This window comes from Bolinopsis microptera, chromosome 3 (genome assembly GCF_026151205.1).
Source record: "Bolinopsis microptera isolate Bmic1 chromosome 3, MBARI_Bmic_1.0, whole genome shotgun sequence".
Taxonomy (NCBI): Eukaryota; Metazoa; Ctenophora; class Tentaculata; order Lobata; family Bolinopsidae; genus Bolinopsis; species Bolinopsis microptera.
The window spans coordinates 955,153-1,027,241 of NC_087074.1; the positions used below are offsets into that span (position 1 = coordinate 955,153).

At 38.7% G+C, this 72,089-nt stretch overlaps 2 protein-coding genes and 1 long non-coding RNA gene across 3 annotated transcripts in view; 1 reads left to right on the top strand and 2 right to left on the bottom strand.

Annotated features, from left to right (window-relative positions):
• Nucleotides 1-818: 818 nt before the first annotated feature.
• LOC134813414 (uncharacterized) lies at nt 819-32,476 on the bottom strand. The gene is made up of 5 exons (XM_063821174.1): nt 32,392-32,476; nt 32,058-32,189; nt 2,559-2,675; nt 2,200-2,317; nt 819-1,992 (listed from the first exon to the last, which is right to left on the bottom strand). The coding sequence occupies exons 2-5, from the start codon at nt 32,120-32,122 to the stop codon at nt 1,747-1,749; spliced, it is 546 nt and encodes a 181-aa protein (XP_063677244.1). The 5' UTR covers nt 32,123-32,189; nt 32,392-32,476; the 3' UTR covers nt 819-1,746.
• Nucleotides 32,477-49,222: 16,746 nt separating this feature from the next.
• LOC134812530 (uncharacterized) lies at nt 49,223-54,580 on the bottom strand. Its single transcript, XR_010159922.1, has 4 exons — nt 54,452-54,580; nt 54,169-54,305; nt 49,955-50,824; nt 49,223-49,781 (listed from the first exon to the last, which is right to left on the bottom strand). It is a non-coding gene; the product is annotated as an uncharacterized LOC134812530 (long non-coding RNA).
• An 8,696-nt stretch (nt 54,581-63,276) lies between these two features.
• The window catches only part of LOC134812334 (uncharacterized), a 9,338-nt gene continuing 525 nt past the window's right edge, over nt 63,277-72,089 (top strand). The window contains exons 1-11 of the mRNA XM_063819720.1: nt 63,277-63,325; nt 63,918-64,009; nt 64,203-64,317; nt 66,338-66,480; nt 66,803-66,962; nt 69,417-69,545; nt 70,252-70,353; nt 70,637-70,757; nt 70,990-71,042; nt 71,290-71,309; nt 71,474-71,673. Coding sequence (XP_063675790.1) covers nt 63,310-63,325; nt 63,918-64,009; nt 64,203-64,317; nt 66,338-66,480; nt 66,803-66,962; nt 69,417-69,545; nt 70,252-70,353; nt 70,637-70,757; nt 70,990-71,042; nt 71,290-71,309; nt 71,474-71,673 — 1,151 coding nt within the window. The 5' untranslated portion in view covers nt 63,277-63,309. The remainder of the gene's footprint in view (nt 63,326-63,917; nt 64,010-64,202; nt 64,318-66,337; nt 66,481-66,802; nt 66,963-69,416; nt 69,546-70,251; nt 70,354-70,636; nt 70,758-70,989; nt 71,043-71,289; nt 71,310-71,473; nt 71,674-72,089) is intronic.

Below are 72,089 nucleotides of genomic sequence, written 5' to 3' on the forward strand. Positions count from 1 at the left end.
ATGAGGACACGTTGCTAGTAGTTTTACTTTTTGTGTTGTGTGCTACGGTACATCGTTTCAATATTTGGATATTTTCAATGTTGGTATGTGAATGTCCTACTGCAGGTATCTATCTTTATCTAATTTTAATGTAATATTTCAATATTATAGAAATCATTAATCGTTTCAATTTTTGGATATTTTCAATGTTGGTATGTCCTACAGGTATCTATATTTATCTAATTTTAATGTAATACAGAATACTTCAATATTATAGAAAAAATTAACCAGTGTACCAAAAGCTGGTCCCCAAACAAACAAACCCGCAACGAATTAGTCAGTCAAAATCAACAAAATTGAGGTACTGGAAGTTAATATCCCGAAGAACATTAAAAAATCATATTGTCCCATTCCCTGTCCCATTTTCAGTTTTTGAATATGAAATTTCCAGGACCGAAATTTTACAGTTTTGACTGAATTCTTCTCCAGTGACCAATTGGTCAGTCAACTATAGAATATAGATGGCATGTGGCACAATTGGTGTACAGAGTGAAAAAATACTAATAAATTCCGGTAATTGCAACAAATTCAAATAAAACTACAATTTCACACGACAAACATAAAAGTGTGGTGATAACAAATACAATATGAATAAACATCAAATATTATTGATATTTAATTGTCAATGTATGGTTACATTTCTCCATCTAGTGAGTATTCTTGATAAGGGATTTCATAAATTATTTAATTAAATCCATTAAATCGAATCAATCAATATTTATTTGAAATACAAATCTTTTATTTATGCTTTGGTTTTGTTCAAAAAATTTAAGGCGTTGTGTTCTTAAGATGTACATAAATGTATCATAAATACAGTCTAGCCATTGACATTGACATCTAGCCATTGATTGAGCGCGAGATCAGATGGCCTTTCCCCTTTTTAATACAATAATTAAATACAAATAATAAATATATTTAGGATAACAGTCAATTGTATAGTTGAGGAAGCTAAAATTTATCAACCAATCATTTTACAATGTTAATACATTATTCAATAGTTTGTTGATTGACATTATAGAATGAAATCATCAGGGTCATAAAATGTTCATTTTCATTTACATTCCACAACTTACTTTCTTAAAATCTGCAAAGACTACAATCTATAATATTCACTACTTTATACTTACACCCCAAAGTGTCATAGAAGTATCGAACTCATCCAGTTACTAATTGTATTGGTTTGAGACTGGATAAAGTCATGAGAAGGATAAAATTAGATTTACAAATAAGTCGGTTGAAAGATGAGCTCGATATTAAGGGTTTTTTTGTACGCGGGATTTTCCATCAGTTTCTAGGATCAACCAGTCTCCTCGTACTCTCACTCTTCATAATAAATATAAGTCCCGCAAGTGCTCAAGACAAATCTCATGTATAGCCGTAGAAACTGTCTTCCTCTCATTCTTTTACACACGCTACAACACATTGTGTTTCTGGCATGGTGCTCCTCATTCTCAAACTTCAAATACATATTCATTTCTAATCCTATTTCAACCAAATAGTCCGTCAGTTTCTAGTTGTTCTAATTTCACTCAAATGGTCGATCCACCGATGTACTCTCTTTCGATTACACAGCCCATATTCCAGCATGGCTACACTCCAGCAGAAAACCACTGTTCCAGTTTCATAATATGACACATATTGTACCATTCTCCTCACTCTGAAATTAAACTGAGCAGTGGATGAGTGGATCTCAGAGCCTCTCTGCTCTCAGAGGGGGGTGTGAGTGAACTGAGGACTGTTCTGCTGGTCGTCAGGCATAGTCAGGGACTGGCCCATCACCTGGGTGGATCTAGTGGCTCTCCTCCACATGGCAAACGTACTGTTTAATCGGCTGGGCCTCATCTTGATGAAGAATGACGTGGCTCGACGTTGTCGCTCTCTCTGCCGGTACGTTCCACAGAATTGCAGGGCTGGCCCTAGTGCCGGGTACAGGGTCGGGATAAGGAACTTGATCTGGAGAAATTTTTTATTACAAATATTAAATGTTTAAAATGGTTTAAAATGTTGTATTGATTTTCAAAGTTACGGTGACAAAACTTGTGATGACAAGCATTGTTTCGATCATTTAGATCATTAAATAACTGGACACAACATACTCGTTGAGTATCTGAGTTTGAGTCTATTCAAAATATTCAAATTTAGATTTTATGAAGGTCTCACCGAAAACAAGGTGATGAACGATTTCTGGCCGGGGATACTGCTAATGAACGAGAGTTTGGAATCAGTTAAAGTTTCTAAACTGTTCAGGAAATAGAAGACTAGAGTTGGGATATAACACCTGTAGGGGGGGTACATGTAATTAGAATTTAATAATATTAAAATTAATTGTGATAAGGACAAAAGTGGGTAAACTGATATAAATTGGTAAACTGATCAGACGACAACGCCAAAAGTCTGGCATCTTTTTGTACCAATAAGATAAGGGTATATGACTTAGGAAGTTAGGATAAGCTTAAAAACTATGTCAGATCCTAGTTCAATAATCCCACAAGTCACGACTACCTAAAAATAATACTCACAATAGGAAGAGGGAGGTAAGTAGAACTATTAGAAGAGTAGTTTTACAGAAGGTGTCTCTTGTTTGTTGGGAGGGAATAGGGGTCCTGTACGACTTAGCCAGCTCACTTATCACATATCTGAAGTTAACTTTAGTTAGTTATCAATTATTATTGTTTTGAATTTTACGTTATACTGCGCATCATCGTATGTTTGCATTTTATTTTTTGGTGTGGTGGCGGTATCTCTCTGCCGACCACCATTTTAGACGGCACCATAAATTTTCACCACTAGCTTCAGGACTAGCTTGTTACCACTGAGAAGGACCTAGTAGGGGCCGGGGGCCGGGGGCCGGGGGGCCGGGGGCCGGGGGGGAGAGAAAATGGCACTGATTCAACCCAAAGAATTCTTATTTTGATCGGGATCCAATAAAAATAAAATGATTTTCTGTTTTTAAGCTTGGATTGGAACATTTCAGTTTAAGCAGTTTAGGAATTGTATTATTCATAATTATTATACATGAAGTACAAATGATAGATTGCCTATTATATGGGTTTTTTCAAAGTAAAATTCTTAAATTTCTTAAATATTGATGAAATGTTGTTTTAAAAATATTACTCATCAGTCATCGTGAAATTTATAACTAAAAACCAATTGCCTTATTCGAATAGTGGTTTACAAATTAATCTCGCTAGGTGAATCGTGATAGAAGTATGTCCATTGTCCATTGTCCTGTAGATAATTCCCAATATAAGAGCGCTATTTGAGCACATAAAGCAGCTACATTTACTGGTTTAACTCTATGGTTTTCTCTCTATATTGAGGCAGTGTTGTTGAAGATAACCCCCCGGTCCAATATTGAGGCAGTGTTGTTGAAAATAACCCCCGGTCCAATATTGAGGCAGTGTTGTTGAAGATAACCCCCGGTCCAATATTGAGGCAGTGTTGTTGAAGATAACCCCCCGGTCCAATATTGAGGCAGTGTTGTTGAAGAATTGAAGATAACCCCCGTTCCAATATTGAGGCAGTGTTGTTGAAGATAACCCCCGGTCCAATATTGAGGCAGTGTTGTTGAAGATAACCCCCGGTCCAATATTAAGGTAGTGTTGTTGAAGATAACCCCTGTTCCAATATTGAGGCAGTGTTGTTGAAGATAACCCCCCGGTCCAATATTGAGGCAGTGTTGTTGAAGATAACCCCTGTTCCAATATTGAGGCAGTGTTGTTGAAGATAACCCCCGGTCCAATATTGAGGCAGTGTTGTTGAAGATAACCCCCGGTCCAATATTGAGGCAGTGTTGTTGAAGATAACCCCCCGGTTCAATATTGAGGCAGTGTTGTTGAAGATAACCCCCCGGTTCAATATTGAGGCAGTGTTGTTGAAGATAACCCCCGGTCCAATATTGAGGCAGTGTTGTTGAAGATAACCCCCGGTCCAATATTGAAGCAGTGTTGTTGAAGATAACCCCCGGTCCAATATTGCAGAGGCAGTGTTGTTGAAGATAACCCCCGGTCCAATATTGAGGCAGTGTTGTTGAAGATAACCCCCCGGTTCTTCCGACGTCTCCGTGAGCGCTACATGAATTAGCAGCTACATTTACTGGTTTAACTCTACTGATGTGTTAAGGTCAAAATGAACAACCGTAGTTCCTTCATCCGCCAGAAATATAGAATCGGGTTCAGTGCTGCATTTAACACCATGCAGAAGAGGCTCGACAAAAACCACCAATAAAATAAAATGAACTCGATTGCGTAATATAGGTCCCAATCGTTGAGAATCTTCACAGTAATCAGATACAAGAGACAGCCGGCGAAAGTTATTAAATTACAAGCCAGGAACACTGCTGTAAAATAGAATATCGTCACAGAAGCTTGAAACATATTTTTCTTTGATGCTGATTGGACATAGTTTTGTTCTTTTCTCAGTTTTATCATCGTCACAATAAAAGCCACGGTTATTAATATTGGAGGAACGCCAATACAAATATTGTAACTTATTTCATACACCAAACCCAAGAAATAATCTTTTGGATTAGTGAAACATAAAATATTTGGCTTTGTAAACAACGTGTATGCTGAAATGTGTGTGATCAAGAAACTTAGGATTAAATACGCCGCATACACAGGTATCGATAGAATAACAGCTCTTTTATTAATTCTAAAGAACGGAAACATGATGGCTAGAGTTCTTGATACCGACATTAACAAAACCAAGAACATCGACATCTGTTGTAGAAAATCAAATATCAGGTACCAGAATGAACAAAAGGTAGGATTGTCCATTATCCCGGGGTTCCGTTGGTTAAACAGAACTGCAGCTACAGGCAGGTGGAAGATGCTGGTAAAACTGTCGATACAGCATGATGCTATGTACAGGTTAACTGACAAGCTTCGTCCTGGTTTAGATAAAAAGTATCTCAGAGACAAAATGTTGCCTGGAAATCCCACCAAGAAGCAAACACACAATGCTGGCGCCAGTAAGACATCACAGATTCTGTAGTGAGGCTCTCCCAGTTTATCAGTATTGTAAGACACTGTAGATGTGTTTGACATTGAGTTAGACTTGGTCAACTTCTTTCTGTTAGTATAAGTGTAAGGTAATCATCAAATTTCCAATACATGTGAAATTGGAGCAATCAAATAAAAGCTAGAATTTATTTTTAAAAGCAGCATTTCAACACTTAAAACGATATTTGACTTGGTGTTTAACTTTTAAGCTTATCGCGTAACTTCAGCTAAATTAGTCTTAGTTCCGTTATTTTTGCTAATCAAAATGTAAGGATGGCAATGGACCCCCTAACAGTGACACACTCCTGAGTTACTAAATATACTCCTCCCTAATATTTACTATTAATTTGGTTAACTCGGTAGATGTTTTGTTTTACTTTTCAGAAATGGGTCCACTACGCTGTAAATAACGTAGGCTCTGTGGATGCTAGGAAGTGGGTCGTGTGTTTACGTGATCTTAATTATAACCTCCCCGCATAATTATAACCTCTCCGCATAATTATAACTTCTCCGCATAATTATAATAACCTCTCCGTAATTATCACAAAACAGATGTGTTACCAGAACCTTTATCTATCTGTTGTCTATTTCCGTCGTAATAATAAACGTTGTAGTTTTATCTGTTGTCTTGCGTAATATGGGGTTGCGGCTCAGCCAATAGTTGTTAAGGACCACGAGACACTAACGACTGTGTGTCAGCTCGTGCATAAATTTAAAGCTTTGCATCGGAAGAAGATCCACCAACCAAAGGTTAACATTGTGGCACGTGACTAACCACCACACCAATGTCTTGAAAGAGCAACTTTTGATTGGTCGAAGGGTCAATCAGTATTGTAATAATGGTGTAATTTATGTAAACGATAGGTAGTGTTTATACAAAACTAGACCGATCACTATGGTATCATGCATTCATGCCAGAAATGTCCGCAATTTCAAAATTCTGAAGTTGCGCTGTACAATAATATCACTCCCTTTCATTTCTGATCAGTCAGCAGTTTGGTTAGTATCTCAGCAGTGGGGAGGAGGGGGGATGACCATATTAAAGTATACCCCCAGCAGTTTTATGGGTGCTTTTTACAGTGGATTTGGAAATGTTTGCGAAATTTATCGATTTGCAAAGCGGTTTACGAAAGGGGATGGTGACAAGTGAGCTACTTAAACGATCCCAAAGTAAAAATGGGAAAAGTTAACAACTTAGATCTTAACATTTAACTTGAGATAAAATGACGTGAGATAATGTTACTTAGCTTAAGAACTTCATGAAAAGCTTGGACCTCTTGAAAAATAGAAAACAGTACCATTTTGGGTAATCGTACTGTAGTGCGCACTTGATCTTGCCAGTTTCCTACTTAGTTTTACACGTATCCGGTACCACTTAGAGTTAGCCAAGGTATCTCTCTCTCTGTTCTGGCCAAGGTATAACTTACAACTGAGTAGGAAGCTGGAAAATGGACCGCTTAGCCATGCGGTCTAATTTACAAGTACCTATCGCAAAACGTGTCCAAGTATATGCACTATATTTACAATACCAGTACTTAAGAATGCCAGATATACTCGAGTACTACCGATCAGGTGCGTGCTCCGGAAATATTCTGTATAAGGTTTTTTAAAACAGTAGTTGCTAACTGAGTTAGCTTAATTTTGAGGCGTAAAATATCCACAACTTGCTAGGATATTGTGAAATTCCTAGCATGGGATCTCCTTACTCCACCCTGCTGAACTGGTTCAAGCTGATTTTAATGGTCAGATCACAACGTTTATAACTTCCATGCCCGCTACTATTGTTAATTGTTACTACTACTATACTAGGGATAAGTTGCAGCTGCCAAAGCCACGCCCAGGTATCCAACAAAGGGATCTAACCCAATGTTTTATTATCTGGGGTACATGATAATAGTAAATGGATATCAATGTTTATAGCTATAACAAGTGAAAGGCTTAGTTGAGGTTCACAAACTTCAGATTGTGCATTGGTGACTTAAACTAGTTTTATGCATGCAATATATATATATATATATATTGCATATATATATATAGATAGATATATATATATATCTAACATGTTTACCAACATTCCTAGGGATATGGGGATCCAACAATGCACTAAGCACCTGAATAAAAGGAGTAGTGGTGATCAATTGTTTAGTACAGAATGCATTATTAGTGCACTAGAAATTACTCTTGATTACAACATTGCTTCATTTAACGGTATAACATACCGCCAGGAGCGTGGAGCAGCGATGGGTCCTAAGAACTCATGTGAGTATGCTGATTGTGCTATGGATAAGATTGATATTTTAGTTAACGAAGGAGATCTAGAATATGGCCCGCCTCATAGACCAGCATTCTGGGGTAGATTACGTGATGACATTTATATGGCTTGGCCCGGTACTGTTGAGGAATTATTACAATTCATGGAATGGCTCAATAGTATCCACCCAAACCTTTTGTTTACTTACGACTACTCTAGGGACGGCGTTGAGTTTCTAGACACCTATGTCTATGCTGTTGGTGATGTTGTCCACACCAAACTCTACTCTAAACCTAGTGACACCCACTGCTACCTTATCCCCACGTCATGCCATAGGAACCATGTTGTAAAAAACATACCTTTTGGAGTGGCGAGGCGGGTGAGACAGAACAACAGTGAAGACACTAACTTCTTGGAGCAGAGAGAGGTCTATACACGTTACCTTCTAGCCCGAGGTTATCATTCCAGTATTATAGAAGATGCCTTTAACAAATTTAGTGATATAGCTAATAGGAAAAACTTGTATACCCTTAAAGACAAGGATGAGTCGACTGCCTGTTTAATACCCATGGTGATGGATCAAAATCCAGCACTTCCCAACATGGGGGGCATTATCCATAAGTATAAGCACCTTCTCAACCTTGATCCGGCCCTGAAGAAGCTGGTACGTGCGGACAGTGTATTCGTGAGTCATCGAAAGAATCAAACTATCGGTGGCATGCTTGTACACAATAAGTACCGTGCCAGTGGAACTTTAAACTGTGATAATGAGAGAGAAACAACTGCAAGCCAGATCCAGGAACCAGACTCCGAAAGTCTAAGGGCGGTTCCCGGGGCTGTCGACCCAGGGTGCCATGCTTGTGGTAAATGTTATGTTTGTAAGCAAAATTTCCTGTCCCCCTGTTCCAATTTTAGTAGTCACCATTCTAAACAAGTTTTCCCTATAACTAAGTATATATCTTGTCAGAGTTATAACCTCATTTATTTAATGGAGTGTAAGACTTGTAAACAGTCGTATGTCGGTTATACTACCTCAAATCTCCCTAAGAGATTCTCTAACCATAAGAGTCACATAAAGAAAGGTATAAGAAGTTGTAAATTAGTTAACCATTTTTTAGATATTGATCATGATTTAGATTTTAGTACCATAGCCTGCTATAATTCCTCACTTAGTAAGCACCTTTCTGTCATTATAGTAGACGCTTTAGTATTTGAGCCTAATATTAGTAAAGCAGACAAAGAAAAGGCTATGGAAGCTAGAGAGGGGTTCTACCAGACCCAATTGAAAACCCTTGAACGGTTTGGGGGTATGAACACCCTTGATAGTAACCATCTACTTTTTAAATCTGCCGGAGCTTAGTTTTAGTTTTAGTATATTTTGTAGATTTTATTTAGTTATACCATTATTCCAGAGACGTGCATAATACATTTTTTACCTAAATATAAATTTTACAGGTTTTTGTTGTGATTTTAAGTGATTTTCCGAGAATCAGTTATCAGTATTTAGATAAGAGATAAGATAAGAGTACATTTTTAACGGCTTTCAGTTTCTTTTTTAAATTTCAGTTCATCAGATTTTCCCACTGCTTTTAGTTTGTATTTATTCTCAATTGTATATGATTCGTATTTGTTGTAGTTACTTTAATGATATAATTTCTCAGAATTGATGTAAATAAACGATGTAAAGACTTTCGAAGATCTAATCACAACCGCTTTCTTTTATTGTGTAGAAGTCCAGCCATGAAATATATATATATATATATTTCAGCAATACTCATAACCTTATTACCCGTTGATCTGTAGTTTGGATTACAAACACCGCCTGGGGTGAGGAGTTTTAAAAAGTATAGAAAGATTATATTTATGAAGGAGTAAGTTTTCAGAATATAAAGATTATAAATCTCTTTACAAACAAAACAAGGACTAACGAACTTTACGATTTACGATTCATATCATCTAAATGATCGATTACTACAAAAAATTATCAGAATTCACGCCCTATACCGACCCAACTGAAAACAGATCCACTGAAGGTACCTAACACCGCGATTTATTAAACATTAGTGTCATTACAACTATGTCTATATGACAAAAACTGGTCAAGAGTACAGAACACCTCTATACAAATAAAACTCAAGGACTAATGAACTGTAGGTTTCATGACTAATGCATCTGTATGGACCTCTATAACCCGACCCATCTAAAAACAGATGCGTTAGGGTTTTGTAACGTTAGGGTTTTATGACCTGGCAATAAATCTCATATTTAAACATTATCGTTGCTTGTGTTAAAAACCACAACTTATCACAAAACGCCCTCGGCGCGCTTTTTATTTATAATTATACATATTTAGCTTAAGCCTGAAGTGTGTTTTTGTATTTATAGATGCAGCTAAAGTCTAAAGCGTGTTTTTGTATTTATAGATGCAGCTAAAGTCTAAAGCGTGTTTTTGTATTTATAGATGCAGCTAAAGTCTAAAGCGTGTTTTTGTATTTATAGATGCAGCTAAAGTCTAAAGCGTGTTTTTGTATTTATAGATGCAGCTAAAGTCTAAAGCATGTTTTTGTATTTATAGATGCAGCTAAAGTCTAAAGCATGTTTTTGTATTTATAGATGCAGCTAAAAGTAAAGTCTAAAGCATGTTTTTGTATTTATAGATGCAGCTAAAGTCTAAAGCTTGTTTTTGTATTTATAGATAAATGCTGACCAAGATATACCAAGATATACCTTATAATCTCAACAATATCATGACTTCATAACATATTATCGAGTTATATGACAATTAACTCCGACCCGGTTATCAAAGTGGTCTCTATAGTCGGTCGGAGACCGACTAGTGACCACGTTGATAACCATTTCCCGTCTACTTCTAGGATTCTAATGAGCTAACGTATGTTTATATAATATATCGTTAAAACATTCGTAAATCACAAGTTATATCATTGTCTAAAACTCCAACAGTAATATCTTATACCACACGCTCACTTTCGTTTCTGTTAAATAGTGTGAGCAGTTTCACTTTCAGGGATCAGAAAGTAGGTAATTTGATTTAGATATTATTAGAAATTGTAATTAATTTGGGCGGATATCATTTTTAATTGGACGGAAATTTCGTGAGCGGACATAATTGTAGTCGCTTAAATTAGATTTGGACTGACGATGAACTTTCTTTTGGGTATAACTACTTGTTTTTCTTCTTTTAAAACCCCCGGAGGCGTTTGCCAGCATGGCGATGTGGCCCAACTTAGGTATCTTACCATTGAATATCGAGGTCTAGGTGTGCCTATAACGTGCTTTCTTGGAGTCAGCTGTTGTTGCCAGAACAGTTAAAGAGGCTCATGCTCAGGTCAAGATGCGCAATGGTAATATGATCTCGCCAATACCAACTCAAATTATCAGCTATAACAACTACATCCCAACTATCGACCACTTTAAAACTATTTAACAACCACTTCCCGCACAGGATTATAATGAGCTAAAATATGTTTACAGTGTTCACTAAATAGCAGAGCGTTCGTAGCTGTGATATCACGTCCTAAAACTTTAAGAGGAGTAACGCACCTGTTTTTTAGTTTATACCACTTACTTTATTTTTTGTTTATATATTTAATTGTGCACATTCACAGAGTAAGTTCTTGATTTATATTTTACATACTATTATTCCTATAGCTGCCTGGGAGGAATTGTAAGGCCGTGCAGCTTAGGTTTCATTCTTCTTGGTACTACCGGCCATTGACAAGTGCAGAGTGAAGACTAAGGACAGTTGTTGTATCTATGTTGCTGTCAATTTTTTGCTATAAACAGAGCTTTAGTCATAATATTTTGTAGATGTCTTTCATTAAAATTTCTGTTATTAGTCTCTAATTTTTTTAATAATAAAATTTTTAATAATAAAATTTTGTTAATAATAAAACTCGATCTAACGTATGTAACTAATCTCAGAGTTTTAATACTTTCAACACTACTATATAACAAATAATTTGAGCATGAATAAGAAGTTGTTACTTTGAAACGTCGTTTATCCTAACAGTGCAATATCATTTGTCGCAAATCAGAATAATCAGAAACTATTTGGAAAAACCCAAAAACTGTCTAATCTCAGACACATTCACCGAATGAATCAAAATTTTGTTCGCTTCGTCAATTGCCATCTTTTCATGAGGTTAATGTTCGCAAGGTCCAGGTAAGGTATATTAAGTCGTAAGGTAAGTTTTCTTACTTACTTTGAGTACTTTGAGTAGGTTTGGCTGGGATCGCTTCAGGACAACAGTATCAAGCACGTCCTCCTATCACTCCACAGGGGTCTTTTTCAGTATATAAAGATAATAGATCTTTTTACAAACAAAACAAGGACTAACAAACTTTAAGATTTACGATTCAGATCATCTAAATGATCGATTACTGCAAACAAATTTAAAGATAAAATATTTTTATTTGATGTTTTCATGGTTTTTGACTAGGATCATAAAAAGTTTGTGCGTTAGTCTCTTAAAATAGAACACTCTCTCTCTGTTTTGGTCAACGGTTTCTGGCCTCCTAGTGAAGAGGGAGGCCTTCTCGCCGTGCCCACAGAGTGTGACTCCTGCTAGCCACACTCCAGGACTCCCTAAGTATATACAAAAACATAGAATAATAGATATCAACGCAACAGACCTCTGGAGTCTTGATAGCTGTTACTACCTTGCTCAGAGCAAACCCACTTCAGATGAACTTCTTTGGCGGGCAGGCGAGGGACTTCCGAGCATGGTCCACACCTGAATATGTGTCACTATCTGAGATAGTCCTGTGTGGGTCTAATGTATGATTGTTTATGAACCTTGGTGTATGTCCTAGATGCTTATCCAAATAGATCGCCTCTATCAAACCTTGTTGACTGTTCCACGAATTTGATAATGTGGTCGAGTTTACTATTGATGAGTTCCTCAATTGTTAGGATGGGTTTACCAAATATCCTCATTCTAGTTGTCATCAGCTGGATGCATTCACATAGGAAGTGTTGTGATGCTTCTGCTTCCCCTGGGCAGTGTTCACAGTCTTGTGTTTCGAATTTGGAGTTGTTTGCTACCGTCTGGAAGTATGCTAGTGGGCTGTGTCCTGATAGTAGCCATGTTAGCCATCTGATGTGAGTACCTGTGATGTTAATTTTCTTGTACCTGTATTTGTTGAGGAAAAGTGTTAGTTAAAATAGAACAATTAAAAGGTCTTCAGGTTGTGCGATCTTAAACTTCCATACACTATTAGCACAATGTAACACTAACAAATATGTTGTGAGTTGTGACTTATCTCAGCCTCAAATGAGACAGAATTTAAATTTATGATTTTTTATTCGATGAATAATGAATATCAAACTAGCTTTATTTTGAATGGATGAATGTAAAGTTCAATTTTTTTCCCTACTCTTGCCGAAGACTATTAAAAGATCGTAGGGAATAAGTAATCGGGTTTGGATATATGAGGTGGCCCGACGGTCCTACGATGTCGACAAAAGTCTGCTCCTTCGCAATATAGACCACTCCCCTATAATTATGTGTATATAAGGAGTCTATTTTGCGCGCGCGACGCCAGTTATGTGTTAATTAATTACAGGCATAGCAACCAGTTTTTGGTGCTTGACGACTGTTACACACGGATCAATCATAAATTTAAGTGTTATTTTGGTGAGACAAGCTTAATTAATTACCGAGTGATAAAATTCAGCAAGTCAAAACAAATAAAATTATGATATCAGCTGATAAACTCGTGGCTAATTATTATACAGTTAATCGACACTGAATGGTAAAAAGCATAGGAATACATAGTTGAGAACAGATGTTACTTTACATTTACATTCAAGAAGCTAATATCAAGATTGCGGTATGCTTTTAAAGAATCGTATATCAAATAAAAGGCTCGAAAATCGATGGTGCTATATTTTATAAGTATAAATGTGTCGAGTAAGCATCAAAATGTATTAGTTTATATTAGATAAAAATAATAACTAAGACGAGGCAGAATATTTTATTACAGTCATAAGTCAATAAAGTTGGCATACGATGCAGTAATATGACGTGACCGGTGACGTGATACGCATCGTTATTGCTATTAACACGAAACAAAACCGCGCAAAGTATGAAATGATCTACAACCAAACCACATACAGATCGACGGCGACACCTCAGATGCGCGCAGAATTTTTCAAGTTCTGCACGCCTTATATAATATAAACGATTATCACGTGCGCCAAACACCACTCTGGGATACAATAAAGTAGAACAATAACATTGTAGGCAGTAGGGAAATTTGATCGTGCGTGGTGTTACCGCGGCGAAATTCTTGTTTTGGTTTGATTTATTGCAGAAACTATTACGAATCGTGACAGTCAGGTAGATTTATAAGAACAATATTTTGACGATGCTATAATTTGTCAGGAACAGGTTCTATTATGGAAGACGCAGAAACATTGGAGAAACTCCACTACAGAATCTGCGATGTCTTACTGGCGACAGTATTGTGTGTTTGCTTCTTGGTGGGATTTCCAGGCAACATTTTGTCTCTGAGATACTTTCTTTCTAAACCAGGACGAAGCTTATCAGTTAACCTGTACATAGCATCATGCTGTATCGACAGTGTTACCAGCATCTTCCACCTACCTGTAGCTGCAGTTCTGTTTAACCAACGGAACCCTGGGATAATGGACAATCCTACCTTTTGCTCATTCTGGTACCCGATATTTTTCTTTCTACAACATATGTCGATGTTCTTGGTCTTGTTAATGTCGGTTTCAAGAACTCTAGCCATCATGTTTCCTTTCTTTAGAATTAATAAAAGAGCTGTTATTCTATCGATACCTGTCTACGCGGCGTATTTGATGCTGTGGTTCACAGTAAACTATTACAATGCCATGTCGGTCTTCACAAAGAACGATCCATTCTGTTATCTGGTGTCACAAAATCACCTCTTGGGTATTGCATACGGCATCCACTACAATATCTGCATTGGCATTCCCCCGATAATAATAACAGTGGCTTTCACTGTTACAATTACCAAACTTACAACCGGACAAAAAGATCTTCAATCACTATCGAGGAAAAATAACTTTCAAGCATCCGTGACGATATCCTACTTTACAGCAGTGTTTCTGGCTTGTAATTTGGCGGCTTTCACAAATGGAGTCTTGTATTTCGTTACTGTGAGGATTCTCAACAATACTACACTGCTGAAATCGGCAGAGTTCATGAGATTTTACTGGTGGTTTATGTCTAATCTTTTCTGCATGGTGTTAAATGCGGCGCTGAACCCGATTTTATATTTCTGGCGGATGAAAGAGCTGAAACAATTCGTCTTGAACTTCGACTACAGAATGCAAGAAATATTTACATCTTCAGCATAAAACATCTAATGGCTCAGAGCTGTTGATAAAGGATCTTTTCGAGCAGTAGAAGACGACTGATAAATTATGGTTTCTGCTGTAAAATTAGAGTCCAACATTCTCTACTCAATTGTTGGAGACAATGCCACGGAGGCATACATAACGCTAGGTGTATCTAAAATATTCTACTCATTTATCATTTATCTCGTTCTGCTATTCTGATTATTTTTACTCTTAGGAATTAATATCCGATGACACGGATTTACTAATTCGAACAGTCACTGCGGGTGGTTGATTAGTTAATCGCACACATTTTTAACTCAAAAATATTGATAAAAATGACACCACCGCAGCTGTACGTGACAGTAATTTGTTAAAAGTATTTGGTGAGAAGTTGAAGCCTCACTTTACGGCATACTGTGCCTGGCTAAAGGGTAACCTGTTAACCAGCAATTATAATTTTCCTCTTTGGTGAGCCTAGACGTCTCCCTTCATATCATTTAGGTGCATTCCTCTACCGCTTCCATGAGAGTACCGATCACTTCAGTGGGAACCTAAGTGATCGGTACCTTCAAGGATAATTGCAATGATAATTGCTAGGACAAAAAGGTCATCCGTAAATCCTATATTTGGTTACAATATGGTGGTTTTTACAAACTGGTGGAATTACAAACGGTGTCATTTCTGTGATTATTTTTAGATTGTATTTACGTAGAACTATCCACATTGCACAGGGTGAGGGTGTGTTAAAAGCCTGGCTGACTTTAGGGCAGGTTTAAATATTTAACTTCAGTTCGACTGAAACCATTTCTAACTTGTATCAAATACGGAGTCCTAAAAAACTTCTTCTTGATTATTTATTTTCGCTGAAAACTTCAACAAAATAAGCTGTCATATCAGAATTGTAGCATAAAGAACCGCTATTTTTGCATTCCAAGGTAATTGCCGATGGTAGCTTCGCTTCACATTATATTCTAATCAAGTTATTACTGCTAATTATTGTATGACAGCCAGCCTCTGATTACAGTGAGCTGCATTTCTATCACACTCTTCTCACAGACCAGATTGTTTATTTCTCAGTATACAACTCAATTGTGCGCTCAGATACTTTTATTCCTCTTTTGTTTTTCGATTATCTTGGATAATTTAAATAATTTTTGACGCCTTCAAGTCGGATAAATTACTGCCGAGACCACTTGATCCAGTGATCTTAAGAAAGATTTGTCAGACTTGAAAGTGTCAAAAATTATAAGCTTTTGTCAAAGTTAAATTCTCAATATTATTTTATACATATTATTACGCTGTATTACTTGTTCCACAATCAAAAATGATCGCAACCCTTTACTATACAACAGGGTTGCTACAATATAGCTAGACGTTGCCTCTAGCAACCCTATACTATACACCAGGGTTGCTACAATATTTACATAGCTAGACGTTGCCTCTAGCAACCCTATACTATACACCAGGGTTGCTACAATATTTATATAGCTATACGTTGCCTCTAGCAACCCTATACTATACACCAGGGTTGCTACAATATTTATATAGCTATACGTTGCCTCTAGCAACCCTATACTATACACCAGGGTTGCTACAATATTTATATAGCTAGACGTTGCCTCTAGCAACCCTCTACTATACAACAGGGTTGCTAAAATATAGCTAGACGTTGCCACTAGCAACCCTGTACTATACACCAGGGTTGCTACAATATAGCTATACGTTGCCTCTAGCAACCCTATACTATACACCAGGGTTGCTACAATATTTATATAGCTAGACGTTGCCTCTAGCAACCCTCTACTATACAACAGGGTTGCTAAAATATAGCTAGACGTTGCCGCTAGCAACCCTATACTATACAACAGGGTTGCTACAATATAGCTAGACGTTGCCTCTAGCAACCCTCTACTATACAACAGGGTTGCTACAATATAGCTAGACATTGCCTCTAGCAACCCTATACTATACACCAGGGTTGCTACAATATAGCTAGACAAATCACGCGCACGTTTTGTTTTGTTACAATTTCACCGCTCTTCAATAGTTCCAGAAAGTTCCAGAACAAAGATCACCTTCCAACGCAACGTGCAAGACCCGGGCCCGGTGGTACCTGGGGCTTGCCCCCAGGTCCCATTCTTTCCTGAAAACCACCTGGGCCTCTTATCAGAGAGTAAGTCCCCACTTTCTTACTTTTCCCAACTCCTTTATTCCTCCTTCCCTACATATCCCTACCCAGGCTCGGTGGTACCGCCCGTAAGGGCGGTCCTACTCTCCTCTCCTAAAAGCCACCCGAGTCTGGCTCACCAGTGTAAGCTTCCCCCATCATTTAACCCCCCTGCTGTTGAACCACTATCACTACTACAAACCTGCGATCCCAGTGCCAGTAAAATTCCTTGTTCTTTGTTTCTCAAACTAACCACACTTTCCAACTCTCCGAGGACAAGTGAAGCTGGAAACACAACAACATGTGAAAAGCTAATCTACAGTAACAGCAGCAAGGAGACTACAGCAAGGAGAAAGGGGACACAAGATAATGAGCAGCTGAGTCCTTGCAAAATGACCATGAGTAAGGCGGAAGTTTCGAGATCATTTTATGCCCTTGTTACACTCCACATTTTCCACACACATGTGTGCAGTGCTTTATGTGTAATATTGTACACTGAGTTATCCGCCTGTGTGTACACGTTCTATTTTGCTATTTACACAATATGTGCTGCTAATAAAATTACCAACATCATGATGTGTCTAGCTTACTGCTTAGAAAAAGCAAATCTTAAAGTAAGCTCTGACACTGGTAAAAACGTTCCGCAGCGCAGGCCAGAACAGCTGGCCTCTCGCACCCTGTGCTCCGAGATGGTAGCCTGTGCTAACCACCTCTCAACAAGTGGGGAATTTAGCAATACTTACCCTGCTAAATTAACCGCTATTTCCGGGAGAGCAGATGCTGCTCAGCAGCAGCAGCCTTATACATTACACACTATGTATAATATCGGATATACATGCTATGTGAGAAGTGTGCTGCCTGTCGGTACAGCGGCACGCTATCTCCCCATCATCAGAAACTTGAACCCAACTTCTGAGCGCGATGCAACCAGTATGTCACGTGACATACAAATCAACACCGATACCAGCACGTCACGTGATATGCTAACTAATCGCGCTATCTGCAGTTCAACTGTCAGTGTAAACCAGTGCAGATACGTAATATCAGTTCGCGAACACAATCAGTCGCACTGCTACCTACTAGTCTGTCCGAAACCGAATACTCATTTGTCAAGAGATTGTCCTTTCTTGCCTGTATTGCGTCCTCATTTGCTTTTGACCGCTCTTTCGTCAAACAACGTCAAAACATGTATACACCACTACTCGCATGTGTGTGTTGTACCAATACCTGACACAGAGTCAGAGTTTCACACGACAGCTGCTAGCCGGGAGCAATCACTAACCCAATATCCCTCGACATCCCTGTCAGATTCAGAGAGGACCTCCAAAGGCGATGATGACAAGTCCTCCTCTTCATCCGGCAGCCAAGCTTCGAAATCTACGTCTAATGACAGAACCAATCGTGCTACAGCACGAGTTGGCCTTGTTAGAAAGTCAAACCCAGGAAGCTCCCAATCAAACAATGATGATGACGAAGACGGCGAGGACGGTGAGGAGCGAAGCAAAACGAAGATCCTCAGTAGATGTGAATCAGACTCCGAACCGATCAACCCACCGTTGTGTGTGAGTCCGATCCCCCCAACAGGGAAAGTCGAAATGCTGGACAAGACCATTTTAGGAAGAATATCGCAACAGTTATTTGAAACTCTGGGAAATCTGTCCCTATTCGGCAACCACTCAATCAGCTCGGATTTAGATCTAGACGATACAATCGATCTTAGCGTGAGTATATCCCTAGGTAAAGGAGGTGATCTCGTTATAACCCCGAAACCCAGAAGCAAGCCATCCAGACCACTGCCAACGATCGAGATTACCCCCGTCAAGAAACAAAACGACCCGAATACAGACGGTGAATACTATACAGGAACAGGAAAACCAACGATTACTCCTGTTCTTTTACACAGCCCTAAACATGAACACTTGCTCTCACCTCGTTCACGAACTCTTCAAATTCGTTCAAGGAGCAAGTCTGTAGGGAGTATCTTTCAACATGAGCAACCTTCTGCGATTTTGAAAAGGAAGCTCAGAGCACAGACTGAGTATGAGTTTGCAAGTGACACGCCCGTTAAAAGACGGTACCTCTCTGAATCCGCAGCTGACTCACAGGACCTCTTTGAGTCACCCCGCAAACTCGAGTGTATCAGAATTGACGACGAAGGGTACCATGACTGCTCTCCAGGTAGGAACACGCTGATCCATATTAAACAAGATTTCCTTAAAGATGATGAGATCGTCACGCCAGTCAATCTTGTCGCTGCTCTTGAAAATGCTCTCAATGAGAAATACCAATCAACCAGATTATTCGCGTCTGAAGTACACCTCCTTGAGCAACAAGCCCACAGCAAATGCATCAGCTTAACCTGGAACCTGTCAGACATAGAGGCTATTGAAAATGATGATAAGGCAGATATTCTGTCAAAATTGCTGGTTAAACTCAATCGTCATTACCACGACACAAACCTGGAATCGCCCTCCACTGCCTTTAACTCGCTCAGAGTTACTAGTCTACTTGGAAGGAGCGACAAGGTTCCTATCACACTACAGGGAGACGAAGAAGTCACTGATGCACTAGTGTTACTCCATTTAGGCCGAGAACGTGCAGTTAACATCATACCAAAGAGATTCAACAACGACCTGATGGATGTCTTTGACCTATGCCTAGGCAACCTTACAGCCTTATCCGTCCTAGAAAAGACCAGAAGGGATATGAGCATTAGCCTGGCTATAGAAAAACCCCTCGAGGATGAACTAGATTTTCACTTACTAGTACAACTGCAACGCAAACGACACAGGACGCCAATTGTTCTCCAACCAGCTCCTGAAAACACCCACTGTAGTCCCCTAACTGACGCAGTACAAGGGATAACTGGTTTAGCAAGCAACGTCCCCGCCCCTGAACAACTTCATTGTGAGGGTGACAACGGAAGTCTGCCCGACTCACAAGATAAACAAGACGACACCACCATTGTTGAAAAACAACTGCGATTTTTCTCGAGAGATACCTGCGACAAGATTCTTAACAGTGCCTCGTCTAAGAATCTCAACAAGTGGATAGACCTTTGTGGCCTAACCAGTCAGAAAACAAACGAGCGAAGTCAAACTGCAATTAAAGCGTTTTTTAACCTTGTGATTGACAACAAATACAGCACGTACCCGTCAGCACCTCTCATAACTAGTCTGGTCGAGAAAATGGCAGTTGATTCGCTAGATCGAGAACTCAAAAGGTTTGAAATAAACTTCAACCCGCAAACTCCTGTTGACAATAAAAAGAAACTGCTGCGTGACCACGTCAACACTATTGGGCGCGAAGCTAGAAAGGCAAATCCTCCAGATCTCATTAACTCTGAGACTGACTCTGAGTCAATATCTTCTGAACTCAGCAATGCCTCTAGCAGAAAGGGCTACAAAAGCTGTAACTCGAACAACAGCTCCAGTAACAGTGCACAGGGCAAGACGCAGAATACAGAAAAGAAAGTAAAGGTCAAAGTTAAGAAGACGAGGAAAGCAAGACAGATCTTAACCCCCGGCAAAATTAAGGTCCCTTGCAGCACTCACGAATCGATAGAAAACTCAATACGACTCCTTGAGCAGAACTTACTAGAATTCCAAGAAAAGCTAGCAAACCAAGATTCAGTTCTGTCCTCCTTAGCCAGTCAACTCAACTCCAGCGCCCCACTAACCAGCTCGAAATCTCTAGCCACGCTGGTCAACAAAAACAAAACAATATTTGATACCCTAAATATTCAGCAAAACTCTATCGACAATATCATGGACAGAATGATAGAAGGAGAAAAAGAACGGAAACGTATCCAAGACCAAGCTCACAGAGCAACGGCAGAAAAGGTTTTTCGATCCAAGACCCTTGAACTTGAAAAACAGATAGCTGATTCAGCCAAGGAGGTTAACTACTTAAAAAGCGAGCTCGCAAGAATGAAAAACAACGAGCCGAACCAATCCAACGAGATACGCATAATACAGGCTAGACACAGCGAAGAACTCAGCAAACTCAAATCCGATATCATGGGGATGAAGAGTGTACCCGGAAGTCATTCGAACGGGGTCAATTATCCCAACCAATATGATGGAGTCGACGAAAAATGTGCGATTCTAAGTCATTTGGAAAATTTCAATAGACGCGCTACGAATGATTTAGGAGACAAGATTCTCCAAGGACAACGAGAAGGGTTTGAACTTATCAGCCGAGAGATTACAGCGTGTTTCAAAGATCTGCCTAAAATCAACACAGCAGGTCAAGAAGGTAACATCCAGTCTGCTAACAAACCTCGCGCTAATAGTTTTGAACCGAAACACCAAAACGATGCCGCCAACAAAACCCCCGAGGACCCCCAGCCCCCTTACAAGACCAAACGACAAAAAACGCACGGCACCACACAAAGGAAAGAAAGAGAATATGCCGAGTCAAAAGGCTGAAGACCCAGTCACCTTTTTGTCCGAGGGAACCACTAAAAGCACGACAACTGCTGGTGCCAATAAACAAAGCAAAAATAACAGTGATGGCACCCCTGTTAACCGTGAAACGTACCGTCGTGACAACTTCAATCCTCAACATTGGCACACCCGGAAATGTGTAGTCATTCACGACGCACACTTCAATACCTTCGACGAATCAAGATTCACGAAACGTTTTGATGTCAAGAGGATAGAATATGATACTGCCGTATCAGCTAGCAGGGACCAAAACTTAGTCAAAAAAGTCTCAGAAATCAACCCTGAAGCCATTTATATCCATCTAGGGCAACTTGATGTTCTGATGAATACGCCAGGAAACACGATACTAGATGGTATGAAGAAAATCTTGGATGACCTAACAAAAGCAACCTCAACAAAGATATGTGTTTCGTAGATTATTCCACTCCCCGGCTATCCACAAGTCAGCAGTACCATAAGACAGATAAACTCTGAACTGAGCGAATACGTCAAATCCAAGAATAATGCTAGCCTAGACATAAAAATATGCACGCAAAACAATGACAATCTCGGAGGATTCATCCAGCGCAGCGTAGGACCACATGGAGTCTTGTTGGGTCTCGATGAACGAGGGGCTCGGAAATTGTGGCTTCATCTCCGTGACGGACTATTTAGATCTCTCGACATTGAGCTATCAAGAGGGACTAAAAACTCAATCAAACCTCAACAGAAGAAAAACCATAATGGATAGTCCCAAAACAACTGATGTCCTGATCAGATTGCCTTCCCACAACAGGGAGACATTGAAAATCCTTTCGTGGAACATACACGATGCTTCAAACGGGAAAGAAGGCAGGAAAATTGATGATACTGAATTTGCTGCCATTGTCACTTCTTGTCCCATTTTCTGTCTTCAGGAAACCAAGAGTAAAATATTTGTTCCAGACTACAAATGTTTTAATGCTAACAGACCAAACAGTCGCTCAGGAGGACTTTGCATTGGTGTCCACAGGTCTATTGCCAAGGATATCAAAGAAATAACATCCAATTGTAGTGACATCCAATCAGTAAGATTAAAACTAGGAAGTGAGAGTGCTGTCGATGAACTAGTTATCATCAACTTATACGACTCACCTGAGCACTCTTCCTACAAGAAGAGATTGAAATCAAGCAAAAGTACATCCGATGACGATGCTTCAACTCTAGACAACTTACTTGACTTCACCATGAATAGTATTCAAAACGGTAGGAAGGTGATACTAGCAGGTGATTTCAATGCAAGGACCGCAACCTTGAACAACACCATCGAGGAAGATAATGAAGCATTATCTGCTGCAAACCCATTTAGCCAACGCAGCCACCCCTGTCTCAATGATCGTTCTAGCAAGGACCAGATGGTTAATCCTAGAGGAAAGTTACTCCTTGACTTTCTGGCCTGTGCAAATCTAACCATCCTAAACGGCAGCGTACTTGGCGATTCCTTAGGGGAATTCACATCGGTGAATTATGGCGGAGCTAGCGTTGTAGACTATGTTGCTGTAGGAGCTGACATAAAAGCGATCGTTAAGAGTTTTAGAGTCCTTGATTTGAACAAATTCTCCGATCACAAACCCTCTGTCACAACTCTTAGCCTGAGACACAACATAACCCTTTCAGAAGAAATACTGCGTGACCTCGAGGACGCGCCCAGGAAGTACAAATGGCCATGTGAGGATAATGCTGAGCTCAAATTCTTGCTAGCTATGGGTGACCCTAGTATAAAGGAAAAGACGGAAACTCTGGCTACAAGTTCATGCAAAACCCCTCAAGACGTTCTTAACCTTAACAACCAAATTGTTGAGCTGTATCATCAGGTTGCTGAACAAGTGATGCCCCGAAAAAACGCCTCAAGTCGTCAGAAAGGGCCGAGACATAATAAATATGGTAGCACCAAAAAGAAGAGTCGAATGAAGCCAAAAATGGCATGGTTTGACAGTGAATGTATCCGTCTTAAGAGGACACTCAACATTCTAGCAAAAAAGTATGGAAGATCCCCATTGGACAAGCTCCTCAGGGACTCTTATTACGACACACGGCGACAATATAGAAAGATGATCAGACATAAGCGATCAGAATTCTTTGAGAAGCTTTGCAAGGACATAGAAACAGGGAACAACATCTGCTGGAAATCCTTCAAAGCTCTTAAAAATACAAAATCGCCTGCAACCAGTCTTGATGCCTTCGATATGATCAACTTTTGCAAGTTCTTCAGTGAACTTTACGGCAAAAAGAACATCAAAGACTCTAAGATCGCAGAGCTACAGTCAAAGATGCAGAAAAACAACATTTGTGACGACCTGACCAAGCTTTTGGATCAAGATATAAAGATGGAAGAGCTGTGTGCTTGCATTAAGGCCACTAAAAAAGGAAAGGCAGTTTCCGAAGATCTAATTTCTAATGAATTCTTCAAAGCCTCAACACGATCCATGCTCAAAGCAGTCCTCAACCTCTTCAACCACTGCCTAAGCCTATCAATTTACCCATGGACTTCATCAGTAGTTACACCACTACACAAAAAAGGTGATATCTATGATCCAAACAACTACAGAGCCATCGCTGTAGCGAGCAATCTCGGAAAGCTCTTTGCAAGCATATTGCTGAAAAGATTGATATCATTCCGTGATCAATGTGATCCTGATACAGCCAACCAACTAGGTTTCTGTAAAGACGCACAGACAGCAGACCACATTTTCACACTTTCAACCTGCGTGGAAAAGTATGTCACCAAGAAACGCCAAAGGCTATACACATGCTTTGTCGATTATGCCAAAGCGTTTGATTCCATCTGTCGTGAGGCACTCCTATACAAGTTGTGGAAAATGGGTATTCAAGGGAGATTCTTTGAGTGCATTAAGTTCATGTACTCAAACTCCTCAGCCAAAGTGAAGCTACTAGACAAGCTGTCACAGAAGATCGACATATTATGTGGTACCGAGCAAGGACACCCCATGTCCCCTGAACTGTTTAAATGCTTTGTCCACCAGCTTTCACATGATCTCAACAACATCGAAGGAGTGAAAGTCCCTGTCCTAAATGATACAGATATAACTCATCTGCTATGGGCAGACGACCTTGTCCTTCTAGCCCTCAACAAACACAGTCTTCAACAAATGCTTGATGTCCTAAACAACTACTGCTCAGAATGGGGCCTGACAGTAAACATTGGAAAAACTTCAGTCCTTGTGTTTAACCCAACAGGAAGGCATCTGAAGGAAAGTCATGAGTTCAAACTGGGAGAACAACAGATCCCCTCCGGGAGAGAGTACTGTTACCTTGGCATTACATTTACTCTGAGCGGATCACTTAAGCTAACACAACAAAAGCTGAGGCAAAAAGCATTAAGAAGTTATTTTTCTTTGAAAAGCTACATTGATACCCGCCACATCAGGAAATCTATACTGTTCAAGCTATATGATACACTTATTGTACCCGTGGTGTCGTATGGTTGCCAAGTGTGGCTGCCGAGCACAGCTCTGTTCCGCAACTTCCCCACAAACACGAGCACCACACCAGAAACAGGAAACGTGTGTACACTCATTGCCAGGGACCCTCTAGAGAACTTTCATCTGTCTCTTTTGAAATGGACCTTAGGGGTGAGGAAGTCAACATCCAATGCTGCGATATGGGGTGACACAGGCAGGCATCCACTAGGCATCACGCTATCAAAGCAAGTGTTCAACTACAAAGAAAGACTTGAACAAATGGTTGTAGACGGTCGTGACTGCATTGCTAGACACGCTTTCGAAGAGCAGGCGACCCTAAACCTGAGCTGGTTCTCCACTCTCGAGCAGATGCAAGAAACCATCGAGGCATCAGAGAGAAACCAAGGATTAAGACCAAGCCAGATAAGAAAGAGTTTGCAAAAGTGGTTTATAAACTCATGGGAAACAGAAAGGACATCTAACAGAAAACTATCATTCTACAACTTAGTGAAGAGAAAGTTTGCTCAAGAGACGTATCTAGCCCTTGATCTTAAACCTAACTGCTCAAAGAAGATCGCGCAACTCAGAAGCAGCTCCCACCGCTTTAACGTTGAAACTGGTCGCTACGGCAAAAAGCGGTTTAACATAAAACATCGGGCCTGCAGACATTGCTGCTCAAGTGACGATGACTTGTTAGATCTTCTCTATGAGCTACCAGGGGCCTATCCAGTGATAGAAGATGAGCATCACATCCTCTACGAATGCCCCCTATACGAAGACCTACGCAAAAACCTGCATCAACGAACGAGGGACCTGTTAGTAATGAGAGAAGAACCGGGAGAAATCTTCGACGACTCAACAACTATTAGAGACATTGGACGGTTTTTAAATAAGGTCGATGAACGGAGGTTCCCGAAGAAAAATACTGAATGAATGTCGTGTTTTGTATATTTTGATAAGTGTGTGGACATTGTATGATACTTTCATTGTCATTGTTGAGTGCTCTTGGCTGAGTTTTTTCTGCATACGACTGTGCTATCTGTGCTATATTCTTTTACATGGCTATCTACTTTTACCACCTTGTTTGGTTATTTGTTACATTGGGGTAGTTTTGAATATTGAACCTTCTATTCCTATATTGGTCAGACACGGCATCTGCCGTTTGACCCAATTTTGTTTAATTCCTGTTTAATTCCTGTTTAATTCCTGTTTGCCTCTAGCAACCCTCTACTATACAACAGGGTTGCTACAATATAGCTAGACGTTGCCTTTAGCAACCCTATACTATACACCAGGGTTGCTACAATATAGCTAGACATTGCCTCTAGCAACCCTATACTATACAACAGGGTTGCTACAATATAGCTAGACATTGCCTCTAGCAACCCTATACTATACAACAGGGTTGCTACAATATAGCTAGACGTTGCCTCTAGCAACCCTCTACTATACAACAGGGTTGCTAAAATATAGCTAGACGGTGCCTCTAGCAACCCTGTACTATACAACAGTGTTGCTACAATATAGCTAGACGTTGCCTCTAGCAACCCTCTACTATACAACAGGGTTGCTACAATATAGCTAGACATTGCCTCTAGCAACCCTATACTATACAACAGGGTTGCTACAATATAGCTAGACATTGCCTCTAGCAACCCTATACTATACAACAGGGTTGCTACAATATAGCTAGACGTTGCCACTAGCAACCCTGTACTATACAACAGGGTTGCTACAATATAGCTAGACATTGCCTCTAGCAACCCTATACTATACAACAGGGTTGCTACAATATAGCTAGACGTTGCCTCTAGCAACCCTATACTATACAACAGGGTTGCTAAAATATAGCTAGACGTTGCCGCTAGCAACCCTATACTATACAACAGGGTTGCTACAATGTAGCTAGACGTTGCCTCTAGCAACCCTATACTATACAACAGGGTTGCTACAATATAGCTAGACGGTGCCTCTAGCAACCCTGTACTATACAACAGGGTTGCTACAATATAGCTAGACGTTGCCTCTAGCAACCCTCTACTATACACTAGGGTTGCTAAAATATAGCTAGACGTTGCCTCTAGCACAAATTTTACCGAGATCGTTTGATGTTTGACCAGTTTTGAAATGTAACCCTCACCATTTGAGATAACAATTCTCACACTTCTTAATATTTAATGACCGGTTCTCTCTTTTCGATTGAAACCACTTTAATTAACGAAAATAGGATATGAAAACGGACACCATTAATAATGACGCATAAGTTAATTATGACTCATGACTTAAGTTAATCATGATAATCAACTGGCCGATATAGGTCTGGATTTCTCTGTATCTTTGAAAAATACCACACAACCCAATCCCGTATGAGACACAATCCATTCACGTACGAATCACATTGATTCATAGTACTAGATTTCAACTGTAGTCTGCCTTCTGCCCATAACCCGATCAGGAAACCGTTAGATAGTCGCCATTTTTCAAATGTTTCAACAATCCTACTCGGAGAGGTGATGACGTCATGATCCTCTCATTTCTCTCTCTCCAAAGCGCTTAACTTCGAGTAGAGTGATTTTTTGTAGTTTAATTAGAAAAATGTTAATGAAATTTATCGTATAATATCATTTAAATCAAGACATTACAAGAAGAAAAGTGTCTTGCTGTCGGACAATATTCGGCTAACTTAATTTGTTTACAGCCATAAACTTAACTTGATTACAGCCATTCAGTGGCTGGATTATAGTTCACCGGTAGGTGCTGGCGATTAGCACCATACCAATGGCGATTCAGCACTGGGTCCTTGTTTCAATAAATATCGCCCCTATCAATAACAGGTGTGCACATTAACCGTTCTTAGATACTGATATTTTAACACAAACTTGCCGTTTATTCTGCTAGGTGTTTAGGTGACGAGTTAAACACAAGATGGGTGAATCGGGAAAGCATGAAACCACTGAAACAGTTGATTCTGTGATAAACAGAATAGGAAAGTCGCCCAATTTCCTAATGTTTGTTGTTGCCACGTGCGCAATGTCATGTTCGTATGTGGGCACGTTTTTCGCCTTCATGGTTCAGTTTACCGGCTTCATTCCTAATGAGGAATACAGGTGTATTTCTCAGAAGTGCCAAACTCTGAAAAGCAATTTCACGTCGGAATTGAATGAAGGTAAGTTTTTCTTTTTTCAAATTTTTAACCCACTATGCATTTAACTTTGAAGCTTTAACTTTAAGTCTGTTTAATGTCGTGAATGCTTGGCTTACTTATATCGGTAATATGTGTGCGGTAATGTTCGTTTTATTAATTATTTTAATTTCATTCCGATTGAATACAATTTCAGGGATGATAAACCTATTTAAACCGTGTTTACATTTTCAGTTGATAGTAAATTCTATGATATAGCGACCATCTGTGACAATGCTATGATTTACGGAGCAGATTTCAAATGGGATATTTCTCGGACAACCTTTGCGATTGATTTCGACAAAATCTGCAAGCCAAGCGAATTGAGCCTTCTTAACTCACTTTATTTTGTTGGAGGATCTATAAGTCTGCTTTGTGGTAAAAAACCTGATTTGAATATGTTTTGAGCCTGCGATGATATACGCTCGCGTTTTTATTTTGTTGTTACTTGTTCAACCTTATTCTTGATTCTTGAAGGGCCCTTAAAGTTAACAGCTATCAAAAATATTTTTTAAATTAGCAAAAAATTTTAAAAGAAAAACTTTTCGGGGAACGGGGGGCATTTGAACCTTGGGAAGAAGGAAAACGCAGTCCTAGGGGGTTTTTTTTTGGGCAATCTCCCTTTAAGGGAACTTTTTCCCTAGCAAAAAATTTTCATGACCCAAACCCCTCTTCTGCATTTTATTGTAAATAAAGGGCCGAAATAATTGTATCAAGATAAAAATTTAATTTTTTTTTATTTTAAAAGAAAAAAGGACAAATTTTAAACCCCAGGGACTCAAAAATTTGAGAAAAATTTAGTAACCAAACCAAAAAACCCCCCCTCGGGGTTTGGTAATTTTTTTCCCCTTTTCGGAAGAAATTGGGTTTTTAGATTCTTTTCCTGAACATAACCACCCTTAAAACCGGGTCCATGTTGATCTGGTTATGGTTCCCCCCCTTCTGGTTTGGCACAAGCTTCTTATCCAAAACGGAAAACAAAAAATCTTTTTTGAAAATCTTACCCGTTGCAAACACCTAAACCCCGGATTTCTGCCCCTGTTTCCCCAAAGGTAAAAAAATTAAAGAAAACCGACCTTTTGGGGAAAATACAAAGGGAAAAAATTTCGAAAAATTGGTGATACGAGAGCAAACATCGGGAAAAAACCAAAATCGGAACTAAATCTTTTTGCAAGCCCAATTTGAAAATTTTTAAAGCCTTGCTATCCCTTAACCCGGGTTTTTTTCGCTTGTTTCCCCATTAAAATTTTAAAAACCGATTTTTTGGGTCAAAATTCAATTAGGGATTTTTCGAAAAATGGGGTTCCCCAGTCCGATCAAACGGGAAAAATTTGGGTTTTGGGGACGAATTAAATTTGGTTTAAACCCATTTCCAAACCAAAACCTAAATTTAACTTTTTAAGCCCCTAACCCTTTAATAAATTCCTAGCCTAAACCCCGGTTTTTTTCGTCCCAAATTCACCTAAAGACATGGGAAAAATGAAAAGCAAACAAAAAAGGGGAAATTTCGGGAATTTTGGAGTAAAGGATCGATCGGGATAAAAAAAAATTTTTGGACAATGTGCCCTTTTTTAAAAAGTTAAAGGGTTTGGAAATTTGGAAGGAGGGGTTTTAAAAAAAGCGACCCATCCCAAAAGCCAAATCGGCGATTTCAAGAAAACAGGTTGGGAACCCCGGAAAAGGCCCCCAAAGCAAAGAAAAGTTTTCCAATTAGGCCAACCTCCCAAAAAATTTGACGTTTAAACCCTTGATCGTGGGGGAAAAATAAAAAAAAGTGGGGGAAAACAACAAAAGCCCGGTCCAGAAAAATCCCATCCTGGGAAAAAAAAAAAACCAGAAAAAAAATGTCAAACAAAGAGAAATCCGAGCAGCTTTTGGGAAAATTTAAAAAAATAAAAAAATAACACCCAAATTGGGACATGGCCCCTTTCCCAAATGCTAACCTAACCTGAAAAATTCTTTTTAGAAACCCGGGACATTTTAAAAAAGCGAATTCCGGGACTTTAAAAAAACAGTGGTATAGGGTTCCCATTTGTTTTTTTTTATTCAAAACCTTAAACTAGGCGGGTGCGGGGTGCACTCCTTAAATTTTAACTCCCTTTTGGGCCCAGGAAAAAAAATTATAAACCAGAAAAACATTTTTGTAATCCCGGTAATCACCTTTTATTCCCCCTTGTTCGACTTGAAAAAAAAAAAACCTAAAAATCTCTTGTTTCCCCTTTAAAAAATCCCCTTGTAATCACCTTTTAACACCAAAACCTAAAAACCTTTAATCCCCCTTTAATCCCAAATCCCCCCAAGTAATCCCTTTGAAAAAACCCCCCTTGTAAATCCCTTTATAAACACCAGATACACCTTCTAACATTCAAGCCTTCAGAAAAATTTTATTTTTTATTTAAAGGTTTTTAAATCCTGTATCCGTAAAAAAATTCTGACCTTTCATAAGTTTAAAAAATTTCGAATTATTTTTTTAGATAAATTTATGAGTCAAAAAAATTTAAAGGTTTTTAAAAAACCATCCCCATTAAAAATGTACCCCACGAGGGGCGGAAAAAATTATTATCTAGGGTTTTTGGGGGTTCAGTTATTTAAAATTTTTATTAACTTTTCAAAAACCCTTCTAATTTAAATAAATTTGATGATCCCACGTTATTTGCGGGTTGGGAGGGGCAATAGCATACTTCTCCATACCGATCATCATTTAAAAGGGCCCGGGGGAAAGGGGGAAGGGTTTTTCCGGGGAAAGAGTTGCCTGTTTCCGTTGGCATGATACCTGGCAGGGGTGGGGTTTGGGGAGTTTTTGAGGGGCTGTGGGGGGCCCTTTCCATTATTGGAGGCTGCTGCATTTGCTAAGAAAACCCTACCCCCAAATGATTTGGCTCCCAAAAACAAGAGGACGGTTCTCAGCTCCTGTACATTTTTCCCTCGAGGCGTGAGTAAAATAAAAAAGGGGTTTGTCGACCCGGGTTTTTTTCCCCGGGGTGATCATTTCATTTAAAAAAAATTTGTAAAAAAAAGGGGAAATGCCCAAAATTCGTAGTCTACTTTTTAAACGAAAAAAAAATAAACGGTTTTTTTTCAGCGGCTTCGTTGGAACCGTTTGGGTTGGAGAAAATTCGAGAGCAGTCCCGTAAAACTTGGGGTTAATGCAGAACTGGCGGGAACACCCCCTTATCTGCCCTCCTGCTCCTTAATTTTTTAAAACCGCATATAAGTTCAAATAGAATCCAAAAAAACTTTTTTAAGGTAAATTTTTAAATTTCAAAACTAAATAAACGTTAATTTTCCCTTTTAAAACCGAAAACCTCCCCAAAGGCCCCGAAAGTTCCCGTTTCCCGGAACAAACCAAAAAATGTGTCCGCAAGAGGAAAAAACGCAGTGATTTCCACATTTTTTTTTGGGAGAACTCTTCTTTGAATGAACGGTAGTTTCGCCTGTTTAATAAAAATTTCCCGGAAATTGATTTTTTTTTAAAAAGTATAAAAGAAAAATTACCGGGTTTAAATTTTAATATTCGAACTGATTTTTTTTTTAAATTTTCCCAAAAAAAATTTGGGTATTTTTAAAATATATCTAACAATGCATTCCCAGGGGGCTCGTGGAACTTTGCGGCTAAACATTTGCAGTGGCTGTTTTTTCTCGGAAGCGTGTAATATCTGTCAGTGACCAAATCTAAGACCCATCCAAAGACTGAGGAAAATCTGGGGATACCAGGTAGAACTGAAGTAAACGACTCAGATTAACAATAGTGACCTTTATAGAATAAACTTTATAATTTATAGAGACAGAGTAAACTTAATTTAGTAAAACTTCAAATTATCTGGGATCAGGACATATCGAACTTTAAGTTTATATAACTGCTATTTGATCTAGGAATAAATAAGGATTTGTTTTCTTTTTTTCTTTTAAGTTTTAAGTTGACTGTAGCTGCAATTTTCACTAGGGATGATTGAAGTCGGATGTTGATTGGACTTAAGCTTCATATTTGTTCGACCCTCTTACTAATTTTAAATATTTTCTAAAAATCTGTATTTTGAAACATGGCTTTGCACAGTCAAAAAAAATTTGTTTCGTTTCAAACAAAAAACCAAGGCGTGCCACCTCCTTATCACTAGCTGTTTATAACAACTAAAATAACAATTAATTAACAACATATTAGCAACTAAAAGTAACGTACGTGTTAGAGAGGGTAGTGAAGACTGTTCCACAGAAGACAGGGACCACGTCAATAGGGAATATCATTAGTTTGTAGGCTATGCTTGTCGGACAGTGTGGTACTGAGTAGGTGAAGAACGTCTGTAATAACCACCTGTAGAGAGGGAGGTTAGTTTCACTTTCTCTTTCTCTTTCACTTTCACTTTCACTTAGTTTCACTTTCACTTTCACTTAGTTTCACTTTCAAATCTTCCCTGTCACTTACTGTTATCATTATTCAACTGTAACTTTGATAAGGATAATGTCATAATCTATAAAACGCCCAATATAAATAAAGCTAAAATGTTTCTTCTCACTTGCAATTAACAAAATATCTGGCTCCAATCCACACAAAACCAAATGTCCAGCACGCAAAAGAAAGCCACCCGTCCCCAAATTTGGGGGAGCGGGGGTAATTTTTGGGGGTTTAGCAATGCTCCAGGCACGGATTGCGCTAAGAGTTGTGACCAGCATTATTGTGCACGTGTACCCGTACCACCACGTGTGTCCTGTAAACAGGGAGGTTAGTTTCACTTTCACTTTCATGTGGTTTCATTTTCACTTCTACGAGAGTATCGGTTATTCGGATAAAAGGGTTTTTAATGGTTGCCCGAATTGTTTATGGTTTTGACTGGGTTTTTTTTGAATTTTAAGGGGGAAATTTTTTTAAAATTTAGAATTTATTCCCAAACCAAAAAGAAATCCAAGAAAAAAATAGATTTCGAAACAAGAAAAAAATTATCCTCTTCCCTCAACCGACTAAAACTCGAAGATTGGGGTTTTGGGGGGTTTAAATTTAAAAATGGGGTTAGGAAAAGTTTTCCCCTATTTGAAAACAAATTGGGGTTTCGGCCCCAATTTAAATAGATTCCCCCGATAAAGATAAAAAGCCAACAGCAACAAACCCCCCAAAAACCCCAACCCGAGGGGAAAAAATTGCCATTTGAGTTTTTTCAAATTTGAATTAAAAAAAAGTCATTCTTTTATGGGAAACCCGGGGGTTTGGGCTGTGGGGTCTGTGGATATGTTTTCTTCATTGCGTGTTTTAAAGTCAAACAAAAACTTGCAGCAAATCAATGGGGAAAAACGATTTAAAACGAAAAAATTTTCCCGAAAAACGCCCGCGGGTGCTCCTGGGGTGGGTTCTTTGAAAAATTAAACAAAGAAGACAAACCCCCTTTCCCCCCAACGCCAGTAGCCCGCCCCTAAGGGGGAAATGTTTTTTAAAGGGATTTTCCGTGAACAGCTGGATCCGTCCCAATCGCAAGGTAGACAGAAAGGGGTGTGGTGGGTGGAATTTTTTCATTGGGGTCAAGGTTTTTTTGGAAACCCTGCAAAAAAAAAGTAACATTTGGTAACGTTTTAAAGTTTTGTTTAAAAGAATTTGTGTCGTTTTTCAGTTTTCCCCTAAACCCTTTGGGTTTTGTTTGTTTTGTTTTTATCACCCAACCCCAGCGTAATCCAAGTATTTCACGCCACGGACTTTAAAAGGATTTCTCTGGGGAAATTTTCCCAAACACAGGGAATTGGCCCATAGGGATTTGGGAAACTATGAAAGCTGGAATTTTCGTCCTCCCCTTTATTTGAACCAGGGGTTTTAACAAAAGCCCAAAAAGTTTTAAAGGGGCTTTTAAATTTCCTCAGCGACATAGTGAAAAAAATGGGCCGCCCTTGAACCGTGCCTCCGCCCCGCCAGAAAATAATCAGATGAAAACAAAAAAGGGGAAAAACGGGAAAAGAAGCGATAAACAGACCGGGAGGGCAGAACGTCCGGGCAGGAAAAAATGTATTTTAAAATGAAATTTAAAAGTTTGGGGAAAAAGTCGCAAGAAAAACCCCGCCCAGAACCCCCCCAAAAAATTGAAAAGCCGGAACGGAATGAGGGGAAAAATTAGAAAAAATCGGAAACTTTATTACCGGGGAAACTCCCGGATTTCCCCTTTTTTAGGTCAGGTTTTTTATGGGGCCGGCCGCTGTGGGCTTTTCCCGACGGGACATTATGAGATATGCAGGATTTGGGGGAAAAATTTCCCCCGGAAACGCACCCCCCCAAGCAAATTTCAAAGCTTTCCCCGAAGGGAATTTTTTCCCAAGGAAAAACCCCCAACCCTTTAAAAAAAAAGAAAAAATTTTTAAATCCGTTTTTTCTTTCCAAAGGGGAAGGACAAAGCGAAACAAGAAAATACCCCGTGGACTTGTCAAACCCCGCAAGAGAGACGGGGGGGAAAAAAACCAGTATCGGGGGAACAGTAAACCCCTCGACAAATTTGCTATGGGGGTAAAAAAAAAAATCAAACCTCTCGGGAAATTGGCCCCGAAAAGGGGCGAGATTTGCCCGGGAAAAATGCTGACACTGCAAATTTGTTTTTGAAGGGAAAAGGGGGCCCAGTTGGGGGACTGGGGGTTTTGGAGTTTTTTTTATAAGCTTGAATAATTTAAATTTGGGCTCTGAAAGGGGCAAATTTCCCACAGCCTTAAAAAAAAATCCCATTTTTGAATCCCCAAAAAAATAAGTCAACTATTCGCGATTTGGGCTAATTTTTTCCCCCGGGGGGAAAAGTAATTTTGAAAAAAAATCGGAAAAAATTAAAAAAGGGTCCAATTAAATCCCAATTGAAAACCTAAACCTCTATTGGGAATGCCCATTCCCCTAAATATAGCTAGCGTAAACTTTTAAATCGGGACAAAATGGGTTTAAATTAAAGAAATTTACAGTTTTTTTTTAGTTTTAGTCCCGTAAAAACCTTTTTTGAACTTGAAGGCTCTGAAGTTTGCAAAGGTGGCTTTGCGGAAAAAAAATAATTTAAATTTAAACAAAAAAAAAAACAAGACCAAAGGCCCCAATAAAGTCAAAGGCTACAAAAAACAAAGAAATTAAACACAAAGGGCCTTTAAAATTTTTAAATGGGATTAATTTAAAGCCAAAAATTTTTTTTAAATGGGCCCGGGGCGCAAGGGGCGAAAAACAAATACACCAAAAACCCCCGCTCGGGGGGGAAAAGGGGGGGAACCGCGGTTTCACATTCAGCTTTAAGCTTTTGAGGCATTTACAGTGATTTAGCTTAAATAAAATATAATAATACCTGGGGTTTTGCTACGCGCGATTAAACGTGGAAAGCCCTTTAGCGGAGGATAGGGGCGGGGCCCCAAAAAAATCCAAGGTGTTATTTGTTATAATTTTTCCCCCGGTTTCGAATGAAAGGGAAAGTGTAAGAGGTAGGGGATCAAACCGAAAAAAAATGCCCAAATGTTATTTTTTAAATTTGAAACCCCGCCACGTCGAGGGGACTCGCAATTTTTAACCAAAAATACCCCTTCCCGGTTTTCCTGCGGGAAAAAAACTGCCAAAATTTTCACTCTCAGGTTCCCCGGAAATTTTCGGGGGTTTTAAATTTCCCCGGGGGAAATATAAAATTCAATTTCGATTTTTGGGGCTTTTTTCTGCCGGGGAAAAAACTTTAAGGGGGACGACGCAAAAGAGAAGTGAACAAGTAGCGTTAAACAGGGGGAGGGGTTTTTTGACAAAATTTTTTAAAAAAAATATTTTAAAAAGTACAACCCCCTTACAAGATTCATTGAAACTCAAGGTTTTACAAAAAAGAAAAAAAAAATTTCTTATCGTGATAAGGGAAAACTGATTAATAAGAAAAGATGTCGTGGGGGTGCTGGAAAAAACTGAAAAAGACTGACGTTACAGCTAGCCACATTTTTATCGAAACCCAAAAAGCCCAAAGACCCCAAAATTCATGTATTTTTTCTTCTGTAAGTCACTGGAAAAGAAAAAAAAAGGGCCCGGGATCTTTAATTTAAACCCCCGGGCTTGATGAAAAATATCCAGAAATTATTAAATTAAAACAAAAATTTTAAACAAGGGGTAGTTTAAAAAACAACGCCCAAACTAATCTTTTTCCCAAAAAAAAAAAAAAATCAAAAACTTTATTTCAATTTTCCCCAATAAACCTTTTCATACGCTAAATTACGGAATAAACAGGGCAAAAATTTTTCCAAAAAAATTTTTCTTTTACATAAACTTTCAAAAATCAGCGAGAAAAATGCCCTTTTTGGGTTTTCCCTTTTCCTGGTAAATCCCCGGTATTTATGGCAAAAAAAAGGGGAAAAAAACGCGGGGCCGTCAAAAAAGGGCCCCCCCAAAACATGTCCCAACCCTTCTCCCCAAAAAAAGGGGGCCCCTTTTTGACAAAGGTTCAGGGATTGCAAACGTTTTTTATAAATTTTTGGGGGGAGATGACTCCTGGGGAAATTTTTAAACAAAATAGTGCGAAAATGTCGGGGGTGGAAAAAACATCTAGTTTTTTAAGGAAAAATTTTTGGGGCGGCCCCAAAAGGAAATTTTTAAAATAAGAACCGATACACTAAAAATTGTACAGAAATTTGACGTTTGGTTTTGGGGGCCCCGTTTTTTCCCTCCCGGCCCTTTTTTGTAATTTTTTGAAAGAAACAATCCCAAAATTTTTTTTTCGACGCTGAAAATCAAACTTTGCTTCCCCCGAAGGGCCCTAAGAGGCCTTTTTTTTCCTGCTTCATTCCCCCACCTAATTTTCCTCACCTGTCATTTTTAAAAACCCCCTTTGCTAAAAAAGCCCGGGTTTTTCTTTTTGAATCGAGGAAAAAAAATTTAAAAAATTGACGGGGGGGTAAAAATTTGATATGCCCGTATTTTGTTGTGCTCCAGAAGGGAAACAATAATTGAAGCGTTTTCCCTTGGGTCAATTTTAAAACAAGGGTTTTTATCAATTTCTCCCCGTTTTAATTATAAAAAAAAATGGAATCTGAATGGGAAAAATTTTTGGGGGCGAAACGCCGTTTTGCAAAAAAATTTGGGTAATTTAAGCCCTGGCCCCCGGAAAAATACAGGGGGGGCCCAAAAATCATGTGCAAACGTTGGGGGGTTTTAAAAGCTCAGTCACTGGTGCCCCAAATTTTTAATACTTCCCCCTGGTATGACTTTTGTACCACCAAATGGTTTTGAGGGAAAATTTTTCAATCGAAAAATATTCCCCGTTCCTTTTTTTCAAATGGAGGGTTTATTTTCAATTTATTTGATGTTTGGATGTCGGTCAACTAAAAAGTTTTTTGAAATTTTGTTTGGCCATTCCCAATTACGTTTGCCTGAAAGAATTTTGAACTTTTAGCTTCTCAGATTTACCGGAAAAAAGCATAAACGATTTATTCATAAAGGAAAGGGTTTAGGTGATTGGTTTTCCCCAAAACCCCGGGTAAGGTGACCCCCTTAAAACCCCGTTTTAAAAAATTTTGGAATTTTTTTTAAGGGGGCCCCAAATTTAAGGTTTTCGTGCCCCGGTTTTCCAAATCACCCATCCCAAATTTTTTTAACGAGATACACAAAATGGGGTTTTTAACTTCGTCAATTTTTAACCCACTTTCTTTTTTTACTTTTAGTAGGTTTGGCTGGGGTCGCCTTTAGGAAAAAAAATCAAAGTACTCCCCCCATCACTCCCCAGGGGGCTTTTTGTAAAACCATTCCCGAGTGAGTTTGTTAGTACGGTGTTTCCTTTAGTCGGAGGTGTGTCGGGGGTTCTTTTTAAAATTTAGCCCCCCGACGATTTTAAAAAAGGGCAAAGTTTGAGATTGGGGAAATTTATTTTTTTTGGGGAAAAAGTTTTTACAGCGGCCGCTTTCACTCCCAAAGAGTTTCAAGTGGTTGCCACAGAACGCTGTGATTTTTTGTTTTAGTGCTGGTACAGTAGCTTTTATTCCTGTCGGGGGGGGGTTTTTGAAACCATGCCCCAAAATATTTGGGCCCCGGCCATTGGTATTTTCCCTGTGGATTTAAGATTTAAACCCTTTTTCGACGTCTCTGCAAGATTTGATATTTAGTTTTTGGGAGAATTTTCCCCGTAGCTAAAAACCCCTGCCTCCGGGTTTAAAGGGGGGTAAATTTTCGTTGAACGGGTTTTCTAACCCCTAGTCCCTTGGGCTTGGCTATTCCAAAAGGGGGAGCCAAAATTTTTAGCTTTCCCCCGCCCCCTTTTTTTAAGGGGTAGCAAGAAAAAATTTTTATCTAACTTTAAGACGTAAGAACCCGGATGACTAGTGCTTTCTGATTGGGGTCAATTTTTGGATGTGGGGAGTCCAAAAAGCCCGTCGTTTTATAAAAAACCCCCAAGTCCCTGCCCGTTTCGGTGGCCCAAATTTTTTTGACCGGGGTAAAAGGGGTAAAGACAAAATATTTTTAAAAGGCAGATTTCGAAACAGAAGAGGGAAATTTTTGAGCGAAAAATTAAAGGGGCTCAAAATTTTGGGTTCATTTAGCTGCCCAAAAATTTTCTTCCCACCCCGGCCCCCGACATTGAAGAGGTTCTTCTTGTAGCGATGCTTTGGTGGCCAAGTCCAATATTATACGAAGAGTTTAGTGTCATCAGCAAATATCTTTCCAAGAGAGGTAAGCAGTGCGACCAATTGGTCATCGATGTAGAGAATGAACAGAATCGGTCCCACAGCACTGTACCTTGTGGCACTCCACTTATCACCAGCTGGAAGGATGACTTAGTTCCTTCAACGACCACTGTCTGGAGACGGTTTGTTAGGAATTCGCTTAACCACTGGAGCATGTTCCATGAATTCCGTAACGTTTTGCTTTTGCCAAGTAGTATGTTGTGATCCACCTTATCGAACGCCTTGGCGTATCGAGGTATATGACATCTACTTCTTCGCACTGTTCAGGCTTTTCAATATGGTATCTACCTGGTCTAAGAGTTGAGTAGGCAGCTCCTATTTTGCGAAATCCATGTTGATGCGGTGAAAGAAGATTAATCGCTTCCATATGTCGACAAGGTTGATTCGTATCACTCTTTCGAAGAATCTTGATGATATGCGATGTTATAGAAAACAGGGCGGTAGTTGGCAGCTCTGTGCGGTCACCCTTCTTGTAGACAGGGCGTAACTAAAACTGCGTTTTCATGCTAGGAGGGATTACCCTCCAGTTTCAAAAAGAATCTTGCCAGAGTAGAAATATGGGCTCGGACAAATGTCTCTCTACATTTGGTCAGGATCCTAGCAGGGATATCACCATCAGGGGTCGATGAATACGGGCCCGTTCCTTGATGGCTTCTGAGATATCGTTAACTGAGAATTGCATTTGATCGAGTTCCTTAACTGGCACAGGGTTCAATCCCAGCAAGGCCTTTCCTCGATGTGGGCTTCATTTGGGTCACTAATTACTTTCACATATTGGGCCTGGAGGAGCTCGGCCTTTTCCTTGGGGTCAGTGTGCAGTCGACCTTCTCTATCTCTGATGGGGGAGACAGAAGATTTGACTTTCGCATACTTCTTTTGCGTAGCTGTAGAAGTAACGTGGAATTTGTCTTTATGGTAGTGACAGCTTTAGCCTCGCGTTCGTTGAGCTCGTTGATGATCAGCCTCACTTATTTCAAATGCAAGAGGTCCACTTCATTTCTAAGCTTTGCAAGGACGGGGGGACGTAGGGTTTCTTGAGTAATGGCATTCATGCGGGCGTTGATCTTCCTCTTTTTCCTTTAAGCGTATACTTTTTACGACAATGCTGGTTCTGTGCACTGGGGAAGCACCTGGCTTATTATTGTACGGGGAATTGAGGAGAGTGACCTGGAGCACAGTCAAACGGATGAGTTCCAAGAAATTACTCCCATTCTCATCGTCTTCACAGAGTCTTTTAAGTTCCTTCCAATCTATTGTTGTTAGAAGTTCATTAATAGCTTCAAAGTCAGCGTTGTGATAATTTACTGCTCGAAAAGAGTCTTTATCTACAACTTCAGTTGAGGTTTGCTTGGGGCTGAGGGGGTTGTGACCTAGTAAAAGCTCAACAAGTCTATGATCAGACAGCTGGGTCTCACACACGTTCGTCTCGATTACGTCTTGGGGCTTGTTGGTGAGTATCAAATCAATAATGTTGCTATCTCTAGTAGGTTCATGAATCATTTGACTGAGAAAGTTCTTGTTCATGAAGTCGAGTAGGCCTGAGCAGGCTCTTTGATTCGATTGGGTTTGGCCGGCGAGGACATTTGAATACTCCCAGTCTATATTGGGGAGATTAAAGTCTCCCATTATGTAGAGGTCCGGTGTTCTGTTATCGGAGGTGAGGGCGTCTAGTTTCTTTTGAACTAGGTCCAGAGTTCCTTTGAAAGATTCAGTTGGAGCGTCCGGTGGGCGGTAAATAACTACAGCTAATGTATTCATTGAGTCTATGAAACAGTAAAGCATGCTGCAGTATTTGTCACTATTACTAAAACAGTCTGAAAATAATAGTGACTCCTCAATGTAGAGCACACATCCACCACCCTTTCGAAAAGGGCGATCAGTCCTTACAGAGTTGTATCCCTCTATCTTGATCTGTGCATCACTAATATATGGTTTTTAGCCACGACTCCGTGATAGCAAGAAATGGGGGTGGTGGGGGATTCTTTGTCGTGGAGCATATGATCTCTGATGACGGGTATTTTCCACTTGACAGTACTAGTGGCGGCAGGTGAGATTGATCTGGCATTTAGTAGCAAGATCCTGCATAATTGGGATGAAGGCCCATTTGATGCGGTAGTTGAAATGGCTGCATTGGTGCAGTCATTGGGAATGGGGGTCGGACTTGTCCTTGAGGTGGAGGGGCTTGGAGTTGGCTTTGGGAGGATGGTTGGCGTGATCTTGACTGGGTTTCTTGTATTAATGTCGGGATTTCGTCCCGAAGCTTCATGAGCTTTGAGTCCATTTCGGATATAATTCCGTTCTTAAGGTTTTCCAGAAGTTTCTCTAAAAAAGCACCGTCTCTTTCTCTTTCAGAGTAACTATCCTTGCGTGTTCTAGCCTGTTTCCAGTTATCCACAGTTGGCGGTATACTGTGTTTACTGAGTTTAGGCTGCCCATTTTGTCGGGTTCAATGGAGCTTAGAGGTGGCCATTGTCCTCGGGCTTGGTTAAAGTCTGGTCTTCTTAGACCTCTTTGTTGTTGCGGCTGATGTTGCTGTTGTTGCAGGGGCTGGGACCTATCTATTCCTGCATTTGTGGCTCCAACAGTCTTTCTAGCAGTTCCTTTCAAGTGATGGAAGCCGCACTCTTTATGGAAACAAGTTCGGGTAGCCACTGAGTTTCTGCACAGTTTTGGGTGAAAGAAGTTGCAATTTTCCCCTTTCTTGCAGCCTCTTTGTTTGTCGTCCCCAAAATCTGAGTAATATCGGCACCTTTTGGGATGCAGATATGGGCATCCTTTGCCATTTATCAGGCGTTTTCCAGTGAGGCCATGGTGGCATCTTCTCATGACATATTCTCTGCAGACCACACTCACAGTGTTAGTCTGTTCTTCGTTCAAGTTGTCGTCTCTATTCCTTCTAGGGCTCTCTCTATCCTCTTCTGAAGTGATATGTTCTTCTCCTTCCTCGTCATGTTCTTTGATAGGATCCAGAATACCTTCAGACGAGCTTTGAGAGCTTCTTGCCTTGGGGGGCTTTTGAGGGGGCTGTAGGGACAGGTCGTTTTTACGGTCGCACTCATAACAGAGCCACAATCCTTCAGGCGGGAAGAATCCCTTCTCGATTAGTTCTTTAAAAGCGGTCGCTTTTTCTTTCATCTTTTCACAATTGTGCGAACCCTGCATACAAAGCCGACATCTTAAGAGCGGTTGGACTGTCATATCGTTGTGGTATACAGTTGAGCAGGCATCACAATTGGTGTCGAACAGGGACTCGATCTTGAGTATCATTCGGTCACACAGAATCTCCTGGTTCTTGTACAGCTTCTTTTCAGCTTCACGTACTTTAAAACCTAATAGTTGGGCACAGGCTTCGAGAACAGGGGCATTGTGGGCTTTCATATTCTCTAAGTTTGTTTTGTAGGTAGCAGTGGCACTGTAAGAACACAATACTTTCTTGCTGGGTTCATCTGCAAGGTTTAGTAGGCTTCCAATCGCAATCTTTTTGCTTTCTGATTGTTTTTCCTTTAAGCCTGCCATTTCAGTTCTTCAAAACAAGATGATATATGTACAATAATCTATGTACCGTGGTCGTATGTAATGTAATGTACAATAAGCATGTACTTGGTAGCCGCTTATCAAATATTTTAAAAGATAAGAGAGCTCACTAATTGCTAACAAATGGAAAAATGCAATCTAAAAAAAATAAAAAAAAAAAAAAAAATCCGTTTTGCCTCATGTTTTCAGATCATACCTATGCAACATTTGATAATCTACCGTCTCTGAAAGAATTAGGCGTTCAGCATGTCCAGAGAAAACAATATAGGTGTTTTAATATTGAATGGGCGTGGTCTAAAATATTCGAATTTTCAAATTTTGACGACGGAATCCTCGAACCAGTAAGTACAGTATGCCATCTGCAAAGCAACAGCTCTCAAATATAAAACACGGCGGAGGTATAAGACCCAACGTTTGCACACTGACTTTTGCCCCACCCTGTATGATTGAATATCCATAAGGTAAGAGTATTTGGTCGGATTTCCCACGAGGATAAAGGCCACAAGTACGAACAGGTAAAAGTAAATAGCTGAATTTTTGCCAATATCCATGTCCTTGGTACAAAGGTAAATGAACACTAATGCCGCAATGTCGGCACCACTTACCGCGATATTTTTCTTGGAATAAATTCATGATTTATACATTTGTATATGTAATCACACCACTGTCACAAGAAAATGTGAGGGCTACCCCATCGGTTTAACCCAAAATGTATAAGTGTCGACAAAGTTCATTTTCAACAAACACTGCAAGCTGACCCAAAACCCCACCACAACCAAAAGATCAAAGGATTCACAAAACCCAATCGTACGTGTGTTCGAGTCGCGAGATGGAGCAGGGTTGACGGCAGAGAGAGAGAGGGGGGATATCCACATCATCACCTCTGACACATCTCAAACTTTGGAAACATTCTTGGGAAAACACCTATATCTTGTTTGCAATAGGATCAGAACGTCGTACTTGCAAGCTTGCGAGCTAAATGTTTTAGTGTACTCAATACTTGACTCAATAGCCATTGTGTCACTATGCTCCAAGAGACTAACGTTACAAACATTCAGATTCGTGTCTGACAGAGCTATACTCTGCAGCACTCTGTATCACTCTGCAGCACTCTGTATCACTCTGTAGCACTCTGCAGCAATCGATTAGTCATGTTTTACTATCGAGATACAGTAAAACCCCGATTTACCGCGGAGGAACCATTTCATTTCAGCGCCATTTAGGAAAAGGAAATGGCTGCGGTTAGTCATATTTTTCCATCCAGATATTTGGTAGAGTGAGCAAGAGCCTTTATCAGGCTGGTTATTATTATCAAACTTTACACAAATCTGAAATAGTTAACAATAAACATCCTAAAGATCTGATAAGATCGGTAAATTATTATTAAATGGCAATGAAATTAAAAACAAAAACATAGCAGGCTGGTTAATCTGAAAAAATGAAATACAAACAAGAAAATAAAAATAAAACCTTCCATTAAGCTAAAAGGGTCTTTTCGGCTTTATAGATGAAGAATTGAATAAGTAAATTTCAACGAAACTGAATTTAGCTATCCAACGATCGGACTATAAGTATACAGCTAAAGAATATTCAAGATGGTATGTTACGACTAATGTCTGGCGAACATTAGTCCACCACATTATTGGAAATGGGATAACCAGCTTGATCTTTGTCACTGTGACGTATGGTATTCCATATATCCAGAGTTACCTAAAAATAATGCATAAAAGGATCCTGACTTGCTAGGAAATCACCCGTTATGTAAAACATTAAATATTCTTTTAGCTATGAAGTCCTGGGATCAATGAAAACCACTTTAAACATATTATCAGTTATAGTCAATAACTACACTCTAAACCAACGATTCTACAAAGTAACTTGAAGATTAAGTTACTTCAGAACTCTCTGTTCTAAAAAGAAGCTTCGACAACGCCCTAGAAGGATTGGGCCTTGCTTTAAGCGGCCTATCTGTCAATACTTGACGTATTCTATGACGCACTGCAGATGCCGTGATGAAGAAACTACCGCATCTTGGTCTCATTTAAAAGAAATATTAAATCAATAACATTTGAACGGCTAAGTAATGACAGTCGAGACTCCAGAGACAGATATATCTATATGAACTCATATTTTTCACTGCGATATTGTCCAATTACTACTTGCAAATGATAGCAATATGGAGCTTTTAGTGTAGCGGATACAATTTTTCTGATGGTCGATAAGAAATTAGATTTCGGTAAGTATAATTTGAATAAATTGCTCCACAAGCTGTCCATTCATGATGATAATATAACGTTGAGCTCTAAGTTATGAAATAAAGCAGCAAGTTATAGCTAATAAACACGAGCTTCTTTTCGTATTTCAAAAGCAAACAAGTAGTGATATGGGTGATAATATGCTTTGACCGAGTTAACAATGTCTTCTTGTCGAGGTAACAACATGTCAGCTATTACGAGCACACAAGGAAAATGCAGTCTAGGTACTCAGTGTGTTCAGAAGCAGAAATAGAGGTAACCCTGCCTAACTATGCTGAATAGTGTGAATATCACTAATTGTTCATAGTTAGTCGGTTAACCGGTTAAGTGTGAGCATCAACCGACAGATTACCGAACTGCCCCAGAAAAATGGCCACTGCTGAATATCCTCTAATGGATAGTCTGGTAGAGGAGTACCCTCAATACAAACTGATTCGGATCAGTCTTGTTCAAAGATACTTATCATTTTGAGATATCAACTTCCTACCTTGAGCGGCGTCTACAAAATAAAAGTCACCAAGAAGAAGAATAAAAGTCGACGCTGCAACTGTGATGATCGTCTCCTTGCAACTATAAAATGTATGTTGTTATACTTCATCTTCTGTTATTTAGTATTTGTTTCATGGCCTGGTATATCTGTTGCTCAAAGCTGATTGACTGACCAAAGATTACGTGGTTTCCGATTGGTTGCTTAAAAGTAGAACTCATAAAGGCATGCAAGGGCCAGGGCCAGGATATATGACATGAAATTAGTTGGAACAATTCACTTGGCCAGCTTTAGAGTTGTGCCACATGACGATACATAGAGAGGGGGCCGTAATAAAATGAGAACGATCACATACCCTAATCACATACACTAATATGACCCTGTATATATATATATTTATATATTAGGACGCAATGAAACTACCGGACCACGATACCGACCAAACTAATATAATATGACCCTGTATATATGTAGGGTCTGAAAAACACGTTTATATCTCGAAGTTATTCGTAATTGTGCAGCGACCTGGAACATATTTTATTTTCATTTTATCCCACGTCCTGTTTGAAATACTCATAGAATATACCTGCAGGCAGCATTGTCATTAATTAGTCTCATGCACTCGATCAGTCTCAAGAGACCCACAATCTAGCTAGTGTCTGCTAGCAGGGCCAATACCTTAGCCAATGTTTAGATTCGTTACCAAACAGTGACTAGTTCGCTGTTGAGCTGTGTCTGCACTCTGCATGCAGATGGATTGACTGTAATGTTTCTAAAACGTGGCCTAGTATGGTGATGTAGAATCTTCCATATATGAAGTAGAATAAACCGCTTCCTGTGATGCTGTAGACATCACAGATAGTCGTCGAAGGAGCTCCCAATAATGAAGATCAGGTATTCTCAGATAATCGTTATTTTCTAGTGTAGCCAGGTTGTAAAAAGCTTATCATTTCCAACAAATCGTAATTGTCGGATGATATGTCAAAGTCCCGCCATATAATAAAGCATGGCCAGGAAAACCACTTTCAATTTACACCTAACCTAAGGCACTCTTTATCAGGTCGAGAGCCGAGAAAATACACAGGGCTGGGATCATGGCTGTGAGGGGAGGTCACAACTTCTGATCCCTTTGGACTACTAGAGTACTAGTTAGAACCAACATTGGGTCAGTTACTTTTGTCATTCAATTTATGTCATTCAATTTATGTCATTACATAACGTTTAATTGTTGTTTCATGTAATTATGAGGTAAGATAATTCGATGATACCCTAAGAGTTTGACTGTAAAGCTCATAGTTGGTTCGTGCGCACTTAACGTACTTTTAAAACATAACGCACTTAACGTACGAAAAAACGTAAATCGCACTTTTACCTACCCTCGCTGGGCCATTTGCAGTTTTTTCATTTTTGAATACACAGTTCAAAACATCAGACAGTGTTATTTCCAAGATTTCACATAAACTGTCATTGGTGACTCTTACAGTAGCTATTTTTGGAATGCCAGTGTGCGTGTGCAGTGTTGCGGGCGTTGCCTCTGGACGTTATTCATGTGTTTTAATTGTTTGTGTCTACACTAGTCTACAGAAAATGCTGGTGAATTCAACGGTAAACGTACTTAAACGCACTTTTAACGCACGAAATAATTCAAACGCACTTTACGTACTTTTCCCGAAAAATTGACGCACGAACCAACTATGGTAAAGCTGCCTCGTGGCTTCACTCTCATTACCATTTCATTAGGCGACAGTTTTTAAAATACCTGTGGTCAAATTTTATTGAAATCTGAATCTTGAAGTTTCAAATTGGACTCGTTTGTTCGGTTTAGAGCTGTTCTTCTTCAAAATCAAATCCTTTTTAACTAACTTATCGGACCTTATTTGGACGGACATTAAATGAACGGACATAACTATGAACGGAAATTAATATGAACGCTAGAAGGCACTCAAAACCATCAAAAATCCGAACTTTTTTCATTTTTTAAACGTTTTTTTATTCCAGAAAATGATATTTAAATCCATTTTTTATACAGTAAGGAAGAAAAGCAGTCGTTAAGCAGTAAAAATGTTAAAAGATGTGTACATGATCAGTATTTAATATCGCATATCATCTTCATCATAAATGGGTTTTCGTGCATGAAATAGTTCAACGTTAAAAAATTAACCTTTAAAATTAACCAACGTTGGCCTATAAAACGTTTAAGAACTTTTCATTCACAATCTAAAATGAAATACAACGTTAAAACACTGTTCAATTTTAAACGTTGCTCATATCAATTGGTTCATCTTTTTGGGCGTTCGTGTAATGTTTTTTATCCCAGTTTCAACGTCTTTTCAGTTTCAACGAGTCAGCTAGAAACTTGATCTCTATTTCCAGACTTTCATAATGATCATTAGGCTCACAACAGCTGGAATAAAATAAGTTAACCTTCTTTCTGGCTCACTTGTGGGCTGCTTCAGGCTATACTATATATAACTGTCTAATTGAATAATTGGAAGAGAACGCCATCAGGCCTAGCTGAACCAAGCGGGGAGTTGATACACCTTTCACAAGCAAGAGCCACTTTGGTCTACTTGCTGTGAGGTGTCTCAGCTACGCCTACATGGGTTGGGGGTCCCCCCCCCCCCTTTTCTTTTCTTTTTGGCTTTGCTGTTTGGTCTGCACTGATCACCATTATTTAGGACTCGACATGATTTAGTGTTTTACAGTGTGGGAGCTTGGGAGTAACTCTTAGAGGGAATATCTTCGATAAGATTTGCAAGGGTTTTGCTTGACCGTCCTTTTCCCACTGCGAGCTGATCATTCGCGAGGTGAAAATGAGCGCTGGGGACGATCTCTCTGAAATTTTACCTGTTGGTTCAGTGGACGATTTTAGCCACAGCGCCTTAAATTTAGCACGATCGTCCATAATCACACAAAGTTACAGCTAATTTAGTGATGTAAACACTCGTCGCAATATACTGGAATTGAATCGAGCGCGTTACTATGGTTACTGCGCGTTGATATGGTTACTAGATTTAGATTAGATTCATCGTTTTAGCGCGCGTAGCATGTAGCATTATTACAATTCTATCATATTGTCATATTATTATTAGATGCACGAGTTTAGCTGCATTTTACATTTAATTTCAGGAATCTGCAAGATTTGTAATCGATTAGATAACATTTAATTTCGTTCTTCATTCCTTGCTTGGCGGTCCTCATTTATGTATGTATTTTTACCTGGGAGCGGGAACTCCAGGCTACGCTTTTCATTAACCGGGATGTAATTTTCATAAACCGATTAGAGTTTAGTCAGTATGACATGCTGATCGCCGCCAGACAGTTGAAAATTTGTTTCATACACATAAAATTGATTGTGTCATATCTGAGTTCTTGGCTGTATTTCGAAACCTCAGTCAGTTATGGGTTTTTACCGGCCTAAATAAAAAGTCAAGTTTACAGAACATTTCTGGGGAACCTTACTATGTGTTTTACTTAACAAGATCAAAGATGCGAAGGTGAGGAAAAGGAAGCGTGCATTCGAGAGCGTATCATTTTGTACATTATATTACCCCGATCTGAAGCAGGAGGTGACCGGGATTGGCAATTTTGAGTTATCCCGGTCCCGGTCAACCGGGTCAAGTCACATTTTTCATCCCGGTCGCGGTCAAATGCTTATTTATGATCCCGGTCCCGGTTAATTCAGGATTCTTGGTCCCGGTCAATCACTCAAATTTGCCGGGATTTTGACCGGGATCTTTTACATAATTTCATTCACGGTGATTTTAAGTTTTTACTTTCATTCATTGTGAATTTCATCTTTAAACAACCTCTGAGCCAAATAAAACAATGTTTAAAATTGCTAAACAAGTTTAGGTAACTAATATCGTTACATAACTCATAAGTGCAAACTAACATAAAGTTTTCAACTCGGGCTACGCCCAATTGTCAATTGGAGAATGAAACTGTTGAATAATTTGAGGGATCATTGACTGAGGAATGAGGAATGAGGGTGAACTTGAGTAATCAGTACATGAACATTATTGGTGTAGTACATTAGGCCCATGCCCCATGTTGACGGGTTTTTTCTAGTTTTTTCTAATTTAATATTCTAGTTATTACTTATCAAATTGTTCAATTATAATGTAAATGAAAGTTGCAGCTTTCAATATGAGAATACCAGTTTTGGTCCCGGTCATCCCGGTCAAATCCCGGTCATCCCGAAAAAATTGTATTGTTGGTCCCGGTCCTGGTCCCGGTCCCGGTAAGATAGAAATCCCAGAAATTATTGGTCCCGGTCCCGGTCACGGTAAATTGATAATCTCAGTCCCGGTCCCGGTCCCGGTCAAGTCACATTTTGTATCCCGGTCCCGGTCCCGGTCAGGCCTAAAATCATGTCCCGGTCACCTCCTGATCTGAAGTTTGATGACTAGAAAACAGTGAATACAATTAATGTTTATTAATATTATTATCGAACTTCATATTATATTGTTTATCCTAAGTAAAGATCTGATAACTCTACAACAGGGATCGGTTAAACTATAAATGGAAACAATTTAAATACTGAAACATAAACTAGTGTTAACATATCTATAATACGTTAACTTAAAACTTAATTACATCAACTTGCAAGATTTAAAAAATTTTCCCTATAAAATACAGAGGCAATATCAAATATGGCACAGTTCAGTCAAATGAAAAAATCTGTTTGTTGATGGCACTGAAGAATATTTTGAAAAAAGCTACGATGAAAGTTGAAGGAACAGTTAAAGGAACACTATACCAATTTCAGAATGTAAATTTTCGTGTTTAAATATCATACTTTATAAGGTATAAAGTTTCGTATTATTAATCAAAAGTTGGTGTAATATCACACGTAACACGTTTTAGATATTAAACAGAAGAAAGTTTTTTGTCCTAGATCAAGAGCTGCTCATTTCTCACAAGCAGTGTGGTCGGGGTTCTGTTCTTCGATTCTTGCTGCCTTTGTCTTTCGCACGCAAGTAGGAGTACCCTGAGGATTAGAGGCAATAATAATAATAACGCTTTATTTGTATACCGCTTAGGCCGTATAATCAACCATGAATTATTAAAATTTTCTAGTTCTACAATTGGAACCTGCGACTTGTTTTGCAGTGAATCACAATCCAGACGAAATGTGTAATTTTAAAAAGTATAGGTACACACCTGTCCGTAGTTTCTCGTACATCACGCGTGACGTCCGGCTAGAAGGAGTTTCTCCCAGGTCTGCTGTATAGGAAGAGAGAATGGGAGATGAGAGCTGTTTGAGCTTTATGACTTCACTTAACAGCCAGAGGTGCCATAAGCTAACTCGTCGTAAATTGCGAGCTCTAGCAGGTATCCTCGGGTGATTGTCAGATGAGATGGTGGTCCAAAAGAAACTGCTGGGAGCCTGACAGAAACCCGTATTGCAAGCCCCGAAACGGTGTCAGGTTTGTGACTGAAGATTCTGATCAAGCTCAGGGTTGAGTCTACACAGTGTCGCCACTTGCCGATGCCAGTTGATGCGACAGGACACTGATTTAAGTGGGAAGTTGTGTCTAAGAAACAGCGTGTGGTTCGGGTGCCGGTTGAACGCATGTAATAGGGAGGGTATATCCGTATTTCGCTGCTAGGAGGTGGTCCGCAGATTGCGTGAAGATGCCTACTTTTAAACCTATCAATAGGTTCAATAGGTAGGTGCTAGTGATGCAGTCCTTGACCCGGAAGCTAAGGCTTCCCCGTTTCTCGCTCATTTGTGCTCCGATGTTCTTGTGACCTCTGCAGGGGTCAAGTGCAGGATGAGGGACATGGCCGACCAGGAGAAGGTTGTTTTTGAGAGGTATTTTTATACAGTTTAACTGTATCATTACCCTTGGAAATCTCTCGACCCAAACGATGCCAAATTCTGCCTCCGAGCACAAGTACTTTGTAGGGGGTCAGCGAGTCATTTCATGTCTATTGTTCAATGTCGTTGAGTACAGGGGAAGTTAGCTGCTGTCTACTGCCGTTATTCTCCAATTCTTAGAGTTCGTCTTTCGCACGTGAGTAAGTTTCCTGGGGAAAATAAATAGTCAACCAAAAATTATTAATAATAAACATAGATGGACTTCCAACAATTATAACCAGTAAATCTGACACCTGCTAGCTGGCGTAAATTTAAAATTTAACACGCAGTGCGCGCGCCGCGCGCTAAAAATATCTCAAATTTGAAAACTGATGTGGTTTTTACCGAAAATCGAATTCGCGCCAGCCGCAATCAGAAGATGCAGTAGATGAATTCATAAATTTGGAACATGGGCACATCACAGTATTGGCCGTATTTGAGTGCTGGGAAGGCTCAGTTCGGATTTCTAAGATGGATATGGCCGTAAGCTAGGCCTAGGAACCATAAAAAGTCGTATAAAACTACCCATGGAATGACCAGAAATGAACGAAAATGAACATTCTTCTCAAAATGCTCAGAATGGTTTAAAATGGGTCGGAAAGTGTTTATATTAGTCCTAGGACCACTCAAACAAAGTTTGAGAATCATTGCATGTCTAGAACCGATGTTACCAATGTTCCAAAATGTCCCAATTTTGGCACAATAATCCTCCTGAGAATCCAGATTTTTGGAACACGGGCACATCGAAGTATTGACTGTATTTAAGTGCTGGGAAGCCTCAATTCGGTTTTCTAAGATGGATGTAGGTAAAAACTAGGCCTAAGAGCCATCAAAACTCAAATAACATTACCCAGGTTCATGGAATGTATGGAAAATGAACAAAAATGAAAATAGTAGTTGAGATGGTGGAAACATTTGATACAATTTTGGAAACATGCTTTTACAGCCGTATTTATGCTTGTACTGACTTGGACACGTTCATAAAAAGGTGGCACTAGAGATTGATTTTTCACTGCCAAAATTGTGTGAAGCATTTTAAAATACTTGTATCTCAAGGAGTATGCTATGAAAGTTAACCAAATTTTAATGTGGTCCAAAAAGATTCAAATGTCACATAATAAAGTCATTCATCTCTTTATATCTGTTAATTGTGCAGATATGAGCCAGAAATCACAAAATATTCATTTCTTGCACCTCTAATGATGAATTTACATTCTGTGAGTGTGTCCTGCTTCTCAATGTGATTATTGAACCTTTTTGAGATAGCTGAGTGTTAAAAGTGCAAAGAATCACCGGTTAAATGTGGAGTTACGATGCAATTATCACATACAGGGTTAATTCTGACTAAGTATTTTAGAATGATGAATGTGATATGAATATCAACGGAATGATTGTAACAATGAACTCTATCAATCACAATTATATCATGCTAACTAATATTTAGAGAATTTAGATGGTTAAAAGTGCCATAATGAGTCAAAAATCACATAAATGAGCATGTATTGAAATTATGCTGTATCAGGGGAATGTATCACTTTTTGGCTCTATATCAGGTTGGTATTCATAGTAAATCTGCAGTAATTTGTTGGGACACTGCACTTGTTTATGGTCATGGAGAAGTTCGTTATTAGAGTAATAGTGGAATCAATAATCACAAAACACTGATTTTAAACTGATTAAACTAGGCAAGTACTTTTACTACTCAAGCCATGATAATTTTGTCTCCATACTGTGACAAATGAATCAATCAGTTACGTATAATACTTAATTGAATTTTTGAAATGTGATTATCGATTCATTACCTTTCTTTTCAAAATGTCATTACAACTTGAACATTACATATGATTCAATTGTCATACTTTTAAGAAAATTACATAGTTGGTAGCCAGATTTGTGTGATTTTTGAATCATTTAACCACCCAGATCAAAAATTATCGCTCAAAGGCCTTCAATATGGTATAAGCTTAGACATGGATTCAAAAATCACATAATAAGAACCATAGAATGGATATATGTTGTCATATTGTGCACTTAATTTAAGGCTTACTATAGTGAGACTTAATAGCGCACCAATAACGAAAATGTGATTTTTGAATCATATTAACTGGTTTTAATACTATTTAATACTATTTTGTACCCTAAAAAATGATAGAAAGCCAATAAAAACGTAAGATGATTCAATAATTACTGCTCAAAATAGGCTCATTTCCAATGTTTAAGTTGTGATTTTTGAATCATTTTGGCACCAATAACAATTTCAGATAAGACATTTTATTCCTTACATGCATTATAGTCACCATATCAATTTTGGCGTCTTTGTGAATAGTATTTTTCAGATTATCTAGTGTTGATTCATCTTGCATTTCTAATTGTGTGATTTTTGAATCATTGGCACACAAATAACGATAACTCCTGTGATATAAGCACTACAGACTCCGTGATTTCAGGATCATGAAATTTAATCGAATTTCTAAAGGTATAGATAGATATATCAACCAACAAAGAGCAATGACCATTTTTAAAACTCATTTAAAAAAAATCAATCTCTAGTGCCACCTTTTTTTGAACGTGTCCACTTGGAATCTATCTGGTATGGTAGAAGGACACATGTACTAACATTTCCAGCCACTTAGAAGTGCAAAATACTCCCCTGGTTCATGGAATGAATGAAATGAACACAAAATGAACATTTTCCTAGAATCCCCTGAATTGGGCTAAAACCAATTGGAATCGGTCGGTATTGATACCAGGAGTGTCCCTGAGAAGTTTGGTGTGCCTAGCATGTTCAGAAAGGGCTCTGGGGCAATGTTTCTATTTTGGTTTCAGAGTAGTTGAGATGGTGGAAACAATTGACACAAATTTAGAAACATGCTTTTTAGCGGTAATTATGCCTGGACTGGCATGGAATCGATATGGTATGGTAGAGGGGCATATTGTTTACTAACATGTTCAGCAACTCAGAAGTTTTTTTCTTTGACATGTAATACTCCACCGAAGGGATAGGGTGCGTCAAGAATCATCCAGTTTCACATCGAAAGCACTATTTTCACACATCAAATTGTGACATTTTTTGTTCAACTTTAAAAAAACCTTTTTAGTGCAAAATGATCCCCTGGTTCATGAAATGAACAAAAATGAACTTTACCCTAAAATCGCCTAAACTGAGTTGAAGGCGATCAGAATCGATTGGTATCGATACCAGGAGTGTCCTTGAAAAGTTTGGTGGCCCTAGCATCCTCAGAAAAGGCTTTGTGGGCAATGTTCCATTTTGGTTTCAGAGAAGTTGGGATTCTGGAACAGAATTGAGACAAATTTGGAACAGGCTTTTTGGGCAGTAATTATGCCTTGGCTGACTTAAAATCGATCTGGTATGGTGGAGGGGTATATTAACTACATTTTTGGGTGTTTTCAAATTAAAGATTTCAAAGCCAGATTTTCGGCTTAAGTTGGCTGGGACATGCCCAAATTGTATATGCTTTGATCGTGATCGGGTTTTCAAAAATAAACGATTTACCTTTCGCATATGATGGACTTTTTCCCGAAGAAGGTGGGTATTTTATCCTTGTAGTTTTCCAGAGAAGGACGTAGTCTTTTCCACATCTCTGTCATCAGAGAAGTCCTCTCGATTAAAACGGTCCCTGTTTGGCACTCCTGAGATAATTGACTGTCTTATACACAATGGTTTTACCGTTTACAACATTTGCAGTAATATTTATTACCGAATTTAATTAGAATTTAACCCATACATTTTAAACACATGAACTGCTGTATCAGTAACCATCAAAATAGAGACAAACCTATGAATTTGATGTTTATCTTGTTAAGTGGGAGGTTAACCTCTTCTTGACACAAAATACCCAGTCGTCTCCTGAGATCTCCGACATGACAGAGGAAGCTACTGTCGAGTTCGATATTACAGCTAACCTAAGATAGTCAAACTGAGTGGGATCAATTTTAAGCATTACAAATCAGCAGTTATCAAGCAACTGTGATGAAAGAGCCATTATTGAAATGTAAGGCAGATCTAGAGCTAGGAATGTGTTTCGGGGCATCAAAGAATAAGTATCTGTGTACTGTTCTTTACCATACCATTTAAACGATTTAATACATGGAAGTATCACAATAATATACTTTTTCAAAAACATAAACACGTTTAAAAAAAGGCTCGAATGGGTTATCGATATTTCCATATAATGCAGAATTGAAATAATCTGTTTAGGAGTAATACGTTCAAATTCGATCCTGATCTACAAAAGAGTAACATGATAGCAGAATCCGCTGTGCTTTTCTATACTAGAACAAGTTTTAGTAGTCTCCAGCACATCACAGCTTAAAGGCAGTAACACTAAATCGATTACATTAAATAACCTCTTAAGATCATTTAGTAACATCTGTATTTCAATGTGCAACGAAACAGCTTCTATACTACTTTACTACTTCTATACTACTTTACTATCAACTAGATATACGGTTTGAGCATTGAAGCTCTATGCTGTGAGCAGCAACGAAAAGAGATGGGATTGCAATATATCGACTCACTTGTGAAAATAATGATTAAATCTCAAATCTCCTAATATAATACGATAATTACGATTTCTAACTGCGCGGCGTAGTGCGTACTTTGAAATCCAAATAAAAATTATTTTTGATCAAAATATTGGAAAACAAAATTACAACATGATTCTAATCTTGTGTAAAAAAATGTGATAAACAATATGCTGTTAAAAACTTTCGTGAAAAATTTTAAAGAGCATGATTTCCACCCGATTATGTGAAGTTATCATTTTTATGACTTTTACAGGTTATATTTTTTGTCAAGAGCTTAGCCATTTGTCAAAATTTAGGTCATGGTATCATGTTATGTGACTATACAATGAGATTATAATCCGTTGATGTATAATATCTTGGAGTTTATCAGGGGATAAAATTATTTGTAGGTTTATAAACTACCAAAACGCGCGCTGAGTTGGACTCGTTGTATAATAAAAATGTATAACTATCAGTACATGATACACGATAACGTAAAACTATATAAATCGATAACATATAAGATCAAATAAACCATATGGTACCAAGTTACATTAATTGATGAAATCTTTCCATGTTTTAGAATGAAAATCCATACACAAATATTCCTAGCTTTAAGTATGACACACATTATTACATGATAACGAATTGATTTAACGCGCATATGCAAAATATATTGTAATTGTATAAGAATCGACCTTGTTTTTTAAAGATTAGTCATTTAAAGTATCGATGAGAAAATCCCTGTACAAATAGCTTCTACTTATAATCCGATAATTTATGTTGTATGATGCAATGAAAATACTCATACCGCGCGCGCAGCTTGAACTACGACATACGCAAGCGTTCAGTTGCAAATTATAAGGTCTACCGAAGTTTGTAGGGCGCGAAAAATTTTATGTTGACGTGCTCGCGCATTCTGAGTAGTCAGCTTGCGTTGGGTTTCCAGTTCCCGCTCTCATAAGCGATTCATCAAGATCGCTTTTTCCATGGGATTTATTTTCGTTGACTTACATATTGACTTACATATTGACTTACATATTGCGTAGTCTGAACTCTGATATCATTTAATTTCCCGAAGCTGCAAGATTTTGCAGTTTTTATACAGACATAAAATAGAATTAAAGTCGATATACCAAGCGCTTAATGGCCGTTGCAATCAATAAATCAATTTTATATTCGAGAAACTCTTCAGTCTCGTCTAATAGACAATGTCCTTGGCAACACGATTTACCGTAATATATGTAGAGGCTGGAACTAGGGGGTGCACGATAAAAATAAACTTGCTCGGATTTTCAAAATTTTTGTACCATTGTTTTCTAGAGACTGTGAGAATTTTCACAGTATCAAATTTTTTATACTTTTTTGGAATGATCAGTGAGCTTCGCCTAGGTGCCATATTTGATGGTGCGCGGCTTTTGGAGCAAAATTAGGTGTAAAAGTCGCGTAATTTGACGAAATTCGTTGATTTTTGTCATATTATTCTGTCATATCTTCGGTTCCTGAACATGAATCATGCTGAAAATTTGTCAGAACCTTCCAATCATACTTAACTACCGAACCTAATTTAGTTGGGAGAGATTGGTCTTGATTAAGAGGTCTAAAAATGACAAAATAGGTATAAATTCTTTGATAACTCAAATTCTGACCATCGAAATTGCTCAAACTAAATTAGGTTCAGTAGAACATAAGTGTTTACGTAAGCTGACCAAATTTCAACAAAATTGTTATATGGGAAGTATTATAACTTCTCGATTGTTTTCAAAATAATGTGCTGGCCGAAATAAGAGCTAAAAAACCATTCAATGGTCAGCGCGCGCGTCTTACTGTCGATGGCGCACTGCCTACTGGAACAAGTTTGTAATGTTGGCGGGGACTAGCTCATGAACTATGTTGTTGAGTGCCATAATTTCGTTGACTTTTTCCGCAAAGTGCCCCTTGAAAACATCATATACTAGTAAAGTTTCTGTGCCTCCGACGGCTCTTACTAATTCGCTCGCCCAAAAATTTCACGTGACTTTGGTTTTTATGGTTTTGCAGCCGTACAAAACGGTTTTACATAAACCCTAATCGCAACCCTAACCCTAACCATAACCCGACAGACCAAGGAGAACCTTTCCGTCGTTAACTTACGGCGCAATAAATTTCTCATAGTTGTCATATTCTGGACAAAAAGTTCGAATTTTTGAAAAAATTCAACGGACTTTAACTTGGACGGACCTTAAATGAACGGACTTTATTTGAACGGACATTGAGATGAACGTTAAGGCCTCCAGCGTTCAATTAATGTCCGTCCAAATAAGGTCCGATAAGGTAACACTATAGAGTACAATTTAAGAAGGTGTACAAGTCGAAAATGGTATTCGCACTTGTGGTGAAAAATTCCGCAGGTATTTTTACTGCAGTTGGGGTTATGTTGTTAATATAATGGCGCTTTTAAAGTAAATTTACTTTAAATTTTAGCAAGCGTTTTTTGCGTTTTGTTGTATTTTTTATTGTCGCTTAACCTCTGACATTCACTGGACACTGTAAAGTGTAAATAAATTTTACCTTTATTGTTTGAGGCTAGCTTCAGCACAACTTGAACTATACTCACCGCGATTAAATACCAAATAAAGCGTCGTTCACATATTACGTAATCACTGACGGGGAGGGGAGGCGTTTAGAAATGATTACGCTAGTGTAATTTTAACACGATAGCTAATAGCTACGCGTAAAACTGATTATGGAGGGGGAGGGGTTATAAATTTTCCAAAAAGTGATTACGTAATAATATATATGAACAACACCTTATTATTTGTTACGGTGACTTGTCCGATGGCACTGCCCGTCACTTGCCAAGTCACATATCCGGCACTCAGGCGTCACTGTTTTGGCATTGTTCTGTCATATTCATTGTACTACTTTATTGTATTTTGATTCGGTCAGTAATATATTATTATGTTACACTGTCGAACTTTGATGCAGGTTCTGTTCCGTTCTGTTATCTAACTGCAGTTGACTGCGCTTGTTCGGTTATCTAACTGCAGTTGTCTGTGCTTGAGATTTAATGAACTATTTTTTACTGCAGCTGATAATATGCAGTTAATCTAGCAATAGTACCATGAAATTATAGATTTGAAGCTCTTACGGTGCCCATACCTTGATCTTAACGAAATTGAGGGACGAATGCTTTCGACATTGTTCTTTTTCCCACGGAGGGAGTTCAATCAAAAGTTTACTTAGGGAGTCTGAAATCGGGATTAAGTTTCACATTTCAGGCAGTTTGCCCTAATCTTATTCAGTTGAATTTAATGTTTTTAAAACTTTGCTCCAATCGGATTAGCAATGCTAATGAAACTGTGAAACTTTGAAAACTGTGAAACTGTTTACTTAGTAACTAGTGTACCAAACCTCCCTCCTAATATTACAGTAATGATAATATTGTAATATATGGTCTTCAGTGTACATAAAAGGAGCGTAGTAATACAGAATCTATATTTTTTAATGTTGTCATAGGGTGGCAAGTCCCCATACATCGTGGTCCGGTAGTTTCATCACGTCCTTATATATCAATGTTTGTGTACTTTTCCGTAAAAATTGACCTTATCATTAGTCGATACATTGCAATAATTGCAACCGCCCTCACAAATAACCAGAATGGAGGAGAGAACTATAAATAAATGTAATTCTACCATCATGCACTCATTAAACTCTGAGTATTATTTCTGTAGACTAGTTTATATTATGACTTTATGATACGACTTTTCATCATATCTTAAATTTTTCTGTCCAGCGTTAAGTTAACATAACTTGAGGATTGTAAATCTTCTCCGTACCCTCCTTGCTGGTGTCATGAAACTATTTGATATATTTTCTCGTATGTATTAAATTCGCATTCTTTTACTTATTCGTTAAACAACATGTCATTATAATATTTGGCATCCTATTATATCCCATCTAATTTATTAATTTCGATTTAGCATATTTTAACCCTATAAGCAAGGTCTTCTTCGGAGTAGGAATAATAAGGAATGGTCAACACTCCACTTTTTTGAGAATTGAAGTAGTCCTTACATCACACCATTAGTAATTGCTGTTGTTCAGTATTATATAGGCTAAAATAGTGACAAACTGATGAGCTTTTCATTCAAAAATTAAGATCGCATAGGGTGACTCTAGGTGATATAACATAAATAGAAACGTGCGGAAACCATACAAATTCCGGTTGCAGAGCTTAATTATTGCAGCACGAACTACTACTGTCAAGCTATGAGTATGAGTATTAGTAGTAAGCTATGAGTATGCTAATCTAGATATTTGAATTTTGACAAATCCTCTCTAAATCGGATCTGTCAACATCGCTAACCTCCCTCCTCTGATTCAGCGATCAGACGAGGACAGTAGCAGTTGCAACGTGTCAGTTTTAAGGTTTTCTTGCTCACAATCGTTTTGTCAGATATCGTTTTAGGTTATATTAAACAATATTGCCTCAGAATTCCTCAGATATTGATCTGACCTTGACCTGAATAATTAGATACTTTTATAGGAAAGTAAAGTAGGATAGACTCCTGGGATTTCTGAAGCATATCAAGTTAGTAATGGAAATTTGTTAAATTCCTGACTCCCCAAGATAGACGAACTTTATTTGATACCTTTAGTTTGTATCATAATATTATTCCACTATTTCCAAAGAGCTTCTAAACATTTATCAATCTCCTTTGTCCTTTATCATAAAATACCAGCCCTGTAAGACTTATGACTTTATGATAGCAGGTTAACATTCTTAACACAGAAACGCCTAATAAACAGTGTCAACATTTTCATTTTTCAATTCCTTCGTTCGTTTTTAGGTTTTGGAGTTCATTTCGAGCACCATCAGCTTACTTTTCGATTAAATGTTCACACTTCACACTTCACAGATCTTACTTTGCAGCTCACATACCCAATACTCTGAAGGTGTTCACAATTTGACAGAACAATAACCAGAAGCTCTGGAATCACAGAACAATTACCTGGGTAACTGATCAATAGCTCCAGACTCTGACTCTCTGTTGTGTAAAACTTATAACTTCAAGACGCATATCCTTCCTATAACTTCACACGCTCTGTCATGATACGAACACTTCACGCCCTATACCATGAAGATCACGCCCGATGCCATGAAGACTTCACGCCCGATGCCATGAAGACTTCGCGCCCTTTGCCATGAAGACTTCACGCCCTTTGTCATGAAGACTTCACGCCCTAAACCATGTATGATGAATACTTCACACCCTCTACCTTGAAGACTTCACGCCCTATACCATGCCCTAAAATCCTTGCTTTAACAAATGGCTAAGTATTTTGACACCACACCAGTAGAGGACACATTACATAATCCATGAATGAGATCTGACGCCTGTATAGTCTCCGCCTGTACAACCTTTTCCTAATGAAATAAACGAATTTTATCAGATCTCCACCACGGAGAACTGCGATAATTGATTCATGAAACACTCCAACCGCCACCACCAATTATCACAATCGGAATCAACACGGCCAGAGTGCCAGAAAGTTATCAGTTTGATAAGCATTGTGCACCCCCTCTAATAGCACCCAGCACCTAAGATAATAGGGAATGTGCACATCTAATCGGTAATCAGATTTGTGGTAGGAAGTAAGAAGAATGGTATCAGAAATGACATGAAACTGAGGCCACGTCACTACTCCTGATTTAATCAATGAAGCAGCTTTGCAGGCTAGCTATCAGTTTCAGGGCGAGGACTGCAGCTTCTCACGCCTCTATACAGTATTTATATAGTAATGTTATATGTTTTTACATAGAAGAGATACTTTGTCTGGTCATGGTATTTCCTTTTTGTTGTAAACGAACATTCCGTCAAGTGTCTGCCACAGATTGCAGACTACAGTTTGCAGACTTCAGTTTGCAGACTACAGTTTGCAGACCTTTTTGGATGTTTGTTGCAGAATGCATTCATTCCAGTATGTTACTGAAGTACTGACTGTTCCTCATTGATTGTTTTTAAACGCTGTCTGGCTTTAGTCTCGCATTCTTAAAGTACTCCGTAGTGGTTATTTCGAGCTTAACTTAATCCATTGTCTACTGAGGTGACATCCTGCGATTTTAAAAGAAAGGTTTCTAATTCTGATAGGAGACGAGCAACTTCGGAAGTATTAATTGCAGATTTAACGATGGTTTAATGAGATGCAAATTCTGATGACAGAAGCTGTGACATTAGGTGGACAGCTTTGTTCTTAATTAACTGTTCTTAAATCCATTCTTTGGTTTGCTCGTTATAGATCTCATTTCCAATTGCAGTGCACGCGATTTATCAGTTTGCCTTTAGAAGTTTACGATTTCTTACTTTTTCTGCTGTAAGTTTTTGGGACGGCATTTGGCCAATGACCAAGGTTGATGATTAGCTTACCCGTGGGAAAAACATTTGAACTGTCGTGGCAGGTGACAGTAGACAGCTCCCTAGTTTAAAACATACCATAACATAGGGTCAACCGAATTCAGGGCTACATCTCAGTTGCAACATATTCATTATGCATCCCACTAAATATCAAACTAGATTATTATAATATTAATAAATATTATGCTCACATATTTAGCACTGTCATTCGGACTCAAGAATTTATCCACTTCCACTTTCAAAGGAATCCCCAAAATAGGTCCTGTCAATTATAGAATTATCTGGAGATATCTCCAGGAAAGTGGAGCATTTACAACTTCACATATCAGCTCTGCACACAGGGAGAGAGAGAGAGAGAGTACAGATACTGTGCATATTTACAGTACCCAAATTGGCGCTAAATAGAGTTATTACCTAATGTGCGCTACAAAATACATCCCCGTAAAAACTTGCTCATCAACGTATCACATACTATAATGATCATTGATCGCGTTAAGAATATTTGTATATTTCTTGTCTACTTTCTTATTTTATGTTTAAACACACGATTTATCAATCAGACAGATCCACAGTGTTTCTACCCCAGCAGTAATATCATAAAAAACAAGAAACGGAAACATTTGATATACTATTTCGTAGTAGAGTGGAGGGTTTCTTCTCAAGATTGCATAACACTACTCCCCTTAAAGACCTAGTCTGACTTAACAGCTCACAAATCACTTTCATAGATCATCACCGGTCATGACTTGTCCTTTTTTGTAGCTCTTCTTCCCGAATAGCGAAGTATAAAAGCTTAAAAGGATTTCATTGTTGCATGCAAGGGGTTACTGCAGAAGATCGGAGCCAAGATTCGGTCAACTTTTTATTTGTTGATCCGTCGAACTGCAACATTTGTGCGGAAACTGCAACATTTGTGGCCACTTCACCTCAAAAGTCGGTCTAGACTCTAGATTTCCTTTTGTTGGCTTTTTATTTGATGAAACGGATACACTTGTTATTTTTCGTGTGTCATTGTAAGTTCCTTAGCCCTTCATTCTTTATTGTAATTTTTACGCGTTCATATTTTGATAGTTTAAAGTTGCCTGTTGTAGTACGTGTTGTACACTGTTTCGTTTCTTCACTATCAATTAAATGGGAGGGCTCACCTATTAACGCCTGCACTTGTGAGATTTGTTTCACCCTTATCGGTACAAATGTGACAACCTCCCTATCTGATAACACGGTTTATAGCTCTGTAAGGTACAAATGTGACAACCTCCCTATCTGATAACACGGTTTATAGCTCTGTAAGGACAATTTTACAGCTTCTTCAGCTCTCTTATCACCAATTCTCGTTAGCTTATTGAGGTTTCCCTTAGTTTCTATCAATTGAGGTCGATTTATGTGTGAGATCATTTTTAACAACCCTGACCAGATTCCTGACCAGATTCCTGTTGCTCTTAAAACTAGACCCCTCCCTGGTATTGCTCGCCTCTTAATTTGATAAGCTATTCAAACTATTTCTTAAAACTGACAGCTCCAGTCTGTTAAATCACAGTTAAATCACTGCTCCACCCCTATAACAATATAATCAATCACCTGATAATAAAATTTCTCTAAGTGTAAGTTTGAGATCTTCTCACTAAACTGGACATTGTATAGCCTATAGGGAAAAATGTTTTAAACTAAATTGTGAGATATCTTGATATTATCATACCAGGAAACGAGGTACACCAGATACGTGATACACGATGATAGCTCTACTCAGTAAGCTAAATACTAAATTACCGTTTGTTACGTCTGTTGTTTAAAATGTATCAGCGCTGGGAATTATAATAACATTCCTATTTTTCTATAACTATTTTGTGGTTCTGCTGCTCTTGTCAGAAGGAACTTTTCAATTCAAATTGTGGTTCCGCGGTTGACAAATTATTCTATTATTATGTATGACTTGTTTCAAGTTTAAAAAGCTGCACAAATTTGCAACATGAAGAGGACAGTTTTTTAACAAAAAACCGTCCATAGACCACAATTTAAATCAAATTGACCACAATTGTATACCACGAGAGTTAAGAAAGTTTTAAAATAATAAATCGAAGTATATCAATATACTCGACATCATGTTATGATCTTTATCTTTATTTTATTACGGCCAAGCTCAGCAGTTCATAGAAATTCGATCAATGATTAAAAAACAAAAATAAAATGAGGATACAGAGGCAGAAAATAAAAAGTATGAAAAGTCAAGGATAAAACACTAGATTCTTAAATACTATTATTTCAGTGGCACTAGTAGCGACGCTAAGATTAGGAGATGGTAAAGAACACAACACTAGATTCTTAATCCCTATTATTTCAGTGGCACTAGTAGCGACGCTAAGATTAGGAGAGGGTAAAGGACACAAGCACTGCAGACAGATGGAGCTCCATGACCTTTGTGAAACGCCCCAGGTAAACAAACTAGTAAACGAATCCCTCAAGTATAATTATAGGGTTTCAAAGGGATCATTGTAAACATCTATTTCTATGGTCCATTAATTTGTGACTCACGGATTAAATCCAAGTTCTCAGAATAATTATTAAAAATTGTATCACAAAATATGAGCAAAAGTACCCCAAAGCTAACGTTATATGTCTCCCACAGGGTAGAGAATGCATTCAGTACACCCCTGACATGCAACCAGTTTGCAACCAGTACCGAATGAACAAAGCAACAAAGACCACCACCATCCTGAGCAGTGAGACTGTCCCTTACTGGGGTAAGTGACTTATATGTTCCGAAACAAAAAACCAGTCCATAGAAAATCCGCTGAAAATTACTAATTTACTTTCGATTCGAAAGAATTGATTTCAAGATCATTCATGCTGGATAATTTATTGGTACTTTGGTTGCAACTGATCCTCTTTAAATAGACAATAAGATCATTTTTCCAATAAAAAGGAAGTGACGTGTTTTCAACCCTTGTTTGACAATATTATTTGCTAATAAGAAGCCGTGTTGTACGGTTATTAACTTTAAAGGTACGGTTAAAGTACGGTTATTAACTTTAAAGGTGATAAACTTTTCTGCCTGCTCAAAGTTCAAGCATGGCTTGGTACGAAATTTTAATAATAGAGGAGTGAAAAAACATAGAATTTAAGACAGTAAATTCTGGCGACTGGCAGTCCTCGCAAGCTCCACTGAAAACCATGGCCCGAAGAATTTTAGAATTTGAGTGCATTTTTGCTAAAACCACTGAGCTTCGTCAAATTGGGGGCATAAACCAAGAGGCGAAAATAGTGGATTTCGATTGGCTGGCTGCCTCTGAAGCTGTTTGGTGAAATAGCGTAAGCATTAGTACTAAACCAGCTAAAATCCTAAATATTTGAAAATTGGGGAGGAAGAATTACGTGAAGTGGGTGCTGAGAGGAGAAGACGAAATAGGGCGCATTTAGTCAGCTGCGGACCTGGTTTATTTGTCGACTATTACAAAATTCGGAGCACGCCTTCATCTGCTCTGCATTTCTCTGCAAGCACACAATTTTAGTTTGTTGCGTTAACATTTAAAAAATATAAGCTGCTTACCATAATTAGCTGACGTAATCATTAATCTGTGCCTAGTTATAATAATCTGGAATGTGACACTTATCATGTGAAATGTTAGTAAAACTGTCTCGAAATGTTTCACAATACTATCAGTGGATTCCTATTGGAAGAACCTTGAGGTAGCAAAATCTGAAATAACAGCGAAGGTCACGACACGCCTTGTTTCCGGTTATAATCAGCCCGTGATTTGAGATTAAATAATAGTGCGATATCACTGGAGTCAGAAAAGCAGGGAAAAATTGTGGGAGATACTATTGTGATAATAATTTCGGCTTCCATCGGGAGACAATAATTGCTGGAGATGAATAAAATCAAATTACAATGGCCCTACCGTAGTAGTGAATGGTGGTGATTAGTATAATAGAGACTTTCCTTAGAATTCTCAATAATAGCACGTATATAAGAGTGCTGGGGTTGTGTCCAGTAAATCTGCACAGAAAATACTATAATCATTCCTCAAAAGAGAATTAAATCGAAACCTGGACAACTTTCAAACATATTCATTTCGTGGGATAGTTGGTGCTTATTTTTGCAACCAAAATCTCCGTTCCCCACGATACCCTAGATCGATGGAAACTTTCTGCTGAATTTGCTACTACTTACTTGATCTGATCAACAGATAATTAACTTAAGAAAATGTCTCTAGAAATCATTATAAGTTATATATATAGCTGACGGACTGAAGAAAAAATAATACGAAAATTACTTCAGAGGAAATTATGAATTACTGAAAGAAGCAAATATTTCTGCTATTATAACTAAAAGTGAAGACATCGGACAATATTAAATATATTGCTTTTATGTCCCAAAGTAATTTCCGATAGGAGAATAGCTCTCCACCCCATATGAATGAAAAATTTAATCACGGTAGGTAACATCAAGACCAATCCAACATTCGAATGAACATACATAACAATCATTTTTCTGCAATTAGCAGCATACTATATTTTTTTAACTAATTACAACACTACAAATCTATTACATTTATTGAGAATTATGTAATATAACGTGATGGAAATATTTTAAACGGGCATATCCTGTCCAAACCCAGGATGCACTACATGAAGAATTCGTTGTTACTTTGTTTGAAAAGCATTAATATATAACAATTTTCCGAAAAAGGAGGCTGAAATTGAAAATAAGTTCTACATGAAATATAAATGTTTCCACTAACCCCAACCCCTTATTTTCAGACGCAGCCCCACCAGTAATACTGCTGATAACCGGTAACCAGACCGTTGCACCAGGAGAGCCGTTTGAGATACGGTGCATGGCTGAGGGAGCCCCAGCTCCCTTTATCGAAATAGTTTATAAGGAAGACGCTGATCTTAGTCCGGTATGAAACTTAGAACTTAAACTTAGAAATAGAACTTAAAGTGACTTGAAACTAAAGTAGTGCGCTTCAAAGTGAACACATACGCTTGTTTGACCATGTCAAAGTGAACGCATACGCTTGTTTGACTGTGTCAATTTGGCTCGATGCCAAAACAAAAATATTTCTGTTTGATTAGTTAGAGAGTCCTGCATAGTGGGACGCCCTGGTCATCTAGCTGTGATTCTGAGACTGCAGGTTTCCCCTCATCACATGCACCCTTAGTGACCACCTCTTTGAGAGAAGGTTTCTTTAGCTCCATCTCTAAAACTCCGCTTATCCTCAGGTACCTGGCTCTGTCTCCAACTCGGTGGATATTGAGAAGCGAGCAGTGCAAACAATGATGGCCCAAACTTATGCTATAGAACAAGACGAGGGCTGGTATAGATGTGTGGCTAAAAACGGGGAGGGAGTTATCTATGAGGATACTTACCTTACTATCGGTGGTAAGTCCCGTGGAAACCTTTTGACTTCATATAGTTCCTTAGCTGTAAAGTCCGCCTGTAAAGTCCGCCTGTAAAGTCCACCTGCCCTTTTAGGAACCCTTCTCCGATATTATTATTATGCAGTAAAGAAGTCCGATAGTATGCAGTAACTAATCACTAATTTATGCTAAGTTCGGATGGTTATATAAATTGCAGATTAATCTCTCTGGTCATTTTCCGAGGAAAGATTGAACCTTTAAATGTTTGAAAGTCTCCTTATTATTATTTAATCACAGGATTGATAATAATATAATACAGTAAAATATACTGTAACACACTATCATTGACCGTCATTGTCACAATGTTTGTACCAGGGTTTGAATCAGAATGAAGTCTAGTAACCTCACGAACAATCAATGGACCTGTCAAGGGGTTTCTTAAAGGGACCCGGGACTAAAACCTACAAATAATAATAATGCCAGAAACCAAACAATATGACATCTAATAGAGCTTCTGGGGTTGCGATGCTTCTAAGGAAATTAATGCAAATCAAACCCCAAAATCCTTGTAAATGCCTGTGAACCCTTGTAACTTATTATGCGCATATTGACGAAGGACAAATCAAAAATGACATCGTAAATCTGCAACACTAATGCAAACGCATCAAATCTGCAACCTAAATAAACTGTTAAAATCATTGACCAAAAAACCCACACAATGATTCAATCTAGCTAAAAAACTATAAGTCAGCTATAAGTGAACTTTAAGTCAGCTTTAAATCAGCTATAAGTATGCTATGGGACAACTATCTGTCAGACCTGTGACTGTGTTGTAATGACCCGGAGACATGCTGTATTGTCTGGGACCCGCCTAAAAGCAGCGCCTGGCAGATATATCAACCAGCAGATCGCTTTCTGACAGAAGAAGCATCTATCAAAGGTATCATTTAGGATGCCGGCTACTTTTAACAGTGCTTCAATGTGTTAAAAGTCCTCCTTAAATGTCATGAATTTTGTAGCTTTGCAACTCTCTTATTTAGAAATTATACTTATTATACTTATAGGTTAAGTCGTAAAAATTAATTCTTCGGTATTAAAAAGTATCCTCATAAGGTTTTTAAAAATTAACATTCATTCTGGATTACAGACGCGGTTTACCTTTAATCATTATCACTTATACGGGCAACATGCTATTCAGATTTAGATATAATCTCATCATGGGTAAAATATCATTTAATACTGCTCAAAAGCTTGATTTTGGATTAACAGTGAACGCTGAGTCAATCAAGCGTCAGTAGGATTAGCAGACACATGTTTAGCGGCTGGTCAACAGTGGGGTACAGAGTTTATGATTAGAAATCAGTCTCTGCCTCTCTCTATTCGTCAGAATTATATGGTCATTAGAAGAAGACATGCATTGCAAATGTTAATCAAGTTTTAACAATGCATGAATGCAAACCTTTCCTATTTTCTCGAGTTTTATCGACGGAACAATCAGTTTTAAATGGAGTAGAAAAATGTATCTTTTAATCCACGTGCTTATAAAGCCGCCAACTCGACTCCATGATTAGCTCATTAGGTTACAAAGCGTCAAGCCGACAGTTATCCAAATACTTTCAAATACTTTCACAAATCTCGAACGATCAGTACCACCTTATAGGTGTCTTTGTAATATCTTCTCTAGCTTCTTATGTGTTAAGGCAAAGGCTTCTAACTCCACAAGTTCACAACAAATTCGCGACAAAATGGCATAGTGAAAGACTTACAAATTCAAAATTTACCAATCGGTAAATCGGCAACTCCCCAACTCAATAGAAAGAGCCCAAATTCTCCAAATCTATTGGAGGATGCACTTGGTCGCGGTGAAGACTTCGCACCTCTTGATTTCTATAATCTACAAAGAAAGAACGAGGTGCCTTGAGGCACACAAAAAAAGGAATGAGAAAAATCAGAAAACTCTCAACTTCTTGGTCACACTATATATTTTGTTGATGATGTATCACATATAACGTAAACCTGATCAAGAAGAAATTGAGAGTAAAATCTTGGTAACATGGTAATACACGTTCAGACTTTCCGATTTCATTATTTATTAAGCCAGGATGTTATTGTTACGGCTTGTCCAGCTCTTTTAGGCGCGGAATTTTATGAAAATGTGAACTTTTTTCAACTGTACCTCCTCGGTCATACTTATAGTGACTCGCAAAGGATTATAGTCCATTATTCCTTATAAGGGCATCACGTGGTGTTTAGTTAGTATTCTACAAATTCTAGCAGGCTAACTAAACTGTTTACTATTTAACTGCTTTCAAGTACATAATATATTGATTCCGAAAATTATTATTTATTATTAAAGTTTCAAACCAAATTAGCTTTCTTTTCAAAGCATTCAATATTTGTATAATCCACACCTACTAACCCAATCTCCAAACTCCTTCCATTTATCCCCACTTTTCTTACTCTCGTACGTCCTCAGATTTATGTGACACAGTGGTATGTGATGCACCCCAAGTTTGCAAAGCAGACTACGATCTCGGAATAGCTGAATGTTCGTGTCCCTTCTGTACTTGGGAAAACTACGAGACCGATCCTAACCTCTACTGTGGTAAGTAAGGACCGGTGTTACTAGGGTGTTACTAGGTGTTACTAGGGTGTTACTAGGTGTTACTAGGTGTTACTAGGGTGTTACTAGGTGTTACTAGGTGTTACTAGGTGTTACTAGGGTGTCCCTTCTGTACTTGGGAAAACTACGAGACCGATCCCAACCTCTACTGTGGTAAGTAAGGACCGGTGTTACTAAGTGTTACTAGGTGTTACTAGGTGTTACTAGGGTGTTACTAGGGTGTTACTAGGTGTTACTAGGGTGTTACTAGGTGTTACTAGGTGTTACTAGGGTGTTACTAGGGTGTTACTAGGGTGTTACTAGGGTGTTAATATGGTGTTACTAGGTGTAATTAGGGTGTTACTAGGGTGTTACTATGGTGTTACTAGGTGTTACTAGGGTGTTACTAGGGTGTTACGAGGTGTTACTAGGGTGTTACTAGGGTGTCCCTTCTGTACTTGGGAAAACTACGAGACCGATCCCAACCTCTACTGTGGTAAGTAAGGACCTGTGCTTGAAAAAGGAGAGAGAGAGAGAGAGAGAGAGAGAGAGAGGGCATAACAAAATTGCCTCCCCATTCAATGAAATTACAAACATTCAACCCTGGAGTAAAAAGGTTAAATGCTAGCCCACACACTATCACAATATGATAGTGTAACCTAACTTCCAAAATGTTGTCTGCTTAATTTACAAAGGAATGTTGTCGCAGGAACGGATTGTGGCGTATACTACTCACGGTGCTCCATCGAAGAGGAGAAGTGCAAGGGAGTAGATCTTGACATCTTCCACGATGGTGTTTGCTCCTCCTTCAGTAAGCAATCCAATAATATCCTAGGATCTTCAATCGACCATTAATTGTCAAAAGCAATCAATGTTGCCCTCATACTAGAAATGTTCAACGAGTGTTCAACTGGATCAGTATATACAAACTTGCCATTTTTAACCGCCCCATCTTTTATGGAATGAATGAGATATTTGTATCCCCCTTGGATGATTAAAAAACCATCACAAAGGGGTAGCTAACCAAGTCGGCTGACCGCGAATGGTGTGATATTGATAAAAAAGCATATTTCACCAAAACGAACCCTCTCTAGGTCTGCCTGAGTACTCGTACGAAGAGCTACAAGAAACAGAAGTTTATTACGGGGACGAGGTTGAGTTGGCCTGCAGAGGAATTCCTGCTGGAGACACCCCTGGACCAGAACCAAGAATCATGTACATATCTTACATACCAATCACTGTGTGCTCACAACTCTCAGATGCTAATATGCATTAAAACTGTTCTGGAAACTCTGCTAATCCTGATATATTGTAGTAGTCTAACTATCACCTAGAAACATATCTCCACTAACCCTCCCACCTGCTAATCTAACACTAGTAACACTCCCACATATCTCCACATATCTCCACTAACACTAACTAACACTAGTAACCCTCCCACCTGCAGGTGGTACCAAGATTGGGGGGCAGATATGGGCGGCAGGGAGCTGATAGGGGAAGGTAACACTATCACCTACACAGTCACATTGTCCCGAGCTGATATAGTTTGTGTGGGGGTACATTGTCCTTCTGCACCCCTCCAAAGAGACATGACTGATATTAACCACTTCCGACTAGCTGTCCCCCAGGAACCCACGGTGAGCGGTAGTAACCATCTAGTAACCACATAGTAACCACATAGTAACCACCTAGTAACCACATAGTAACCACATAGTAAAAATCTAGTAACTACCTAGTAACCACCTAGCTGTCCCCCAGGAACCCACGGTGAGCGGGGCTCTTATTCAATTTTACAGTTTAAGCGGGAACTTTATTCACGCAAATCTCACCCCCATCTCCCAAGCTATTATTGGAAGAAACAATAATCATCTTTAAATATAAAGTTGATACCAAAACTTTGAATGACTGTTGCAGCTAACAACCTTTTTCAGACACCTCCAACTCCATCTCCAACACCCACCCCCCGAATTATAACCCCGGAGCCCTTGTCAAGTACGGAATCCCGTCTCTACGAATCCACGTCCCCCTACCTCATCCCCACCACACCTCTCCCGCCTACATTAAGAGCAGACGGTGGTTCCGTATGTCAAATTATGGGAGACCCTATGGTGTCCACCTTCGACAACAGATGGTAAGTCGTGAGAAGCTTTTATTTAAACTTTTAAAGTAATTATAATTTAATAGTTTTCAACTAAAGTAGTTACAGTTTAAAAGTTTTAAATTAAACTTAAAATAGTTAATAGTTATAGTAAAAATGTTTGAATTAATTTTTAAAAAATTACAAAACGACTATTAATAAAACAATCAAATAATTCACTAGCAACATATGCTATGGTGATAAAGTATGAACATAATGTTCATAACGTGACCAGTTATTCGTGTTAAGTGTCGATATAGACTGTCGATATAAACAAATGAATGCGTTCATTTTCAGTTTACTTCATTGAACAAAGCAGAGATATATCTATTATCACTTATCAGCATTATATCATATATCATACATGTATCTTGATTCATCAAATCGCGGTGAACGGGTCTGTGAGTTTT

Excerpts from the sequence above, each read along its gene's own strand:
- LOC134813414 (XM_063821174.1), bottom strand. The coding sequence starts at position 32,122 with ATGATATTCCCTATTGACGTGGTCCCTGTCTTCTGTGGAACAGTCTTC. Across the intron at positions 2,676-32,057 it reads TTCACTACCCTCTCTAACAC|ATATGTGATAAGTGAGCTGG; the intron begins GTACGTTACTTT and ends AGTTAACTTCAG. Across the intron at positions 2,318-2,558 it reads CTTACCTCCCTCTTCCTATT|GTGTTATATCCCAACTCTAG; the intron begins GTGAGTATTATT and ends CCCCCCCTACAG.